General features: G+C 39.3%; 1 protein-coding gene across 1 annotated transcript; it reads right to left on the bottom strand.

The window, feature by feature from the left end:
* Positions 1-53,776: 53,776 nt before the first annotated feature.
* On the bottom strand, positions 53,777-57,596 carry LOC147445726 (putative pectate lyase 2). The gene is made up of 5 exons (XM_086525165.1): positions 56,987-57,596; positions 55,933-56,569; positions 54,825-54,928; positions 54,619-54,748; positions 53,777-54,295 (listed from the first exon to the last, which is right to left on the bottom strand). Exons 1-5 carry the CDS (start codon positions 57,067-57,069, stop codon positions 54,086-54,088), a joined length of 1,164 nt encoding a protein of 387 aa, XP_086381291.1. The 5' UTR covers positions 57,070-57,596; the 3' UTR covers positions 53,777-54,085.
* Between the last annotated feature and the right edge of the window lie 14,493 nt (positions 57,597-72,089).

Below are 72,089 nucleotides of genomic sequence, written 5' to 3'. Positions count from 1 at the left end.
GCCAAGATTCTGAGTTCTCGCCAACACGATTATGTACAAGTAAAAAGGGAACTATGGGGGGTGGTTACAGCATTGAGGTGTGACAAGGAGCACTTGATAGGGGCATCATTGGTTGTGGAAACTGATTGTTTGCCTCTTCTTGGAATGATCACAAACTGTTCGACTCCTGATATTGCAATGCTGCGATGGATAGCCTACATAAAGTCCTTGAATCCTGAGTTCAAGCATATTGCAGGGAAAGACAATCCAATGGCAGATATGCTATCTAGGGCAAGGTATGAAGATGAACAGAACATGATTATTGAGGGAGATGATGTAGGCACAAATTTTTACACTATTGATCATGCAAAGAGTAGTCATGCATGTTTTGTGTCTTCACTTGAGTCCTTTTCAGAGGAACTATATGAGGATGAATGGCTCTTGATAGGTCGCTACTTAAGTACTGTGCAAAAGCAGGATAATTGGACTAAGCAAGAATTTAAGAGGATAAGAAGAAAATCATATGGATACTTCTTGAGGGATGGCTACTTATGGAAGCATCCTAAATGAAGAGATGGAACACCATTGTGTGTAGTATGCGATAAGGTTACTCAGCAACAAATCATCAAGGAGTTCCATGAAAGTTTATGGGCAGGACATCGAGGTGTATGGGCAACATTTGCCAAGGTAAAAGAAAGGTATTGGTGGAAAGGGATGTATAAGGATGTGGCTAAGTTTGTGGAGTCTTGTGTGACATGACAAATTTATTCAAATGTACGGCATTGTGATGGACTACATCCTACTTATCCATTAGCCATCCATTACAAATGGTTTGTGGATTTGGTTACAATGCCTTTGGGACTTTGGCAAATGAGGTATTTGGTGCTTGCAAGAGAAGATTTGTCTAATCAAGTTGAAGGGTGAGCATTGAGGACAAAGTGTACACAAGCTGTATGTAAATTTCTTCTTGAAGATGTGATCTGTCGCTATGGGTGTGTGGGAAAGATAGCTACAGATAGAGGAGAATTGGATGCTGATGAAGCAAGGGAATTCTTCTCTAGAATGGGCATCAAACTAGCTTTAACTTGTGCTTATAACCCAGAGGAAAATGGCAAAAGTGAAAGAGGACATCCTCCAATAATCAAAGCTTTAGCTAAGTCTTGTGAAGGGAAGCTTGTAGAGTGGCCAAGGTTACTGCCATTTGCATTCTGGGCTGACCGTACAACACATAGTTCAATTACTGGCTATATGCCTGTTGAATTGATGTATGGTCAAAAACCTGTGATGCCAATTGAAGATGTAGTTCTTACATGGAATGTATTGCCATGGGAAGATGGAATGAGTAGAGAAGACCTTCTTGCATTGCGCATACGGCAATTGTAAAGAAGGCCTGAAGACATTGAGCTTGCAAAAGCTCGACTAAAGAATGCAAGGTTGAAAAACAAAGACAGATTTGACAAGATGCATAGGCTCAGACCAAAAGACATTGAAGAAGGTGATTGGGTGTTGGTGTACGATAGTAGCCTTGAAAACCATCACTCTACAATAAGGAAGCTCGCAAAGAGATGGTTTGGTCCTTATGTTGTCAAACATGTGCATGGAAATGCAACTTACACCTTGCGTGAACTGGATGGGACAGAACTGAAAATTCCCATTGCAGGAAAAAGAATTAAATTATTCAAAAGAAGAGGGGATTCTCATCCATTTGATGCACAACCAAGTGAAGAGGATGATGAATCCAACTATCTGCAAACTCAGGATGAAAGTGAGAATATGGCGTCTGACCATGAGTTTTAATGCTCTACAAATGTTGTTGTGGCACATACCGGAGGATGTGTAGGTTCAGAGGGGGTGGATGTCGTGCCGTGGCACATACATAGTGTGAAATAAAACATTCACCTCACTCTTGACAATTCTCGATGTATGCAAATAAAAGCAATGATGTACATATTGTGATATATGTTGAAGCGTCTATTGTAGTCATTATCATGTACATACCTATCCGGGGAGTCGTGGCCCTGGATGTGGCCGATTTGCATGCTTTTCCACTTGATAAGATGCTTAATTTAGTTTGACAATGTACACAGTCCAAGTGTTTCATGGTGGCACACTCATTTCACCTCTACAAAGACTGATGCGAGCAAAAACTGCCAAAAATAGCAGCTAACAGGCGTCGTTGCAGAATTGCATGGAAAGTGACCCAAAATGGTATATGGATGAAAAATCATGCTTATCTATGATTTTTATGCTTATGCGAGTGATCCCACAAATTTAGGGATTTTTCTGACTCCGTTTGGGATTTTTCACATCAAAAATGGCATTTTTTTGGGTCAAAAATGAGCTGAAAATGGCCTAGTTTTGGTCCAAAGGGGCAAAATGGCCCAAAAATTGACACATCAGCTCATAATGCCGTGGGGAAGAGAGATAAGGGGGCTTTTTACAGAAAAACCAGAAATTTTTCTCTACTGTGTAATTGCTTCCATGGTTGCTCAATCTATGTGTAGGGCAATCCTGCCTCTTCGAAATCTTGTATCTGAGCTAGTGAGGGAGTGAATTAGGGTTTCCCCTTATCAAAATGGTGTGCGGGATTCACTTTTGAAGCTCTTAAATCTCTGCAAATTCAGAAAATGTTCGCCATGAAGGTGGAAGCTTGTGTATTCCTTTCAGTTGTTTGATGTTACGACTACGTAATTGGGGGCGAGGCTACATGATACCATGAAAGAGGTTTGGGTTTTGATTGAGAATTGTGCTTGTATGAGCATCGAGGTTTCATGGCTGAAACATTAGTGTTTTTCAATGGTCTTTTTAAGTGAAATTGAATGTGATTTGATGATTCTCTCATCATACTCTCGACTACGAAAACAAGCAATTTCCAAGCACGATAGGAAAGAGGGTTTGTGACTTTGCTATCACGAACGCTCTTACATTCTCTGTCACCCTTAGAAAGAGGGTTGGTGATTCTCCACAAACGCTTTCTTGCAAAGGGTTTGTGACTCTCATCACGAACTCTCACAGCCAGAGGTTCTGCACCTTCGCAGCTAGACCGCACACTTTCCGACAACGGGTAGAAGACCGATTTGATAAGCTACAAGGATCGACCTACTTCAGTAGGATTGACCTAAAAAGTGGCTATCATCAAATAAGGATAGTTGATCAAGACATTGTAAAGACCGCATTTCGCACCACATTTGGTCTTTACAAATACATTGTCATGCCTTTTGGCTTGACCAATGCACCAGCCACATTCAACCTCTTGATGGAGAAGCTGTTCAGGCCTCAACGAACCTTCACTGGAGTGTTCTTTGATGATATTATCATCTACTCTAATTCATTAGACGAACACAAGCAACACCTCCAGGTAATATTTCAAGTTTTAAGAGAGAATAAACTTTATGTTAATCAAAAGAAAAGTGAATTTTTCTTGCAAGAGATTCAGTATTTAGGTCACATTATCTCTCAAGATGGCATCCAAATGGATCCATCAAAGTTAGCGGTAATAAAAGGATGGCCTACACTAAAGAATCTTCATGAACTAAGAAGCTTTATAGGTATGTGTGCATACTATAGACATTTCATAGAAAAGTTCTCACAAATTGCGGGACCATTACATGACCTAACAAAGAAAAGCGTTAGGTATACATGGTCTGCTAAGGAGAACAATGCTTTCAAAAAGCTTACAGAAAAGCTTATCTCTCAACCTGTGCTTACACCACCGGATCTCTCAAAACCATTTGAGGTCCAATGTGATGCTTGTGGTGATTGCCTTGGAGCTGTTTTGCTTCAAGAAGGGCACGCCATAGGCTATGAAAGTCGAAGGCTCGACCCTGTTGGGAAAGCTCTAGGAATACATGAAAAGAAACTCCTTGCAGTTCTACATGCCTTAGACTCATGGAAGCACTATTTATTGGGGACTCCTTTCATTCTGCGAACGGATCACCAAAGTCTTAAGTACTTTATGACGCAGACCAAGCTCTCCGACAAACAAATGAGGTGGGAAAATTTCCTTTCCCAATTTCATTTTCATATTGCTCACATTGCTGGCAAGCATAATCAAGTAGTTGATGCACTCTCAAGACTACCGAGAGTGAATGCGGTTTCCATAGCAACTCACAATGATCTATCTTCAATGATAGATGAGTATGCTATTGATCCCAATTTTAGAGATGTGATTTCAGCCCTTGCATTAGGGAAGAAAGAAGAACCATTTACTTTCCAAGATGGTTATCTTCTCTATGGCAATAGACTATGCGTTACTAACTCACTACGTGAGAAAGTAATGTATGAATATCTCATGCTCCACCTTATGCGGGGCATAGAGGGATTCAGTCTACCTTAAAGGGAATTGAAACATATTTCTATTGGCCTACCATGAAAGTGAACGTACAAGAGTATGTTTCTAAATGTGTGGTATGCCAAAAGACAAAATATGATAGAGAGAAGAAACCTGGATTGCTTCAACCCTTGCCAATCCCTAATTCACCATGGGAGAGCATATCCATGGATTTTATCTTTGGATTGCCTAAGTCTATCCATGGGAATATGGGAATATGGGAATATGGGAATATGGGAATATGGACGATATTTGACAGGTTCAGTAATAAACAAGCTCATTTTATACCTGTCAAAAAGACTATCAAAGCCCATCAAATGGTAACCCTCTTCATTTCACAAATTTTCAAGTATCATGGCTTGCCAATGTCCATAGTATCGGATAGAGATCCTAGAATGACTAGTAATTTCTGGAAGGATCTCTTTGAGAATTTAGGGACAAGGCTAAACTTCTCTTCGGCCTATCATCCACAAACGGATGGCCAAAGTGAAATAGCTAACGTAACAATTCTCGATCTACTAAAAGCATATGTAACGGAAGTAGATCAAAGATCCCAATGGGAGAAGTACTTACCCTTAGTGGAGTATGCTTACAATAACATTGTACATACTTCCACGAAAAAAGCACCTTTCGAGGTAATTGAGGGAAGATCAAAAAGTCCATTGCTACTTAAGGTACATGGGAAGATCTTCGATGCAGATGAGTATAGCCGAGACCTACAAGAATCTTTTCAAAAGATTAAGGTTGCTATCTCTATCTCACAGCAACGGCAAAAGGCTGATGCCTGCTGAAAAACATAGAAGAGCCCAAGCCTTTAAAGAAAATGATTGGGTCTTATTAAAATTTCCCAAGGCTCGACTAAGGCACACGATGGGCAAGAATCCTACGGGACACCAAAAGTACTATGCTAAACTAGCAAAAAGGTACTATGGTCCCTTCCAGATTCTTAGGCCAATCAATGAGATGTCCTATCAACTCAAGATGCCCAATCATTGGCTCATACACAATGCTTTCCATGTGAGCCTATTAAAGACTTACAAAGGAGAGCCACCTCAAGAACCAACTACTGAAGACCCACCGGAGATCGAGGACCAAGAGGAGGTGCTATAGCCCGAGTGCATTCTCCCACATGAAGACAAGGTACTAAGAGGCGGTAAGACTATCCGATGATATCTTATTAAGTTAAAAAATTATCCTTTTGAAGATGCTAGATGGATGCAAGGCATACAATTAAAGGATAACCTAAACCTTGTCAATGCTTACAATGCTTCCCAAGAGTAAGCAAATGTACAAAATGTTAAAACTGAACAAAGTTTTTGTCTTATAAGACTCTCTTTTTCTTTATTGTGCACAAAAATGAAGTAGTATGCATGCTTAGATCAAGTTTGCGGAGACGACGTCTCCCAAACAACAAGTAGAGCTTGTCACTCTATTATGGAAGATTGATAGGACTAATGTGCAGACATGCTTGCGGCAGCCTCAGGCTCTCAAGCGTCAAATGGACTAGTCATCCATTGTGGAATGATGTCGTAGGTTAACATAGGGATCCTCTACCCGCTAAGAAAAGGACTAATGAATACTTTATCTTCTCTACCCCATACTCGAGGACGACTATGATTTCAAGAGAGAGGTAATGTCATAATAGTCAATATCTGATTCTCCTAAATGATTTTCTCATGTTAAACTAATCATTTAATATGGGGAAGTGCAAGGGGAGAAAAAGCTAGAATATTGGTTAAGCTAGCAGACCCGCCACAGTAGGGATCCAAAGGAGGGAAAATAGGGATCCAAAGGGGGGCCATCTGCAAAAGAGCCATGTGCAATAATGGGCTTAAAAGACCCTAAGGTTCAGCCCATTAAGACTTCCAAAATGCTAAGGTTCCAAAATTCAAAGGTTGTGTCCAAAGGTCCAAATTTGGGAAATTGGATGCTTTGTGTGTGCCCCAAAAGTCTTTAGCAATCCCTACATAGGAGGGGGCAAGCCTTTCTTGTAGGGGATGAGAGATAAAGTCACACACACACACACAAGCCTCCCTTTAGACAAAGGGAATGAGGGACACATGTCAGCTCCCTAGCCCAGATGCCCACAAGGTGTACCCAATTCCTATTGGATGGCCTTGGAGGTGGACCAATGAGAATTAGGCTAGAGTAAATCTAGTTTAATTAATTTAAAAACACTTAATAAAAGAACCAATGAGAATTAAGCCCTCTAGAAGACTATTGGACAGTCTCCCAAGGGGTCCAATGAGCATTTAGCAACCCAATGGCTTGCCTGATTCCTATTGGCCAGGAGGCAAAGGGGTCCAATGAGAGTTTAGTTGAATTATTAAATTACCTAAATCTATCACAAAATGGGAAAGGGGGACACATGTCAGAAGGCTATCACTTATGTTGCTTAATTGTCATTGGCTAGCCCTAGGGAGGTCCAATGAGAGGGTAGCATGAGCAAATAGCAAGAGGGGTCGACCAAGAGAGAGAGGGGGCTGATTTTTGGAAGGCATTATCACACACACACTCACACAATCTCATGTGTGAAGTAAAGAAGACTCTCTCTCCTTCTCAAGCTTTAATGGAAAGCTTATCACCTACTCCAAGCTTGTGAGAAGGGAGGCCTACACCAACAACTCTTGGCTTTGTGATTCAAATCCAACCAAGATCCAAGCTTCAATTCATGCTCATCTCCTCTACCATGCTAATTACTAAGCTAAGCTATGCTAATATGAGTGAATATGTGAGGAGATGTACATCTTTCTTGTAAGAATACTCCTTCTTCCTCTCAATCTACTTTCATACCCCGCTAGCTCTCACCATCTTCGAGAGTGTGTGAGGTCTTGCGTCTGAGACCGGAGACAATTGATGTTGTGGTTGATAAGTGTTTTGCTTGGTGCATGAAGCTTTCATCTTCATTCCACTAGCTAGTCTTGAAGGAACACAAATAATTGTATTGTACAATGTCTCTCTTGATGGGAGAAACCATAATACAAAGCCTTTTGGAGGGGGGACCGGCTCCATGTAAATCCGGTCCTCAACTGTTGTCAATAGCTTAATTTCTCTCTCTTTTGAAAGTATTGCTCATGCTATCTAACTAGGTGTTATGCTTTTAGTTGCTCTCTCCACCCAAGCACTCTTGTAATTCTCATTAGGAATCTATTCTAATGAAATGCCCACTATGTTCATGCTAATTTCCGCTACACACAAGTATTTAGGCCATTAATTGTTATGTTGGAAAAACATAAGTAAACACGACATGCATCCACTGAAGACGAGTGATTGGAAGAACATGTGGCTACAAAGTGGAGATTTTAACCCACCCGGCATGAAGAGACTGTCTATTTTTCATGAATTCCCGTGCTGGAGTGATTTGCTTATCAATCATCTGTTGGATCCAATGCATGTTTTTAAGAATGTGGGAGAGATCATATGGAAGACCATTATTGGAAAAAGCGAGAGAAAAGCACAAAGAGATTACCTACAGGCTGAGGGTCGAATGCCAAAGATATGGCCTTGACTTAAACCCAATGGAGCGTTTGCTATTGCAAAAGGTCCATGGGTTTTGAGTCGTGCTAGAGGAGCAACAAGTGAAGAAGACCATATCTTCTTTCCAGACTCCTACAGGGTGCATGCGATGTTTGAAAACGGCTTTCACTAGGGATGACAATCTTAGTGGTCTTAAGTCGCATGATTGGCACAATTTTTTACAGTTTATCTTACCAATTGCCATAAAAGATTGTCTAACAAATGACATTAGATGTACAATTTATAAAATTAGTGAGCTAGTGCGTTGGATCTCATCAAAAGAGATAAGAAAAGACAGCATAGATGCAGCTCGCTTAAATGCAATCGAAGTAGTGTGTATGGTGGAGAAGTATTTTTCAACTAACATTCTTACCATCCAAATGCATTTACTTGTGCATGTGGTCGATGAAGTTGCAATTGTTGGAGTAGTCAATAGCAGATGGATGTTCTTCTTGGAGAGATTCATGAAGACTTTAAAAGGGTTCGTTCATCAAAGAGCTCATCCTGAGGGTAGCATGGCTGAAGGATGGCTTGTGCAAGAGTCTCTAGTTTTCATCAGTGATTTTTGGGGTCCAATTGATCCAAAGATCCCCCGATTGTGGACTACTGATGCCAACGCCAAGGTTACAAGGGACGAGCCACAAGGACAAGGCATCATGAGGAAGATGGACCTCAGAATGCGGGAAAAGGTTATGAGATTCTGTCTACTCAACTCAGAGGCAATGCAAAAGTGGTTAGAGAAGTACAAAGAGGATAAGCAATGACATATGGCAGAACATCTGCAGTTCAAGCATAATCGTGCCACTAGAAACCTACCTTATCTTTATCATCTTCGGAAGTTGCCAGACTTTCCTACTAGTCGATGGTTAGATGCAGCAATTTCGGAGGCAAAGCGTATTGGAGTGTCCATTACTGAAGAAGAAGAGGAGATGTCAAGGGGTTGTGACTGGCATGTAAATATTTCTTAAACTTCTTTTTATAAATCTATATGGCCTACATTGCTTTAGTAATATTGAAACTATGTAATTTATGTGCTTGTAGTAGCACAAATACGGAGCTTTGTGGTCCCATGGGAGACACTTTAGAGTGTAGCAGATAGACAAACGAAGGGTGACCTTTGATAGTTGGGTTAGGGCAAGCTTTGTCCAACAAAGTCGGACTAGTGCCAGAGATGAAAACACACAAATTGGTCAGCTTTGGCTACATCCAAGACATGTTGAAGATTAGCTTCAGAAAGTTTGATACTTTTATCTTTGATGTCAAGTGGTTCAATGTTATTAGTAGTGGGCCTAATGCAATTGTACACAAAGATAAAAGTGGATTAATTCAAGTGAACTTCAGGCGGGTGTGGATAGATGCTTGAGATACATTTGTACTTTCGCAGCATTGTGAACAAGTTGTGTTCACAATGGATCCATTATGGAATGAGAAGGATGAAGAAAACTTGTCTAAACCGTGTTGGTTGTTTGTCGTTCAAGTTGCTCCATAGAGCAAACAAGTGTGTGAAGGATTGGATATAGAGGTTAAACAGGTTCATGACCAAGGTGCACGACAGACGGATGAGGATTTTGAAGTAGAGGTCAGCGGATCAACAAATGCCAGAATCAGAACATCAAGATGACCTCTTAAATGTGGAGCTAAATGTGGAGAGCGATAACGAAGTGGAGTTTGATGATGAAGATGCGGATGTACAGATTGACATAGATATTTTTGGAGCATCAGCTCTCATAGAAGATGAGAGAATGGCTAGTGATTTTTGTTAGGATGTAATTTGTATTGAACACTTAAAACATCAATTATTAGATATGATTTGTGTTACAATTTCATTTTTATGTTATTTGTATTGCTTAAGTTGTTGTATAGTGAATTGACGTATTTCTGCTGTTTTATCAATTTAAGTTTTGCAGCCATGGCCAGTGACGATTATACATACTCTCCAGACCCACTCAGGTAGCTTCTTGTTGCAGTTTACACCTGAGCAGATTGCTCAGGCACAGGCTCTTTGGGATGTAGGTCCCTCCAGACCTAGTACAGCTGGTCCTACACCTAGGATAAGTGTTCCTGCAACACCTTTGACTAGTGTGCCCCCGAGTTCAATCGGCACTACACCTCTGTCAAGTGTACCAGTTACACCGACAAGCCGTTCTTCTTCGAGATGGTCTAGGCGTCGTTCGGGTGTCTCTTCTTCTAGCGATGGTTGTTGTGGTAGCGGTGCTACCAATGCTTCCACACCATCAAGAGAGCGTCCACCTCTCTTCAGTAGATAGTTCACCAGCGGGCACACCACTTACACATTGGGGATTACATGAGCATGATCCTAGCAAGGTGTATACGACCAAAGATGGAGTTTTTGTCATGGATATGGCTGGAAAGGCCATGAGACAAAGAATACGACAGTTCTGTACAGTGTAGTTTGGCCACTCTGTGATGGAGCATTGGGATGCTCAAGATCAAGAGAGGAAAAACTACATCGTTGAGGCCATGTCACACAGTCGGTCAGAGGCCCGGTCAGAGGCCAAAGACAAGTATAGAAATAATGTCACACAGTCGGTCAGAGGCCCGGTCAGAGGCCAAACACAAGTATAGAAATAATGAGACAAAGCCAGCATGGTTGGACGCAGAGGAGTGGGCAGCGATTGCACGGTATAGGCGACAGACCATCCTGAGAAATTTTAGCAGTAGAAAGATGCACCCAGAGCACGTTTGGAGTCTGTTGGATCAACACACCTTGGTAGTGGAGGCTACGACACTCTTTGACACGAGTTTGCAAGTATCATAAAAATGCTTTAAATAAATGGGTGTATATGTATTATTTTCATATTTGTTTATGGTTAAGTGTTTGGTTTTGCAGGAACTTGCTATGAAGCGTTTTCCTACACGACGTCGAGAGGAGAAGTATGGGTACAAGCATGGGCTTGTGGCTCTCTTGGTCCAGCTTCAGGAGGAGGGAGAGGCCATTGACTGGGAGGCCTTGCCTTGAGGGACATAGACTTCATAGTTGTTTTTTGGTAGTTTTTATGTTATTCATTATTGTATATACTCTGATATTTACACTTATAGTTAGATGTTGTTACTTCTTGTTATATGTTCATGGTTGATTAGCAGCTGATAGGGTTATGGTCACGTAAATCAAGTTATGGTATGGCTTGTTGGTTATGGTTTGGCTTGTTGGTGCAATGAGGTTTTGGTATGATCATGATTTAGGGTTGACAAAGATTTGATTATGAAATATCTTTTTCGTTGCGCATTTGTAATAAGATTATGATATAAATGATTACAGTTTTGACAGATAAGTTGTTATGTTTATGGTTTTTATTATGTGGTTTTCTAATGTTGAATTGGTACTTGATTACCAATTTTTGAATTTTCTCTTTAGCAAAAAACACAGTGGTGGAGTGCCGTAGATTTTGCACTCCTCTTTTGAGCAGAGAGAGTTGGTTTATGATGCTTTGGTACATGAGAGAGAGTTGGTTTATGATGCTTTGGTACATGTCAGCAACATCCAATCCTCTCTGCACATAATTGGAGTGCAATTGCTTTTGCACTTCTCCTTTGGGCAGAGAGTTCTAGTTTATGCTGCTTTAGTATACATGCAGCAGCATTCAGTACTTCTCTCTATCCAAAAATCGAAAAGGTGGAGTGCGGTTGCTTTTGCATTCCTCCTTTGGGTAGAGAGGGTTGGTTTGTGCTATTGTAGTACATGCAGCAGGAGTAGCTAGCCCTCCTTGCCAAGAAAAAATTTGCAGGTTTTGTCATCGATATTGCCCTCGGTATACAAGTTGTTCTATGCATCGGTAAATGTGTTGGACTAAACGTTGGGAAGAACGTCTAAATAAGCGTCAGTTTATATTTTTTTTCTAGCATGTATTCAGACGCGTATACCAACACCTATTCAGACGCGTATACAAACAGTGCATATACCGACGTCTATACTGGTGTAGCGGTTTCGACACTGATACTGACAAATATACCAAGGCAGTTCACTTTGAAAAAAACTTCATTTCCGTTGGTACATGTGCCGGTATTCGCATGACATGTTGTAGTGAAAGTTGATTTTAAGAAAAATAATTTGTTGACAATGATGTGGTGCCCACTATAGGTCTTTGTGTGTGTGGGTCTCCTACATACACATCATTACCTTGTAGTGAAGCTAAATGTATATCACTTGATGGACATTCAATTTGAGAAAAAATATAAATGACTCTTTGAAATGTCACAAATTGTTGGAAATTGCAAAAATATATTTTTTTGTTCTTTTCACTCCTTTAAAAAAGTCATAAATTTGTTTGTAATTACAAAAAGGATAGCAAAGCTTGTTAAGTGAGATGATGGTAATAAATTTAATACTCATCAATGATTATATTTTCACTATGTGGTTTTGCATGTGCAATTGCTATCATCTTTTGTTAGCTTTATCACAAAACTTTTTCTAGAAGAGGCAAACTACATATGCCATGAATTTAAGGGAAAATTCTTATTGTCTCTAGCCACAGACATGCATATATTTTATCAAAGATGGGGAATATTCCTAAAACAATAAAGCATAGCTTCAAAAACAAGTATATTGTGCTTCTTAAAAGGTCTTGGGTATGTAGTAGATGTATGAACACATATTTGTTCAGCAGAGAGGTAATAACAATAGTGATGATGCTATCCATGGAGAACAAGAACCCAAAAGCTTAGTAATGAGAGCGATGATACTTATGTCCATGGACAAGAGGAACTATGAAACTTAAAATCCCTTACTTCCAAAAGAAGCTACCAATGAAGGGTGTGTTATACAGGTTCATGATGGCATCTAGTTTGACTTCATGCAAAAGGAGAAAAACCCATTTTCTGTTGATAAAAGAGTTCCTAATCTTTTTTGAAGCACTATCACTACCATAGTAGCACATTCCCCATGTTCTTACCTTCTTTCTTCCAAGATGGGCCTCCTATTGAGCTTGTTAGTCATTGGAGAAAACTATTGTTTATGTTGTCTTGATTGCACCCATTCCGTGAGTGATTGAATTCCCTTCACATCCTTGGTTTCATGTGACCATCATTGTCCCTGTACCAACGGACTGAGCAAGTACCTTTGAGAGACTCTCATCTTAAGCATGGCCTCAATATACCAAGATCATAATTTATTTTCACACGATTCCACGGGTAGCCTTGTTTATGCAAAGGAAAACTAAAAGTAGTCTTGGGGTTTGATCTCACGAGTCCTTTTCAACTTGCATTTGGAAACACAAGCTGGTGGGACCCAGTGAGGATAAACCCTCTTCTCTCTTTTTGAAATCCTTCTGGGATCATATGCCCTATGCACCCAGCACTACACCCCCGCCTCTTAGTCTATCCACCCTTTGCCATGTTCAAAGGGGAGCTCATCTTATCCATCCATGCTGCTTTCTTCAACAAGGACTTCCTTGTTAGCTTGCATGATTATGGAAGCTAAGTATACATTATTCCTCCACAAAATGATAGTGTCTTGGTTCAAGTTTAATCACATCAACGCATCCATAGGGCTTACACTCTACTTAGATTGGTGTATGAACCTTCATGCATAAGAACTCATTGATAGATGTGAGGCTCCTTGCTTAGTCAAGCACTCATGCAGTGGAGTATGGGATACACAAACCATAAATTGTGCTTGCCAAAAGCCTATTGTTTGTTGGATGCAATGGAAAGAAGCATGCTAATAGAAATGGTGAGGGTGATACTAGAGAGGGTGAGTTTTCTTTGAGTGCCGAGTCGAGGGCGATGGCACTTGCAGCAGCTGAAGTACGCCTAGCTTTGAATCTCTATTGTTTCTTAGTAGCACCCTTCACTCCTCCCATTTTGGCCCCAACATCTCCCTCAACTCATTATTTCATTGGGCAACCCTATTAGCCGCATCCTTCATGATTTATAAACCTATATTCACCATGTCCTACCTACTTGTGTTTCAAAATGCAAGCCAGGAGGGGCCTGTGAGACCAAACCTATGATACATTTTCTCTGACACCATTTCATTGAGGATCCCCAATTGGCAACATTCTCCCTGCTTAATACACCTATCTTCACTAGGCCCTACCAACTTGAATTTTGAAATGCAAGTTTGGAGGGGCCTATGAGACCAAACCTATGATAACCTTTGTAGCATTATTGACAAGAAAAGGCTTGCCTACATTATTTGATCTCATGGTTGAAGTACTAGTGCAGTGTTGAATGATTACCATAACTATAACGTTGGAAATGAATTCTTAGTTTTTAGTTTCTCCTTGTTTATAGTATTGCTTTTAGGAGGAATCTCAACACTCTCTGAGGCCCCGGGGAGGTCACCTAATAAAAATGTAACCTATCACGTGAGTTCAACAGAAGGGTATTTAATGTTCTTGAAACTTACAGAAATATATATAAAGAAGGGCATTATTTTTTCAAATTTGAAAAAAACTTACAGATTTTAAAAGAAAAGGGTATATTATATTCCTAACAAAATTCACAGATAAGGGGTTTTACAAACATGTCTTGAACGCACGTGATATGGTAGTTTTATACATAGTGAACCCCCCTAGTCTGAGGCTCTTGTTATTGTTCACACGTCTAGGTGTGGTCGATGAGCAAACCATGTTGGCTTCTAGCTCTGTGCAAACCTTTGAAACAAGGGACAAGTATGCTAAAGTTGTCAAGTGCGTTGATGTGTCTTACCTTGCAGGCTTGTAGGGCCATAGGCTTTTGTTCCATTTCGTGTGTGTGCGTGCTCACCTGCAAGCTTCAAAAGCTGTTGTGCCTCATTTTTGGCACTTCTTCCCTCGTTCAAATGAGCATGGGTTGACTTGCAATGTGCATCATCCATCATCTTATGATCAATGATTGTGATTTTGCCAAGTGGATTTATTCTCTACCTTCATTTTATAAAAATCCCTTCGCTTTAATAAGTCACAGTTTTGTGATATTCAATGGCTTTAAGGATACAAGCTTGTTCAAATATGTGCCTTAACATTTTGAGAGTGGCAATTTCAATACCCCTTGGTAAGGAAATTTTTTTGACCCAATTTTCCCATGGAAAGTCCTCACCTTTAACACACCAAGGAACTAAGGGAGATGAGTTTTATGTCATAGGATCAATCCCTCTAGACTCAAAGATATAGCCAAAGGCTCAAATTCAGCACCTACTAATCAAGTGAAATTGGGGGGGGGGGGGGGGGGGGGGGGGGGGGGGGGGGGGGGGAGAGAGAGAGAGAGACACTCTTGGAAAGGATCTTATGAATTAAAGAATTTTACTCCACATGCCTAGATATTCCTACCATCTATTGTTGCTACTATAGTTCATTGCCAAAGAAATTGATGAACAGCATGTGCTCTTCTGACACCCTTGGGATTGTCCATAAGAATGGATGAAATTGTTCATCTTATCAAAGTCTATGTTCAAATTGTTTTGGAGAAAAAAGAGTGTTGATCCATTCATGCTTTATGTCATTCTTTCTATTGGCCCTTCACTCATTGAGGACAAAGGAGATAGAAGAAAATAGGGCTCATGTACCTTGAACATAGCTCAAATACGTCTATACCTAGACTAAGCACTTAATGGTTTATGATAATTTCCTGAGTGTTGATGTGTACAAAATGCAAGAAGCTCTTGTATGTCTGGTTGAAAGTATGAGTTGTTTCAAAAAACCTAGGTATTGATTTGGAGTTAACGGTGTTTCCAAGAACCAAATATATATAATTCAAGATGATTATGCAAATATAATGAGAAACTATGAGATATTCATAAACCCTCTAGAAATCACAAGCATTGACCTAATTATTTCCAACAACAAGCCATAAATTCATCAAAAATTACTAGTATTGTGTGGGATGTCTCTACCACATAGATTTATGGACCTAGTTTGAACTATAAGTATGGAGACTTTCATGTAAACCAAAGATAAACATTCCTCCATGTGGATCTTGCAATGAACTTTATTTTAAAGCTGCTTTGCTAGAAGCCATCTCTCAATGCATTTAGACAAGCACGTTGGGATTGCCATAATAAACATGTAGCTAGATCCCTTATCATATTTTGGTGCTTAGTTTCTCAAATAAAGTGGATTTTCAAGCACTTTATAAATCTCAAGTACATGTCACCAAGAAATATACATATGGTCTCTCTTGCTATCCCAAAACAAACATCTTCAATATGCAAGGCAATTGATAGGATTATTGGGATGAGATATTCAAAAAACTTGTCACATCTACAACTTGAAAGGGGAGTAAATAAGGTGTTAATTCTAAATGATCCTACAAAAACTCTCTCTCTCTCTCTCTCTCTCTCTCTCTCTCTCTCTCTCTCTCTCTCTCTCTCTCTCTCTCTCTCTCTCTCTCTCTCTCTCTCTCCAAACAATAAGTTCTATTGTCCTTTTATCAATAATGGATACTGATAACAAAGAATAGCTTGTTCTGTTTTTTGGCTTTTTTTCATGGCATTTCTTGTTTGTGTTTTTTCTTATTTAATGGTCTTGTACTCTCTTTACCATGAGTTTTGAGTACCGTATTTATAACCATTCAAAAAGAAATAATAAAAATTTCTAAATGATTGGTATCAATGATTAAGGATTGACAAATTCAAATGGCTAGCTCACTTGTATTCTGTAATTTGGGTTAGCTAGCCTTTTTATTAACTAAGTCATATTGATACATCACAGTCATGTAATGCTTATGATTTTTATAAAACCTTGGGATCTTACTTGACTTCTTACCCTCACTTGCATTTAATAGCTCATTTCTCCCTCGTTGATTGATAGTACCCTGCAATCAGGATCATTGTACATGGATTATAGTGGTCAAATCTACAATCAAGAGCCAGAAGTGGAAGATCCAATAGATCAATCAAAAGAATCCAGTCTAATCAAAGAACAAAGTCAAAGACAGTATAAATCTCAAGAGGGGGCCATCTAGAACTTGATGCTCATTGCTCAGTGTTCTAAAAGAAGATGTTCACAACTTGGCAAGTACGCAAGCAGAGACTTCTCAACAAGAGCTTGAGATGACGGAACCAATTGAAATACCACCCGTAATGGTGTATTTCTCAGATTGTGGAAGAAAAGGTGGACATTTCTATCCAAGAAACTCAAACAACAGGGACACAACAACTATCAAGAGAAGCATAGAGTAATTGGAAATGCAAATTCCAATGTAAGTGCATCTAACTCATCAATTTTTATGAAATCATTAAAAACACCAGTAAAAGTATTGTAAGTTCAAAAGTTGCATGAAGATCCACAGACACCTAAAAGGCTAAAATTGGAACCGTTTAACGATAAATTTCTTTGTGAATCTAGTCAAAGTGTCCAGTTACCAAAGGTCAAAAAGGTTTCCAAATGATTATGCATCCACATCCACTAGTGTGAAATCATTCACGAGCCTAAGGGAACCATCAAAGAGAATGTTGTTAGCCTTGTATGGCACACATAACTCATATGCACACTTTGTAGACCAAGAAGAGCAACTATACAAAAAGAGTCAACCAGTGTTTGAAAGGCCCACATACCAGCTCATAGAATTTCTCCCCATGATAAATCAAGAAGGATGGTTCATTTTAGAAGAAAGAATCTAATTTATCCCATCTTCTCTATAGTTGAATGACATTACCCAAGTGAGCCCAAAATTTGTACAAAAGCCAAACTCTCATCCATCAGAAGTCAAGCTTCAACGTTGCGATCGGGCGAGCATATATTATAACCAAAATGCACGTAGATCTAGACAAGAGTCTAAAATCTATGATGCCTTGTGTCTTGAGACCACAGAAGCTCAAGTCATAGGAGAACCACAGGATAGACAATACCAAGGCAAATATGATGCTATCTACAGCTTGACTTGGGGAATCATATGTCATGTTTCACAGACATACATAGAAAACTACACAGAAGGTTTGTAGATGCAAAACATTGACAGTGCTACACACAGTATGCCTTCACATTCTCAAAAAGTGAGATTGAACTAGAGTCAAATAGTCTTGAGCCAAAAGTCGATAGAGAAAGCCTTAATTATCACCCTAGGAAGGGGGGAGCTACAAGCCCAACACTTGTACCAAGAAATGTGACACTAGTTAGAAGCCTTAGAGCTTCTAGTCAGACCCCTTCAAAGTAGAATCCATTGAAAGACCATATGGTTGTTGGAAGTTTCCAATTGACATAGATTTCATAAAAAATTGTTAACAAGTGTCAGTATGAAGATCATCAAGGACAAAGGTTTCAATTGACTTCAACGAGTCAAAGTCAGAAGGTGACAAATCTCATAATGTACAAGCAATTCAGGGGTCCAAGGTCACATATGCATATTGAAATGCAGATGGAAATGAATACCAACAAGTCCATGACCTTGTACAAACCTCTATGTATGTTAAGCTTGAAGTCAAAGATTATCTCAAGATGATGGAAAACCTGAACAGGTGAAGGATAGCTCAAAATTGACAAACTCTAAAGTTCAAATGGCTACACAAAGGTCACCACCAAATCTCCTCTAAAGAGACAGATTCTAACAAAAAGAATAGTGAATCTTTTAAGATCAATGGCTACTCAAATGCAGGCAGACAATGCACAACAATTGCAAGTAAAACGTGTAACAGCACAGCTAATCGTGCTAACATTGACTAAAACAAGTGATCAAATTACAGAAGATTCATAGAAAATTTGACTCAAGGACACAACCACGGTAGAATCAGTCAATATAAGAAAATATCTTGAGAATCAAGTGCAACATTATTAGTGAACATGAAGAAAAGTTGTCAATTGAAGTAAAGCTAGATTTTCAGCTAGATAAGAACCTCATGTCTTTTCACACTTGGAAAAAATGTGGCCAACCACAGCTAGAAGATGCTCTTGAATTCATTAGCATATATGGAAACAGATAAGCAGACTGTTGGGGAACCATTTCCATCGTCATTCAAATAGGTTCAAAGACCATCATAGCCAATTCCATGTGATCACAGCAATAGATATAACAGACGGCATTATATTTGGAATGCAACTGGCCCAAAAGTTTTTAGAGATACGGAGCTCAAACAAGATGCAATCTTCAAAGACAAAGAAGAATGAAGAGCGAGACTGGTCACCCATGGAAGACAGCGCAAAGTGCTCAAGTAGAACTCAAATGGAGACCAATGTCAAAGCATAGTTTATGAAAGTCGATGTTTCATCTTCAAGAAAGAAAACCTCAGAAGAACATATATCGGATCAAGAAATAGCAAATGCATATCAAATATAGAAAACAACAACCATGGAATCTATTGAGCTATTGGAAGAATGTATATCAGATCAAGCAATAGCAAGTGCATATCAAACATAGAAAACAACAACCATGGAAGCTATTGACCTGCAAATTCCATCAAAGCTAGAAGTAAAGAAGAACCAAATTGTAGACAACCAGCAAGGAATAGGAAGTCCAAAAATCTATCATACATTGTTAGTCAGATCAACCAATGTCAATCCTAGTCAAAAACAAAGTCTCAAGTCACTTTCCATAGAGACTAAGCTAGATCAAGATGAGACCATGGCAGAAGCGAGAAAAATATCCTTAAGAGAACCATCAATGAGAATAGCTATAGTCCTCAATAGTGCAAATGGAGCAAGTTTCTGATGCAATGCTCTATTGGATTAAAAAATCAAAGTGCAATATGGTTTCAAAAACCATCCAGAGAATACTCCAAGTAGAAAGGACAGTAAAGCAATGCGAGATAAGGCTACAAGTCAAGACAAAATGGTTACTATTCTTAGCATCCAAAGCATGAAGAGCAGGTATAGTTTTAGGTAAAGCCTTCAAATGACATGCTTGCAGATGTCATCTTTGAATAGTAGTGATTACGCCAACACAAGGCCTACAATGAAGAAATTATGTTATTACTCTCTTTCCCATGTGGTAGTAAGCAATAGTTACAGATACTGCTATGATTCACAATTGCAAATGTCACGAGAATCAACAAAGAATCTTGCAAACAAAGGTAAATCTCACCTTCCATCAACTAGCACAAAAGATGTGACAACATATGCCTCTACATCAAAGAACCTTCATGGACAGCTTCGTCAAGCAAATCAAGCTTTAGAAACTTCCAGTCAATTGTTGAACCAAACAAAACCTCTAGGGAGCTAACTAAAAAAATAAAGGCATATCAGCCCAAGTACTCAAGAAGACAAAATAAATTCAAGCATGTGCTTGTTCTAATCAGTGTAGTAAAAGTCAATGATCCAGTGTGGGTTGAAGACAACAAATCAACACAGAAAGACAAACACATGGGATGGATAGCATCACAGTATATTTTATAAAAACAAGAGTATTATAGAAGTAATAGACAAATATGGGTATCAAAATCGAAGGTCAGAGCATATGAAGTGCAATCCAGACCCTAGAGTAGAAGGCCCACTAGGTATCAACCTACAATCCCGGGGAGGTCACCTAATAAAAATGTAACCTATCATGTGAGTTCAACACAAGGGTATTTAAAGTTCTTGAAACTTACAAAAATATATATACTTAAGGGAATTATTTTTTCAAATTTGACAAAAACTTACAGATTTTAAAAGAAAAGGGTACATTATATTCCTAACAAAAATCACAGATAAGGGGTTTTACAAACATGTCTTGAACGCACGTGATATGGTAGGTTTACACATAGTGAACCCCCCGAGCCTACAATGTCCTAGGATACCTAAGAAGCACAGGTTAAACAGCAAAATAACACCAAATGCTGCTAAAGTCTACCACAAACAAGAGGATACAGAACAGAGATGGACTCCAAATAATCTTCTTCTTGCACAAAGGTTCTACAAAAGCTATATAAATATTTGGCTACCAATAAAAAACAAGCCAATTGCAACTATAGACAAGCTGCATGAAGATCTTAAGAGTTCAACAAGACCTCAAGCTAGGCAAAGTCATCAGAGAAGCTATGAAGGTAATGAAAAGATTTGGATTTCTAAAACTTCCAATGCTTTGAAGAAAAGGATAGATGCCAGTAGTCAGCAAAGGTCTAGAGAAACATCAAAGACTCCTTTCCATAAGTCTAACTGGAAAATTAAATGGACAATGGAGTCTTTAGGCACACTAGTTGAGGCAAGAAGGTCAACCGTCTTAATCATTTTCACCAAATATAAAGAAAAACCTTTAGAGCACGTCTACAGGTTGTGGGAGACAGAGCATCACCTGCATGGAGGAAAGAGAGACAAGTCGCATGCTGGGGAAATCACAGAGTGCAAGGAGCTACGGGGTGTATGAGCCGTCTACATAGCAGGAAAAATAACCTTGGACGAGCTACCACATATAGAGAAAAGTGCATCTAGTGTTCGTAGAGCTCTCCAAATGAGGCTACGCTAGCACATACTCTTTTTGACAGCTTTTGGAGTTAGTTGTCAGTGCGAGGTGCAAAGAGGATACCCTTCTTAGTGAAGGCTTCATGGGCAAGGGCAAGGAGGTGATGAAGATCATGGGGGTAGAACAGAGATGAAGTCTCTCTCTCTCTCTCTCTCTCTCTCTCTCTCTCTCTCTCTCTCTCTCTCTCTCTCTCTCTCTCTCTCTCTCTCTCTCTCTCAAGTCTCTGAAAAAGTGCACGCCGGTGCACTCCTTCAAAGAGGTTATTTTTAGAGTATTGAGGCAAGAAGAAACATCCCCCATTTCATATGAAAAGAGGCAAGTGGTATTTACCTTTGGTGTGGCCGTGCATGGACGGGGACCTAGTGTGAAACATTACAAGGATTATTGGAATAATTGGGTGCTTGACAAAGCCAGTAGCACCAAAGGGGCCGACGGTGTGCTCAAGACGCATCAATGGATGCAAAATGTACCACCCAAGTCACTCACGTAGCTTACTTTGCTTAAAACCAGTAGAAGAGTAAATGTGTATGGGTACCTTTTTTGTTAAATAGTGTATATCAAGGCCTTATCGTGTTGGTAGAGAGAGAGAGAGAGAGAGGGGGGGGGGGGGGGGGGAGGGAGTCTCCAAACTTTAAGCTCTCTGAAGGAGCACGCATCGGCATGTGCTCGTTTTGATACTTTTAGAGAGAGAGACATGCATCTCAGAACTCCTCCAGAGAACATAGTATGAAAGTAGATGAGCAGGTTGGGGTGCCAGTACAATTCCTCTACTTTTGTGCGTCATTGAGTGATCTCCTCCTTGCCATCTCTGACCTTTTATACATTGAACTTCCTGCCTCAGCCACAACTCTTGGCCTTAGTTGCATATCGCAAGGCGAGCTGCTTCACACACTCTATAGAGCTCAAATCCTTGCGCCTCAACCTGCCCCCCGTGCGTGTTGATAGAGCTGCCGTTCGTCATCAATAGCAGCTGCAACTCATGATCACCATCGGCTCAGGACCATTACGCACGGGTTGGAGAGCAGAGAGTGATCCTCCGAACCTCTTCACAAGAGCATGGTGAGAGGAATTGGGATAGAGAAGGAGGCGGGGGGGGGGGGGGGGGGGGGAGGGATGAAGATAGAGCAAGACCAGGCCTGACTAGGTGAAGATAGGGCTTTTTGGGGCTATGTCGAATAAGCTTCAGTAGTAGTAGTATTGGTGATGTCTCCTCCCTCGACTTCAACACTCATACTCTCTAATTTTGGCCCCTGCAAGTTTCCGTCTTTTCCTTAGCCCTTGAATGGTCGACAAATACTAGGCCTAGAGAGCGAGCGAGCGGAGGGGCTTCACAAATTGTTATACATGTACTACCGCTACTCTCCTCTTCTTGTTTCTTGGTTTGTCTCTATTTTTTGAATTCTCGAAAGGAGCCCTAGAGACTTACTCTGAGAGAAAATGGGAGAAACTATAGCAAGGAGCTATGTGAGGCTTAGCCTCTGAGCCACCTCGATGCCTCATGATCCTCTTTTCACCAGGGTGCTTTTCATAATATTTATTATGCCTCGAATCGATCCCCATATTGTCCGTGTAAATAAAGCTCTCATATGTGCGTGCCTCACTGTGTGTGTGTGTGTGTGTGTGTGTGTGTGTGTGTGTGTGTGTGTGTGTGTGTGTGTGTGTGTGTGTGTGTGTGTGTGTGTGTGTGTGTGTGTGTGTGAGAGAGAGAGAGAGAGAGAGAGGGGGGGAGGAGGTTTTTTAACGTCGTAAGATCAATCCCAAGTGTAATGTACCCAACATTTTTCAATAAAAATATTTCATTTACTTTGCAAATATTTGAGGTTTGTAGAAGTCAAAGACCATTCTAATGAAACGATCGGATCAAAAATTAAAGTTTAGAACCATTAATTATGACCCTTATTCACTTCAAAACTATAGGTTTATGGGAAGCTTAAGCCTCAAGGCTGTATCTAAAGATAAGAGTTGACCTTTTAGGAAAAAGAGAGCAATTTTAGAAAAGAATGAGTATTTTTAAGAAAGAAAGAGGAGGGAGTTAAGTTAAGAGTTCTTGGCTTGGAAGCCAAGCTTCTTTAAAATTGGACAATCGAAATCGTGCATCGGAATCCGTGTCCCAAAAAAAAGACCCGCAAACGTACACGAACTTAGCTCTCTTTGCTTTTCTCTATTCTTAGATGGCCTTGAGATCCTATATAAAGACCCCTCTCCCTTCACTTTGAGACACAAACACACACTCCCAAAAGCGGAAGCTCTCTTGCCTTAACATCGGAGTTACCTTCTCTCCCTTAACCTCTCTCCCTTGAGTTCTTACCTTCAAACCATCTCCATCTCCAAGTCTTTCTCTACCATCGTCGTATTGCCCTTGGAATTCTGGAGTTCACTTTTTTCTTCTCTACATCGATACGATGGCCCCGAAGTGAGTGACTCGAAGCTCAAAGGACGCTCATAGTGCTCCATCTCCAAGGAAGGTACAAAAGAAGGTATCATCTACTCCAAATACTACTCAAGCGGAGGTATTGGTTGTGGAAGAATTTGAAGCCGTCCAACCTCAAACACGGAAAGTAATCAAACATGTCACTAATCCAGTAAGACAAATTTATAATTCTACATTGCTATTCATGATGACTTGGGAAGCTAAGCATAGGGATCCCCTTAAACTGTCCAAGAAACGTGATTCTATCACAAGAAACAAGCATATGTTTTCATAGATTAGTGAAAGAACAGTTTGATAAATTATCATTGTTTGTTGAATTGTTATTGCTTAATAAATTTTTATTCTTTGATAAGTGGTTACTGATTGATATGAAGAATTGGTTGATCGTGTTTGAAGAATCATATAGAGAGAATAATTGTTGAAAGAATATCTTTTGTTTCTCGCGGTTAGCGAGATGATTCCGCGGTTAGTGGAAATTAAACTGAGGTTATCGGCTCTCTTTTATTTTTTGCAGTTAGTGGGATGCTTGTTAGCAAGATGCCTCGCAGTTAGCGGGATGCCTCGCGGGTAGCGAGATGCCTCGCTGTTAGAAAGACGCCTCACGGTTAGCGGGATGCCTTGCGAGGGTAGGGGGATGCCTGGCGGTTAGCAAGATGCCTCGCAAGTAGCGAGATGTCTCACAGTTACCGAGATGGGAAGGTTGTGCAATTCGCGACGGTTAGCGAATAAACCCTTTGCAAAGGCTCTATTGGTTAGACAGAGAAAGTCTACGGGTAGCGAAAAACTCATGAGCAATTGGAAAAGTTTTTTTTGTTGAAATATAGGGTTGTCTTCATTAGGCCTTGTTTGAATTGTTTTGGTATTGTTTGAAGGGCTGTTTAAAAGAACTTGTGTCTAGAATTAATTAAAGAACACTGCTTGTATATGTAAAATAGTGTGATAGTAATTAGAATACAAGATAAAAAGTGTGAGTGTGGGGTGGAAAGTGGGGGCTGGCTCAGGTTACCAGTCAAGGATGGGTGGTCTCGATTAGTCGAGAAACTCTCCACTCCCTCTTATTAACAGAAGTGAAATCAGAGACTCATTGTGCCAAGAGTCGAGATGTCCCAAATCTACGTGCCACAAGATTACGAGTTAGTTTAGACTAAGTCTCATATCATATTTATGGTTTATGGATGGCGGTCATGCCTCTTAAACTTGGGGAAAAAGGCGTTTTTTATGGATTCTAAATATGTCTATGGGATTTCATCTTTATGTTCGGAAACAGCTTCATTAGAATCCTAGATTTATTGACCTGGCTTGTGGCATATGACCCTTATAAACACGTAAATGATGGATAGAGGACTTTCTCTCTTCTGTTGCTCATATCTCTACTTTGTGGAAACAAAGTAGGGTGTCGTCAATGGAAAAGGAGAATAAAGGAAGGCCATTTATCAAGTCGCCCCAATCTTCTCGGGGTTGGGGACCTTACACCAAGAGACCTACCGAGTGCCAAAATTTGCATAAATTTTTGCAATGGCATACCTCTTTTATTGATGCAACGTATTAGCTTGGCCTTTATAGGTAACGTAAGTCAAGCATGCATTCACCAATGTGGCCTCATCTGTTGAGAGAAACAAGCTAGCTAGCACACACAAACTGTGTGTGGGGGAGAGAGAGAGAGAGAGAGAGAGAGGGGGGGGGGGGGGGGGGGGGGGGGGGAGAGAGAAGTCTAGTGGCGATCGTGATGATGATGATAATGGAGCTTGTCTTCTCCACCTTGCTAATCAACATGTGTGTAGCTCACTGCAAAAGCTCTCTACTAGCCAGCCCTAAGTGCAATGAGAAATCTAGTAATGGTAGCTACATCAATATCTGATTGTGCCAACCAATGTGGCGTTATACTTGTCGCATCGGTGCGATAAGGTTTCAAAGCACCAGCGTCATTAAGCATGCAAATTTTCTATGGTGCTAGCTTTCAATATCTGATTGTGTCAACCAAAGTGCCTTTATGCATCCTGCATTGGTGGGATACGGTAAATCGAGCACCAAAGAGGGATTCATTCCGCACCTCCTCTCATCATGCATTCTTTGCTCATAGAATGTTCAAAATCATGCCACATTGGTGTAGTAAGGTTTTGGGCACCAAATGAGGGAGATGCTCCTCCTATCTTGATCCTCATTAGGAATCTTTTGTGCTCTCATCCCCTACGTTATTATGCATACTGCGTAAGCGTGGTGTGTGCTTACGCAATGTGTTTCAAGCATGAAACAAGATACCATCTAGAGATCATATTAGTTGTCTTTCTGTAACTGCATCATTACAATCACTCAATTGATAACATTGACGTGTGTCTATCTCATGCAAAAAATTTGCACAACTTAATTATGTATTACATTTTATGTACCAATCTATATTTATCTGAAGGTTATTCAAGAAGATGTGGTGAGAATGCATCAAATTCTTTGCCTATGTCGAGTGGCCATGTTAGTTTGATCACATAACGGGTTAGTTTGGTCACAGAGAAAGATCTTCAAGATGGCAATGGTAGTCAAGATATAGGTTTAGGGTCTCTACATGAGTTAAAATAGGAGGAAACACCAGTTAAAGCCTCATTGCAGATAGATCCCTTTGAAACAAGACTAGAAATGTGACCAGGTGTTGTTGATGGTGATGATAGTGCATTACATATGGATAAAGGGGAGGATATGTTATCCAAAACTAGAGTTTTTTGTTGCCTCGGGTATCATCATGTGCCACTATGAAGGCTCATTCCACATGCGAGAGTTTGGGGCTTGCGATATGATGTAGTCAGTGCTTTAAAGTCTACATTTTCTAGTGAAGGATATATCAAAGGGTAGGGAGCATTCATTGTTTCTTTGAACACATGTCAAAAGGAGAAAGCACAAGTGACAGGTACCCTAAATAGTCTTCTGATATCACTACTCTCTTTGCTCAATACAATAGTAGCTTATTTCTTTTTTTTTTAATTAAAATGCCATTATGGAGGAGTGAGATTTGATATGGAGACAAATCACAACCATGAGTATGAACAAGGGCTTGTTGCACACCCTTAGTTGGAGTTCCTTTCTCAAAAGATGTTCTTTTGGGAGGGAATCGTAGAACTATGGCTTGGCAAGCAGTCATCAAAGAAATGTACACCACTAACAAAAATTGATGCTACAAAAGTGTCAGAGATTTCTCTGTTAACACATTTGCATCAAATAAACACACACACACACACACACACACTAAATCTCACTCGATTTTTCTATTTTCTTGGTAAAGTTCGCTCGGAGTATGATAAGACTCCTCGCTTTTCTAACATCAATATGGTGAGGCTTAGCAGTTGGCCAATAGTGCATACCCAATGTTATGGAATGGTTGCCACACCTTGATTTGCTTGCTTTTCTACTTAGACTTCATCTTTTTTATTCTAGGGACTAGGAGACATTGCTTCATATCCCAGTGCACCTTGCTCGATCTTCTTCTTGACTTTTCTACTCTTTGCTTGTGCAATTTTATGACCGTACCATTGTAATTCTCTGAACTCTTGAATCCACCTTCTCTCACACTTTGGAACCCAAACGGGATGCAAACATGCCATGAACTTGTCCAGCTTGAATTACTCTCCATTGGCCACTTGCACTGCGGCTATAACTTTGCCCAATACTCTTCAAAACCATCAAGGAAAACACCAAATTCTACACTTACATCTTGCTTTAGAGCCTTCAATTTTGCATCCATTGTCTTAGGAGACACCTCGTTGGGAAAATCCTTCAAGAAGTGGACCTCTGCAGACCCCGTCCCTTGGCAAGGCTCTTTACTTCATGTTATTGGTGGATGATTTTAGCCGCTTTACTTGGGTATACTTTCCACATCACAAGCACGAGGCATTTGGTCTCTTCAAGAATTGTCCTACTCTTGTGGAGAAGGAAAGAAATCAAATGTTTAAGACTATTCAATCGAACAATGGTGGGGAGTTCACCTCTAATGCTTTTATTCAGTTCTGTGTGGACCATGGCATCAAGCAAGAGCTTTCAAATACCAATTCACCTTCATAGAATGGAGTTGTGGAGCAAAAAAATAGGACAATGGTAGAAAAGGAATCAAGATTTACCAAAGTTCTTATGGCCGAGGCAGTTGGCGATGGCTGTCCACGCCATAAACCGATCTCCAACCTCTTCAGTTCCTAAGAAGACACCATTTGAAGCCTATTTTGGTAATAAGCCCAACAGGTCCCGCTTTTGGATTTTTGGGAGCGATGCATATGTCCCACAGGAGCAAAGGAGGAAGTTTGACCCCAAGACCTAGAGAATGCTTTTGGTTGGCTAAAACTCTCTTTTCAAGGGATATTGACTCTATTTTCTAGAGAAAAGGGATGTTGTACTCAATTGTGATGTTTTTTTAACAAGATTTTACCTTCAAATGGGACTTATGCTCCCAAGTCTTCCAGGAAGATCCCAATTTGATGATACTTGTTGGAGACCCAGATTTTGATTTGCCTCTTGATAAGCCCTCTTCTGCTATGTCCCTCAGGCTTTGGAGGAGCATACACCTATTCCAAACGATGTAGGTGGTAGTGGTTTTCATTAGAGTGCTGAGTTAGATCCATATATACCAGTAGCTCCTCCCCTGGGGAGCTTGTCTAAGGCTTTTCTCAGAAACCAGGTGTAGACTATGAGGAGACCTTTTCCATTGAGGATCCAAACTTTGCAAACATTGTGTGTAGGTTGCTCAAGGCCCTCTATGGCCTCAAGCAATTCCCTCAAGCATGGTACAAAAGATTAATTCATTCTTCTGTTGACACTCTTTTTGATGCAATCTTCTACTGACCTTTTGCTGACCTTGACTTGTACATATACCATGAGGGAGGATTAGTCACACTTGTTATCCTCTACATTGATGATTTTGTGATTATAGGTATAGAGTCTATATCCTTTCATGTCTACTATAATCCATCCAAACCACTTCATTATGAAAATCAAGAGAATAAGCCATAATCCAGCCCCATCAAATGGTGAGCACTCCACCCCTACTTTGGGTGATGCAGATCCAAGTTACAAAACCACTTTAGCACATAAGATGGCTATAAAAATTTTGAAAGTATTTTGGCAACACAACACAACCATAACAAAAAGAAAAAATATATCTAAGAGCCTTACCAACTTCCACAATAAAAAATAACAACCAAATCCATGTGGGATCTCAGCCCTTGACCATAAACCATAATCCTCAAGTGCTAACCAACTCTCACATTTGGGGTTTTGACTATACATGTTGCAACCAACCCAAGACAACACACCGGGCCCTTAAAGAACAAACTTTTATGCGTAGAAAAAAATCCAGCTAGCTACCAAATATATTTTTGAAATCCCACTTTGATCATCTTTAGCCAGGCACAAGTGATGTACTATGACCACACCTCACCCTCCTTGCATTTAGAGCTAGTTTTGACCTAGAACAGTGGAAAGCAGTATATGCATGCATGAGACATCCACATTATCCTTGAGGTTCCATGCATCATATGGCATCACCACATCAATCCAATCACAATGTGAAATAGTGCCACCACTTTGATCGAGCATATGCCATCATTTCACATGTAGGTAAACAAACTATTTTTTTATTTTTGGATGCATGCACAACATGCAAAAGAAAATGTTTGGCCTCATACCAATGCATTAAGCTCAGATCTATAGCATAGACTAATACCTTATCACATCATTTCACCCATATGAGACGTGTGCTAACAATAGTGACATAAAAAGAAAAACACTTTATGCAAAAGTGTCCATATGGTTCCGATTGACTAACCATATATCCCACACATGATAAGTTTATGAAAATCAAAAATTTGAAATCAACTCACCAAAATAAATCATAAAACATATATGAACCACTTATCAAACTCTTGACTCCATATGATACTCGCCCTAGCTAGCATCCCTACACGTATAGGTAATCCCAAACAAAGAACGATTAATAATTCATGCTCATGTGGTGATATCGGTGATCTAAATACACTTATCAATAAGTTTAATCAAGATTTTGATTGAGGAAGTGGTTCTTCTTATTTGATGAATTTATATAGTAGGGTCCAAAATATTGACCAAGTACATTGGGCATAGCAAGCTATATTTTGACCATAACTCTTTATTGGTGCAAACATTTCATGTGACATCTAGAAGGTAAAATGCTCTAAATTATGTGTTTAACCATTGGTTCAAAGGGTTTGACTTGATTCATAGTGTTTTAGGAGATATGGCTAAAAGAGTGTCCGTACCACTTACATGACATGAAAGCAAAAAGTGCTTTTTTCCGTCTAAGTGATCATAAACACACTGTATGCATATATTAGCATGCTAAAAATCATGGAAAATCATCAAGCATCCTTGTACACACTTAGCAAGACAATATTTTCCTATATTTATAAAAAAGAAACCACCAAGAGCATAGTTTCTCAAAAAACAAAAGTGCAGAGTGAAAGAGATGATGGCTATGAAGGTTAGAGATTCTTACCGTGATCAAGAAGTGATTATTGGTGATCAAGATTATTCTTTATTTCCACAAGAGTGTGTTGATAAGAGCTACATAGAGGGTTTTTCCACGAAGTTGGGGATATTTTATCAAGGATATGCTTTTGAGAATGGGACCTAAAAGGGATCAAATAGTTGGACCAATGGACATACCTGTCTATGACCAATCAATGGGGTAGTACATCCCATGGAACTCACCCTTGTGATGAAAACTAAGTGAGAGGAGAAAAAACCACCTTTAATCAAGAAAAACTAGGTGACACTAGAACCAATAAATGGCTACGTGAGTCACCACTATCAAGTAACTAGTTTGAAGGCTTAGATGGAGGACCATTGGCTTGGAGTGGAGGTGTTGAACATAATTGAAGCGTCAAACCAAGTGATTTCCAAAAATGGATCAAAAAATACAATGGATTTAGGGATCCATATGACCACTTAGCAAGCTCAGGCAAGTGTTAAGGGTAAAAAGGATTTCTGATTTCTATAATTTGAGGGATTTGGAATGACCTAGGCTAAGGCTTTGACTTGGTTTTTGCAAGATCTCTAATTTTTCGGTCTCTTTTAAAAAATAAGAAAAACAGATGTCAATGTATGCTTCTTAATTTTTTTTTGGTTTAGAATGGAGGTTGTGTAATATTCTAAGGCTTTAAAATGAAAAGCAAGGTTGTTTTCATGTTCTGGTAGGTCAAACATACATTTGGTTTGGTTTGGTTTTTTTATATATATAAGTTTTTTCTTGCTTTTTGTGCTTTTTGGTGCCTTTCAGTGAAAACCAGGATTCGGATCCTTAATCTACAAGTCTCAGAGAACTTAGGTTTCAATTCTGTAAAAATCTATTTTTTTGAGTGCTTTTTGTGCTATGTTTAGCTTTTTATGCTTTTCTGTACTTTCCAATGAAAAGAGAGTCAGTTTTCTAGTTTAGATAGGTAACAAAAAGTCGTGGTTTGATTTAAATTTTTTTTCTTTTTGTTTTTCATTTTATGCTTCGAGGTCCCCACCATATCAAATTAAAAGAAAAACCTTACAAAACACTTCAAACACAAAAATGAAGGGTAATGGTGCAGGAGATGAAAAGCTATGAGTTATTGAAAAGTCAAAAGACTTTATGTTCTCTATACAAACAAGTTTCCAACATGCTTCATTTCTTCTCTTTATAGTGATAGCCATTTTTTGGCTGTTCAAAATTGCAATAGTGAGCTACCTCACCCTATCAAATTACTCAAACATTGTGGTTATCCTCTCCCTTTCACTGTACATAGGCGTGTGTGAGTTAGAGGACTTTCCCCATATCTCCTTAATTAAAAACCCTCAATTAGCTAGTCATTGAACTAGTTGAGCCAAAAAAATAAATAAAACAAAAAAAATGTTTATTATGATCTCTTTGTTTGTAAATATTTCATTGTATATAAGGCCTAAATATAGAGATTTTTTATAATTATTTTGGTATTTTATGTTAATATTTATACCTAGGTGTGTGTTTTATTAGGCTATATATGCCTTCTTTTATCCTCTCGCACGATAAGTATATTTTTGTTGCTACTGTGTACATTCTCTAATCTCATAAATATTTTTTTCTTTTATACAAATCACCTCCACATTTTTATCCTCACCCTTGTGAAAATAAAAAACTGGCTCTTCCTCCCTTAGTCACTTTTATTATATAATTCTCATTTAGTTGTATACTTTTTCTCTTTCACCCAAAATAATCCAAAAGAGGGACCATATCATATGATTCCAATATCCTTTTTCATATCCATAATTCTTTCATATTTTTTCTTTATGTACTCATTATTCTAACACCGTGTGCTCATTGAGCTAAAATCCATGAATAGTCTATACACTAGTCCCACCATGTATATATCTCTTATTTCACCAATAATCCTCCTCCATGCATGTGTAAAGATCATTTGGATGCTTTGTATCATGATATGACAAAGGAGGGACTCACTCTTGGATGCATTGTGCAAATTCAATGAAGGAGGGGGCCACTAAAAGACTTTTGCAGTCATAAAAAATAGGCTTTCTAGTGAGATTTTTGGCACCTATCTCCGCTCAAAATTTGAAGAAGTCAACAACAGACAAAATATATCCCACAAATTGAATAATCACCTCAATTTTTTGCATAAGCTTTGGAGCTACCATTGGTGAGATATGAATTTTATGGTGGACCCCAGTCTGTCCACTTTTTCTCACAAGTCACCCCTAGTCTTCTCTCACTTCTACACACACACACACACACACACACACATGCTCCTTCCTCTCAATCCCTTACTCAAAGCTGCAACTTTCATGGCTTACTTTATCTTGTTCACCATTTCCATCTCTCCCTACTCCATAGCTCAAAAATTATCGTCTCTACACACATATAGCTCAATTTCTCTCTCTCGAATCAAACTCATATTACCATAACCTCTTTATGCTTTCACAAAAAGAGAACAAATCAGCAAATAACCAAGCTCAAACTCTGAAAAAGGGAAGTTTGATCATGCAAAATTCAACTTTCTCATGCACAAAAACTACACCGACCGAGTTCTACAACCACTTCATTCACTCGAGGAGATAGGTGGAAAATTCCCTTTCCATCTTGTGGTTTCCATCAAATTGTGTACATTCTCATCCTTATCTTACTTTTTATCATTGTATAAATCATGTAATGCACCTTGAGTGCATATGCCATGTAATTGTAATTCACCCTACTAACCACAAACTACTAACAGTAATGACTAACCCATCTTGTAAATTGCACCCTCTACTATCTACTAGAGTAGGCACCTCTAAGTTACTCACCTCTCTCTTCTTTCAAACTCAATAATTCTCTTTCCTTGAGCCCATATTCATGTGACTCAAAAGAAAAGAGAGACCCACTCTCATTTGAAACTCAAAAAAAAATCATAATCCATGTCATAATCTTTGTAATAAAAAATTGCACACATAACATAGCACTCTCCAATTCTAGTTGTGTGAGGAGATTGTAAGCTTTGATAGCTCTCTATCACTTTACATTCATATGTGCATAGAGATGCTTGAGGCTATTGAGAGGAATTGAGTGATGTCCTACTCTCCATCACATTTGTAGCTTCCACTTGCTCATAAATAAGATTGATAGTTTGGGGTGTGATTGTGTACAGCGGCTATGCCTCTTCTCTCCAAAATCAACTCGACAATTTGGTTCAATGGCTTGTATAAGGTGAACCTGTTCTCAAGATTATTTGTATGCTTTCATCCTTTGTAGTTTTTAAGGGGCTTGTTGAATTGTTTGCCTACAACTGATTGTAAAAGGGTGATATGGTGAGAGGGCTCCCGTAACCCTAAGACAATGGTAAAATGACAATAAGATTAATCCTTGTGTTGTCTCTTTAATTTCTCTAAGCTTGGAAGCAGCTAATCTTTTATGCTAGGATCTAGTTGCTCAAAATTATTTGTACTCTTTACCTCACTCTCTTCCAAATCCCTATGGTTGTGAAGGACTGTGTTTAATGTGTTGTGTGGCCATTTTTCATTCTTCTCTTTGCACATTGGGCTACATATTATTTGCATCCTAGTTCGCATCCATAACTAGGTGGTGCCCCTTTCTTTTGTTGGGTTTCGTTGTGGGTTTGTTGTTGTCTTGTGTGCTTCTAGTTGCCCCAAGCCCAATTGAGCAGCACGGGAGCCTTGAGGAGTATTTAGAGGTCGCTTCTCTTGTTGTCCACTCCGGACCGCCTCAATAGCTCTTTTCTAGCCTTTTCTAACCTTTCTTTTTACAAAACACTTCAAACACAAAAATGAAGGATAATGGTGTAGAAGATGAAAAGCTATGAGTTATTGAAAAGTAAAAAGACTTTATATTCTCCATAGAAATAAGTTTCCAACATGCTTCATTTCTTCTCCTTGTGGCTTCTTTTTAGCCTTTTTTAACCTTTGTTTCTCCTTAAAATTTCAATGGAAGAGAGTGCATGTCTATAGAATTTATTTTTTGCTTTTTATGCTATTTTTAGCTTTTTATGCCATTTTTAGCTTTTTATACTTTTTGGAATTTTTAAAATCAATGTGATTGTTTAAATTTTCTAAATAAAAAAATATTATCTTTAGGCACCTATGGATGAAAAACAAGCATACACTAGAGAAATGAGGTTTAACAAAAAATGTATGAGAATTATTTTTTATAAAAAGTGACATCATAAATACTCTGGGGTGGTATGGTGTGGTTTAGGTCACTGACGACCTCATTAATTGCTAAATATTGTTTACATGATTCAATTTTGTAAGAAAAATTAAACGGTATGACCAAAGTTGACTTTTAAAAGTAAAACCCTTGTTTTAAAGAAAGACTCGAGTCATTTTCCAAAGTAGGATCTATTTCTAGCAAGAGAGAGGATACCATCTATAGCTTAGGGCACAGACTAGCTTGGCATACACAATAGATAAGGAACAATTCTACTCAATTTACAGTGTCAACAATTGTGTAGAATACTATTAGGAAAGAAATGGACTCATTTTCGGGGCTTTTAGCTCTAGTGAGAGAATGATCCTTAGCCAATAGGAAGAAGGCTAATGTTACGTTGAAAAGCCTTTTGTTTCATTTTTGAAAATATCCATGAAAAACATTTTGGTGAAATTATCATTGTCATGAGAAACGTGAGGCGCTTGATAGTCACATCTTGCACAAGCGCCGAGCACCTTTTTATGAGATGAGCTGTTGCTATCTCGCACAAGCATCAATCACTTTTTTATGAGGTACTCGCAATTCAAATTCAAACGGGTTGTACTTGATAACGATTGATAGGTACTATTCAAAACTGTGAAGGGGTCAGAATCAAGCGAATAGAGGCCCCTCAGGGGTCTTGGGGGCCTCTATTCGCTTGGTTCTGACCTCATGAGACCCTAGGCTTAAAATGGTTGTATCTTGAGCTAGAGACGTTGAATTTTAGTGTTTTAAAGTGCTATCCTAAGGTTTTTGGATATTTTGGATGCATCCGTGGTGTTCTTTTTGTATTTTGAAAACATCTCTTATGTGTTTTCTCTCATCAACATCACATCACTCATTAAGATTCACGGACATGGATTTTGGTGCACACTTAAGTTGGGCTCTCGAAAAGTATTTTGTACGAGCATGCATTTAAGTGATCAAGCAAACTTTTATGTATATACTATGAGAAATAGAATTTCAAAAACTACTTTTGTATTTTTTAGGATTACCTCTCCCTATGCTGAGTTGGCGTTTCTTACAGGGCCCAAAATTGAGTCCAAATTTCTCTTAATGTGTAAAACTCTACGTATGTATTATATGCAGTAGTACAAGCTCTGCATCACCATCTCCATAAGAATTTCTCTCATTTCCAAGAAGAATAAGAAGAAGAAATTTCTCTCTCTACTTGCTTACTATATTCTCTTGTTCACATCAAGATGAAGAAGAACTTTCTCTTTCTATTTTCTTACTATATTCTCTTCTCTATTAATGGTGTATGCAGTCTACATTGTATGTTTCACCTCTTTTGGAGTCATCATAACAAATTATTGTCCTCAAAGAGATGCACAGAAAGATTTGGTGTACCTTTCTCTCTACTTTTAAAAATATACACGACCTTCAAGGGTATTAAGTCTTGGTTTTTGTCATGAGCTGTTCACAAAAAATCTCTAGCATTGTTGTCCTGCCAACAATAGATTTCTAGCCTTGGGTTATCAATTAGTATACATTCTAGAGGCTTTATATCAATCTGATTGTAACCTTATAATTCAACCATAGGTGGTCATGGTTCCAAATTTGACCCTGTGCCTATCAATTAGTATCAATTATAATTCATAGTTCCAAATCACTTGAAATTTGACAAAGGAACTCTAGTGATATCATAGGTCAAAACTTCTTTTAAGAAAAGTCCAAAAATTTGAAGTTCCAAGAAGGTAGGAGATAATGAGCATGATTATTATCTTTGAGCCTAAATGAAGATTTTGTCTTTATTTCTTGATCTAACAGTATTGCACACACTATAGACAAGTCAAGGCTAGAAATCTATTGTTGGGAGGACAACAATGCTATGGTGCCTATCAATTAGTAATTTGAAGGTGCCTATCACCATGCCAAGTCATTTGATAGGCACCATGCCTTAATTTCTTGATCTACAATATTGCACACACTATAGACAAGTCAAGGCTAGAAATCTATTGTTGGGAGGACAACAATGCTATGGTGCCTATCAATTAGTAATTTGAAGGTGCGTATCACCCATGCCAAATTATAATTTGATAATTTGACACGGTGCCTATCAATTAGTATCAATTATAATTCATCGTTCCAAATCACTTGAAATTTGACAAAGGCACTCTAGTGATATCATAGGTCAAAACTTCTTTTAAGAAAAGTCCAAAAATTTGAAGTTCCAAGAAGGTAGGAGATAATGAGCATGATTATTATCTTTGAGCCTAAATGAAGATTTTGTCTTAATTTCTTGATCTACAGCATTGCACACACTATAGACAAGTCACTTTTGACAAGTTTCATGAGGTTCGTATCAATTTTCAAGTTTTTAGCCCCATTTTTGTATCTACTATTGGACTTATGAAAAAATCAGGTCCAACTAGCACTTTATAGATCCAAGTGACTCTAAACTTGGATATAGGCTCCATGCACTATGGTCTAGCATGTACTATGCTCAATTGGTTAAAACTTTGCACTTTTAGGGCTGTAAAGATTTCCAAGTTTTGATGATTTCCATAGTTAGTACAAAGTATTTTAAGGGCTTCTGAAGATTTTTCAACCTGGATCATTTTTAAGGTAATTACCTTCACTTTTAAGGTAATTACCTTCACTTACCTATTAATGAAATATGGAAATAGCTCTGACATGAAATTTGTACACAAATGAACTCAAGACTTCTTGGGCCTTCACAAAAGTTATCTTACTTCACCTTTACAAGATAACCCTTACTCCAAGTCCAATTTCAATCTCCAAAAACAAAAGCGATTATTATGTACTGGCTTGAAATTGCATGTTTTTTGAATTTGATGTCATTAAAGTCTTTTACAAAGGATTACAAGAAATCTTGGCCAAAAACCTCAAATTTGCATGCATACATTAGACATGATATAATAATCTACTTTTTAGACAAACTTTGAAAATTTCTTTTATGCTAATTTTGACTTACCAACTTTGGCATGAAACATTCTTTGGTGGATTTTTAAGCTTACCTTAGGAGTTGAAGCCTAAAAACTCTGATATTTCAAAGAAAAGCTCATTGATGATCGTTTAGAGAGTGAGATAGGTAGGAAATTCATCGTATGATTACTTAACCTAATCCTAATCAAAATTCAACATGGGTAGGTCTGTACGCAGGTCTTTTTAATGGGTATCTTTCAAGATGCCCCACTTTTGGGTTGAGAATCAAAAGGCTAATGGCTGCCAAGATGGGAAAGGAAACGACGCGTGGCAGATGGGATTGGACGTATTTACATTTTTCTTTGTCGCACTCAATACTGTCTCTGCTATAGAGCTTGTGCACGCACCACCAAGAGATGCTCTCTCTCTCTCTCCCCCCTCTGGGAGTAGCGCAGGCACCAGTAGAGGTGCTCCGTTGCTGTGGCATTTGCGCATGTGGTCGATGACGGTGTCAACAACAAATCACAGATAAATGTGATGCCCAAGTCAAGCATGGATAGAGTGTGGAGGGCGGAGATCAGGCTGGAGAGGGGCGGAGGGGATTTGCCTCACAGGGAGTTTCACGAGGGGTAGATGGCAGTGCTCCTCTCTCTCTCTCACTCAGGTCCTGTGGGAGGTATGTTTTGTGAGGCAAGGCGTATGGGTAGAGGTTGGAAGTGCCAAATCATGCAGGCAAGATGGTGGAGACGACAGGAAACAGGGAATCGGGCAGTACACGAGACAGTGATGGACCTGTGTTAGGAGGTTTATGAGGGACTCTCTATGTCTCTCATTCATGAAGAGACCATCTGTATGTCTCTCTCCTTCCTTCCCCTTGCAAGCGAAGTCTCAATCTGCATGGCGCATTCGTTGCAAGTCTCGTCCAGCTACTTCTCATGATGTCATGGTGCGGCGTGTTAGCCAAGAGTGCCCATGGCCAGACCCCCCGTGGAGAACTTGTGTCGCGCTCTATCCCTCTCTCTGTCTCGCTTAGTTTGTGCTCAATGGCAGCCTTTCGCTGGTCCTTATCGAGTATTAGTGAGAGCGTGGAATCTGGTGACATTCCAGTTATGGAAGTAAAGTGTTATCATATCAGCCTTGTGATTTATGTTCAAGAAATGGTATGGTCACTGTTGCTCTTTGCGTGTCTCTCTGTCTCTGTCTCTCTCTCACTCAAGCACTGTTCAGATCTTGGAGCATGTTCAGCCCAGATCATCACCTGCTGTCTTAACCAATTATTCGAACAGACGCTTGCCACACGCGTCACCATGTCAGCCTGGACTTCAACACCGACCTGGATTCGCTAGAGCAGCATAGCCTCAATTCTAGGTACATCCTCGCTGCCTTTTTCCCTGCGACTGCAAAGAAGTGAGAAGACCATGTTGAACTCATCGACAGGCAAACCTTCGGCGACAAACACAGCGGCGTATGTCAACCTCAAGGCCAACGAGGCAGGCCAGGGCACGAACGTTTTGCTTTGCGGAGACCGATGAGGAATCTAGGGACATTCCACTTAATGAAGTTCGATCGAGTAGTAGTGGAAAGTGTTCACAAACACTTATTTTTTTCTTTTTTTATTTATTTGAGCATCAACTTTCATACTCTGACACAACCTAACTCATCAATACTAAAAACTAACCTAATTTATGGCTAAAAGGTCCTTGACAAGCACAACTACTCCCCAAGACACCTCTACACAACACAAATGACACTCTTCAACTATGCAATTTTTGAAAGATGGTGTTGAGGAAGTGATGGACATTGATATCCAAGCGTTGAGTTTTTCCTAGTTTATGTCATTTTGTTCCCCCCATTGATACCAAATGTATGGGTGCCAAGCCTCACTCTATCTTATTGTAGACATAGGGAGAACCACAGACATAAATGTCAACCCGTGAAATGCAGCTGACATGACTAGTGCATGGATGCTACAAGAGGTTTTCAATCTCTTAGAAAACATACTCAATTTCAATCTAATCAATGTAACACTCAATCATATGTCCAACAACAAAATCTAGTCATCACATTGGGAAGCATATCATGATAGTTAATTAAGTTGTTGAACTCCAATTTGTACTAAACCTATAGGACAAGTAGGGAAATCCTAAACTCAGATGCGTAGGATATCATAACCACATTTTGGACACAAAAGAATGTTACCGTATACATGTGGTAGTGATGTATGTGAACACACTTAGGACCGTCATGATATTTTTTACCTCACTAGGAGGTTGTCACCCCCATGCGTTGTCTTTGGGGGTTCACCATCAGTACCCCCTATATAACACACATTCACGGGATATTAAAAAAAACCCTCTTTTAACATATTTGAATGAATAAAATGACCCCTTCTTCTAGGATTTTTTTCAAAATTGAATATAAAACCCCTTATTTTAATGTATCTCTCTTAAATTGTCTAAATTTTTTGCATTTTAGAAGCCCGTTTTTTGAACTCAGGTTATACATTAACATGATTACATACTACACCCCCCGAGTGCATTGTATATACGCCCATCACTCTAGGGCTATCTTATCTTTACATTGCACACTAAGTAATACTACTCTATGTTGTGTGCCTTGAGCTTCTTCCATCTTCTCGAAGATATGTGTTTCCCTGCAACCCTATTTCCAACAAAAGATGGATTATTATTAGTAGCAAGGCAAATTTGACCAAGTCTATTTCACTCCGAAATGCAGCTAGAATCTTAGCATTGATGTCCCAATAATCCTCGTATAGCTAAAATATAGTTTCTATGCTTAAATCTTGAGTTATGAGCTAACAAGCATGAGGCTTATTAACATAAATTCTTAGAACTACCACAAGAGACTTACATCATTACATAGAACTTTCACCTTTGATTGTGAAGAAAATAGCACTTCCAATGAACAATACATGGGGGAGATATGAGCATCAAAAGAGAGAGGGAGAGTACACAAATCTCAGAGATAGCAACGTGCATTTCATTATCCAAAAACTTAGAGGGGTTTTACAAAAATTGGCTTTATTTACACCTTAGCCAATATATAAAAATGATACATTGACTCGAAGTTGGGGTAGAATGGAACTACATTATTGTATCTAGGTCATCATGTGACTTACAATCTAGGAGATCATAGCCTTCACTATTGACTGTATATCTTTGTAACAGTAACACAAGGTACTAGATTTGAACTTGATGGGTTTAACATTCAGAACTAAGATATTATCCCTCTTCCAACAATAAATATGAACTACTCTCTTCATATGCAATAATAGGCATTAAGACTTACTCATCCATAGGTTGCATAAGGTAAACAGAAATTTCCTTCCTCCCTAAAAACAAGTTGAGATCTCTCCAATTCCATTGTAGGTTTTTGAACCATATTTGGCAAACACCTATACATAGGTTTCACTTGATACATAATGCACATTACCCTTATGCTTAAATGTGTAGTAGCACTAGTGGCTCTCATGATTTATCCGTTTTCTTTCTATGACACATCATTTTTGTGGTTTTGGTTACCCTATTGGATGCTCAATTTGTGGTCCTTGTCCCACTGCTCTCAATACCAACTATCTTTGCAAACTTGCTACCATTTATTTCAAACGTTTCATTATCTTCTCATAATTTGCTACAAAAGGGTTGAGGTGAAATTGTTGGTCCTATTCTATAACTCTTCATATCATTGTAGACATCTTTCTTTCCATGGACCTCACAATTATCCCCTAATTCAATGATATCTAAAATGCAAGATTCCAATGTTGTATGCTTCATGCTATACATCTAGTAATATGTATCTTTTTTGTTCAAAATCCCTTCCAAAAATAAGTAAATGAGCCATTCTTTGTTAGGCTATTTACATTCAACACATCTAGCATCATATTGTCTCATCCAGCTAGCACAATTTCTAACTATTTCACCTTGTTTTTACTTTAAATTTTAGATTTGACCTATAGTGCTATGCTTAATTCTAGTATTATAAAGGCACTCATAAATCTCCTCACAAGTGTGTGAAGATTTGTTACACTCCTTGTTCCTAGAGTTTGAAACCAAGGCAAAGCTTTGCCTTCAAAGTGTCATCCAAAACCCCTTATTGCTTATACAAATCATATACTTTGTTGAAACTAGCTAAATGATTGTATCTTGATCATATGGATCTCCATTTCCATTCTAGTTTTTGATCCAGTTCTAGAAATTCATGGGTCTAGCTTTCCTCGAGTCTCCTCCTGCTCATCTATGAACTGGAAGTATTGGTCCCATTGGTTCCAAATCTTGGAACAAAATGATATTTGATTGTGGCTCTCTTGGCTCTTTTTTGGCCTAATTGCCACCAATTTTGCTTGGCTTAGAGGTGATAAGCCCCCCCCCCCCCAATCCAATCCTTGGATGAAATTCCTATTGGTTCCAAATCTTGGAACAAAATGATATTTGAGTGGGTGGCTCTATTGGGTCTTTGTTGGCCTGATTGCCACCAATTTTTCTTGGCCTAGAGGTGTTAAGACCCCCTTGAATCCCCTTGAGGATAAAATCCCCTCCTCTCTCATCCACGCTTGTGTTATGTTGTGTAGATTTCCTTTCATTGTTCAGACTCCCAAGTCTTTCCATAGTCCAAGCAAGTTTTTTCAAGAAAACCAAACTCTAAACAACTCCTAATGATGATAAGTTAAGGCAACTAAATAGAAAAAAAAAATTTGGATGGGTAGAGGTTAGTCTTTTTTGTCTCATTACTCATTTCCCACATACCTCTCCCAATGAAACCGTCTAAAAGGTGTAGGCTACTATGCACATGGTGTTTTTGTATGTGATGAATCCCATATAGTGAGTGATGTTCGATTCGTATCCCTTTGAAAGATCATATATGGATATGGGGCAACCTATTCTCCAATTTCACATTGAACTTCTTGCAACTTGACTATATGAAACCCTCAAATTAACCTCAAAATAGAAATTTTCCAAGCTAGAGTTTCAAATAAATAATCTACAGTAGAACCCATTTTTAATTTTTATTGATCTTATCCAAATAGAGATAGAGTTTCTTATTTTATTTCCAGGAAATTTCCATACCCTAACTGTCTAAACCCTAAGTGGTGTGTTTTGCTTTTTTTTAAAAACATCACTCCAAATAAAAGTGACTTCAAATTCACACTTTGTTAAATGGCCATCTCATTCGACAAATGGTGTAGCAAGAAAAAAGATAAACGGCATACCAAGTAGCTCTTTAACACTAGATTTGTAACAGGACACTTTTACGTCCTATTAAGTGACCATTTTGCTTGAATTATTTGAAGAGTTTGAAAATCAATTTCTAAGTGCTATATATCCAAAAATTTGCCTTGTTAGCCGCAAAGGCTTTACACTTTTTTGGAATATCAATCTCACCATTAACCTTACTATTGCATAACATTTATGAACATAAGCTCTGTGAAAAACGGGTCCTGTTTTTGGACTTTTTTCAAAGTTTTGCAACTATACCACCCTAAAATTAATGTTAGTGAGGTTTATATTACTAGAGGATAAGCAGTATTAGTTCTCAACATGTTTAGATGCTTCTAGGGACAATTAAGTGTTAAAATTGAAAGTTATGACCAAATTCAAAGAATTGCCTAATGCTGTTTTTTTGACCAAAATTAGCACTTTTATGATTTTTTTGGTGGATTTCTTGATATCCAAATGCAATTTTATTGTGCAAGTGGCATGTGTAACATAAAGATAATCTTCCTAGAGTTTTGGGGCACCTAATATGCTATATAGCATAGTATATGATGATGGTTGAGTTTTTCTATTGCAGGAGAATACAAGACATTCTAATGTAGCAAGTAGGGCTTACCCGATTCTAAAAAACAAATTCACGTAGAATCTAAAAGGATTCTCTCTCTCTCTCTCTCTCTCTCTCTCTCTCTCTCTCTCTCTCTCTCTACTTCAGTTATCTTGCGTGAGGCATCCCAACACAAGGCATGTGTCTCTCTCTTTCACGAGAACACGGGTTGTGTGTGTGTGCCGTGTGTTGACAACAATAGCGAGTAAGGCTTTGTAGGGGGCTGCAAAATTCGATGCTAAGGGTAATCGGGGATGCAAAGGGACGAAGGCACTGAAACGAGAAAAAAATAAAGAGGAAGGGGGACAAAGCACGGGACGACGGCAAGGAAAAAACCCAAGGCAAAGGCGACGACGAAGATGAAGTAATAGTCAAACACGGGGATGGGGGTGAGAACAAAGCAGGAGTCCAACTTCTTTTTTATTTTAGTAGCCAAATCCCTTCTAAGTTCAGTGACATCCATGAGTCGCATGGTTACAGGAGCTCTTAATGGGTTAAATCTTCTGGAGGTTTGGTATCAAATCCTTCCAAACCTTTTAAAGGTCCAGGAAGGGTCTTTAGAGCAGACGACGGGATTCCAAGGAATCTGGTGTACTAATGAATAAACTACATGCAAGTCAGTAGTGGGGGAGCAATACAATGTAGCAAGTATAGCTTTCTCAATATTGCTAGTTTACCAGACCAATTTTGTGTATTTTGTAGGTAGTAACAATATCTAATCATGAACTACAAATTTGGCTAGATATTGAATAGTTTCTATGGGAATATACAAGTCATAATACTAAACCCAATTTTTTCATGTTTGTTGTATTTAGCATTTCATCATTGTCTACGAGGCTCCACTTAGTAGAAGATTCATTATTCTTTTGACATGCTCCATGGATCCTTTTGCATTCAAAGGCTCAATGGAAACTAAGAAAATATGTATATAGTATATGCATTGAGTGTGACTATAGAAACTTTGATGATAGGTCTGTAGAGTGGAAAAAATGCAACTTTTTTGTACCTACTTTTTTTGCCCCAACCACAAAAATAGTGAGGCAAAAGCAACCGTATGTTTTGATCATCAACCTATTGAAGTTAAACGGGGAATTTTATCTCTCATGCCCTACAAAATTTCTAGTCTCAACCGTAACTAAGAAATGATTGTAGCTAAGAAATGATTGTTTTAGGCAAAATACACTAGTCCATCAAGTTTGAAAGTTTCTTGTGACATAGAGATGAGAAATTTTACGGGTTTTTCATTTTTGACATGTGTAGTAGTCCTTGAGCTATAAGCTCATGAAGGATTTTCCAAAATGAGTGGATCTACTATGGTTTTGGAATATATTTTTTTCATAACAGTGAAAGAACTATTTTATGTCATGTTAGGTTACCAAACTAGTGTTAGAGAATGTGAGTCAAGGTGTTTGATAAAGGCAATAACAAATGGCCCATCCTTCTCTCCAAAAACTTGTTATAGAATTCCACGTTGGTGTGGACTACTAATGCAGGTTTTTCAAGGAAAGGTGGGTCCATATTTGTAGGTATACAATCTACTTGGCACTACACATGAATGTGAGAGAGGGGGGGGGAGGGGGGGGGGCAAGAGGAAAGATAGAGCCAAATTATATGGATTGTTTTAACTATGCAATGTGCTTGACATGATGAATGCAAGATATATATATATATATATATAGAGAGAGAGAGAGAGAGAGAGAGAGAGGGGAGACTTTGATGAACAAGCAAGAGAGAGAGAGAAAACAGAAAACTTTGAGCTACTCTTTTTTACCACTATTTGTTTGTATACCTAGTATGCTATCTAAGCTACCTCCTCCTCCTACTCTCTTTGTATCTCATTTGGTCCACTTTGGGTGTGCCCCCTTCAACTACTTGTTGTAGCTTTCTAGGGATAGGATAGCTTCTAAAAGAGGTCAAAGGTGATGATGTCATTGTAACTATTCACCCTTTGGTTGGGTGTGCATGGTGCATTTAGAAATCAAAGACTAAGAAGAATTAAAGCGCAAGACGTTTTTTTTTATTATTATCTTATATTCTAGAAATAAGCAACATTCTATCTCTCTCTCTCTCTCTCTCTCTCTCTCTCTCTCTCTCTCTCTCTCACACACACACACACACACACACACACACACACACATTCAAGCCTCCTCAACTAGATTTTTAAGGTCATTTAAGAATCTACAACTTCAATTTTCTCTTCTTCTTCCTCTTCTCACAAGGAAACCCTCGAATCAAAAGAAACCTGCACTAGCAAGAAATTGTTTTAATTCTTCTCTCTTGCTTGTTGCATTTGGATCTTCTCTTCTAATATACTAATTTCCAAAATGTTTTCTAAGAAAGTGTATCTAGGATCATGAAATACTTGTATGTTTCATTTTACCTTAGATTGTATAAAGTTGGAAGCAATTTGCATTACATTTTTTCCTACAAATAGAAGTAGCTAGTGTAACTCTTCATTATAGTGGTTCACACTCTGTTGGCCACCGACTACACCACTTTTTATTGTTATCTCAAAAGTATACACATTATCTTTCTATTAGTTTACAAGGTCTTCCACCCATGAGATGGGATCCCCATCCCAAAACACATCGAGACAAGGTTCTTAATGACTTAGCATGCCAGCCAGGATTGCAAGGGTTGTACAAAAGAACAGTGTAAACCACCTTACTCGTGGGTGTTTTCTCTCATTGGTCCATGTGACAACAGGTGGGCTTGACATATGTAGTGTTAGCCCAGTCTAAATGTTGAGCAAGTCATCTATTTGATTAGAAAAAAATTCTCATTTTTTGGCTCGTTCAAAATATCATGCTCTGTCTTTGGGAATCCTCATACTTACAATGGAAGCATGGAATGGTTGAGGTTCTACTTTCTTCTTATTAGGAATCCAATGCTTGATAGAATGACCATTGTAAGTTTTCTTCTCAATTTTGAGCTTCCTTCATGATGTTGAACTTACTATTGTGCTTATGTTGGGTGTTGTATCAAGGTGACAAACATGCTTCATGTCGTTTGAAGGCATAGAAGATTTTATTGTTTTAGAGTGTGTCTATTTTGACATGTACACTCCTTAAGAGTTCTATTGAGTCCTCCATTTGCCCAATGACAACCACCCAAACTCTCATCATTGATCTTCATTCTCCTAGAAATTTTTTAATCTTGAAAGAAAAATCCATCTAGACCCACAAGAGATGGTTTTTCAAGGACCTCCTTTGCTTTCTCTATTGGCACTATTGTCTTTCCCCATGTATTTGCATTACTGTGGTCCTTCATTGTAGGGAACCTTATTCCCTTTGGACTATGTAATAACTACCTTGTTTTCAAGTCAATGGCTGTGGTTCTAACTCTATTTCATTTTCATCTATCCTAACCACATACTCTTCCTCGAGGTCTATGTAGATATGAGCGTGTGCTCATTTGCAAATAAGAAAATATGCCACTTAGGTATCTAACAGTGAATTTTAAATTTCTTTGAATGAGGAGTCATGTTTAAACTAGTGCTATTAAGTGTCAACTACCTCCTAAAAGATGGTGAATAGTTTTCCCCTTGGTTGACACTCCTCTTCTATTGAAACCTGTCTCTGAAAATGTTTAATTGGTTTTAGATTTCTCGCACCTTGTCTGACCTAAGATTCAGAAGGATTTCAAATCACAAATTGAATTGGGTACTGACATGGCTCAATTCATATGCATGTTTATAACTATCCATAGCTATTTTTAGCTCCAATATGCTCCAAAGCACTTCCTCTTGAAAGATGGTAAATAGTTTCCCCTTTGGTTGACGCTCCTCTTCTATTCAAGCTCATCTCTCAAAATCTTTGAATCTGTACGTGTTGTATGAGGGAAATAGCATCAATCTTGCACAATAACCATACATTATTTCTTCAGTGGGCTGAAATAACAAGTCATACATGATAACAAAGGCCCTTGCTTCATTCAAGAAAGGGCATCCACAATGCATCTGACTACTTTGTTCTATAAAATGTCTCCAAACATGTCAACATCATCTTTGATATCTTTACTATCATCACACAATTGAGGTTTGTAATGCCTCTAAAGGTTTTAATGGTGCCTGCTAGGTTTTCACCATTAGTGGTAGGTCCATCCTCTAGCTTTGGTAGACGAGGGTAGCTAAGCCATGTCGACGTCTTATCCTTTACTCGTTGATGTGACTTCTATCTTCTAATTGTTGGCATTAGGTGATATTTTGGGTCTTTCCTAATCTCTTGAGGTGCATTGAAAAGCATAATGTAATATCCAGGATGCTTCTTTATCTAGTAGGCTCTCCAATTTGGCTCTATCACTTTGATGGGATCTTCCCAAAATACCACCTTCCAAAAGAAGATGCAATCTAGTCATTTTTTCCTTTTAAAAGAAGGTATAACCATCATACTTCAATGCCAATGAGAATACTAATTGTCTTATTAAATGGGGGAAAAGAGTTGTCTGTCTAATCAAACCCACCCATGCGTAGGATGCAACCTTAACCATCCATCCACAATATTTGTTAAGCACACAAACTCTTCAACTAATTTTCAAGTAAAAGGGTTGTTTAGACAGTATTTCAAACAATGAAAAATTGGTACCAGTACATTGTTTTCCAAACCTAGCTTTGGAGGCATAAAAACATACTTTATTTCAATTCTAGTACCTAAAAGCAACTACTCATAGTCTTAGATGCCCAAACATCCAGTAACAATGTTGCAAGCTGGACCTTGTGATCGCAACTGCTTAGGAGCTTCAGCCAGAGCCAAGTCTTATAAACCGCTCTCTGTGTCCACTATGCTAGTTGTCTATAACCTTGGTCATGGGGGATTGAACTAGTATGGAGTTTAGGTAAAAATCGTTTGTGTGAAGCTTTTTTGGGAAGGCATTCTTTCCTTCTACAACCAATTTTTTGAAATCCATTCTTCTTAATTTAAAGAGAGAGACTACAAAAACTTATGTCCATGGTTGAAAAAAAAGGTTTTTTGTTTGCTCTTCTCTATTCTAAAATATAAGTGCAAGGGTTAACTTAAGAGCTTAAGTTTGTTGTGTGTATATGAGTATGTATTGCAAGTCCATACGCACCACTTGCACTACATGCTCCTTGTCATTGTTAGAAAAAAAAAAACGCGGTCCAATGTATTTTGATCGGCTGAAATCCTAAAATCCCGGTTAGATTTTGAGCTTGCCTTGAAGAAAACCGGGAAGTTTTCACAAGTTATAGTGTAATCATTGGCAAAAGCTTTGAATTTTGACCTAAAACCGAGAGAATTTCAAGCTTGTCTTTATTTTCTTCGGTTAGGAAAATGTATTTTTCTAGCTCTGCGAGTCCTTGTCCTTTAGAGATTTGTTGTCCGTCTCAATCTCGTAATCAATGGCCCCACTAGTATGTGTTCTCCTAGGTGTCATACTAACTTGCTAGCTTAACAAAGATTAGACTTGCTGCTGATTAATTTCGCCATAAAAAGGTAGAATTATCGATTTTTTATGAATAAATGATCAAATAAGAAAATTTTGGTTTATAAATCTCAATGAATTTCCAACACTAATAGAATTAGCTAAGAACATTTACTTATTTTTAAAAGTCTAAGCTTTTTTTTTTTTAAGAGTTTACTTATTAGGAATCAAAAAATAATTAGTAAAGAATTCTCAAAAGGCAACATAAAATTTATAGAGCTAAAATATAATTCAACAAAGTTAATTATGTTTATTCATTAATAACACTTCGTTTACTAATTAGTTTTACCTTAATTGTGAGTGGAGTGACAAAAATGAGCTCTAAATAAATTTTAAAAGAATAACTATAATCTATGTAAATCATTTTTTGTACATGGGATTTGATTTAGCAGCATAAAAATGTCTATACAAGAAATTGATCCAAAGCCATAGTAACTAATTACCTCTCTCTAGAGTTGTGTACTTTCTCACTTTTCAATAAAAAGTAGTTAGCCCAAAATTTTGACCAATCACATACAAGTAACCTACAAAAATGAAATTTGTTATGCAATATCTTTAAGCATTTCTAGAATTTTCCCTCATTTTCTCTCTCTAAAGCTTAACCAAGGCTATAATCATTGAGAAATCAAAGGCATTGCATCATTAATTAATTACTCTAGCAAAATGTAATATTGAACAATTAAAATAATTATTTATTATTTATATGCTCAATTTATATAAGTAATTTTATGCAAAAAGTCCATTTTAATGCATGTAGTTAGTGTTATTAATTAGTTATAGCATCAATTGCAATAACTTTTTGGTTTTTGAAGAATAATCTAGTTTAGATTAAGTATATTGGCAACAACTAATTATGAGAATGCAATTAAGCATATTGTATAATTAGCTCAATGTCTCTAACTAGCTCACTATCTCCTTTAGTTATTGGTCTCAAAAGAGCTCGCGGATGCCCAATCTTTTCTTACAGCTCTTGGTTAAGTGTGTGACTATTTTCATGTAGAACGGATAAGCTTTAGTTTCCTTGGAGTATGCTTAGCTTTTACCGACCACATGCTTAGCAAAAGCACTTCTGAATTTTCAAAGACAACTACAAATACTAGAGCAAATGGATGTAGACAAAGCTAGGGAAAAAGCTCAACAACAATAAAGATGAACCCACCAAGAATATGAAGCATTTTACAGAAGCTTGCACCATCCATCCTCAGGGGGTTCACTCAAAAATATATAGAATAGTACGTGAGTTCAACAAAAAGGGGGTTAATTTCTCTTATGAACTCACAAAAAATATACATACATAAAGGTGTTTTAACTTTAAAAAGTAAAAAATTTGACACATAAAAGGTTTTTTTATTGAAAAAATTGGTACATAACGGGTCTCTATATACCTCAAAAATTGTAGAATAGAGAGTTTTATAAATACCTCTTCAGCGTATGTGCTATACAAGATATCTATATAATGGAAAAAATTAAAAAAAAAACACACACACACACACCCCGGCGGCACCCTCAAGCATCCATCACATTCTCTTTCTATTGCAACCAATCTATTACTATATGACCAAGGCTACTACTTCTACCAAATTTCCAAAGTAGTATCTAGCCAAAGCTCAAGCTAGGGCTCTAGCAAACCCCCCACCACAACATCCTCAATGGCACCAAATACCCACGAGAGGCCCATTCACATTGTCAGAGCACACACCACCACAATGATAGTCAAAAGACCTCAAGAAGAAATAAGAGCAAGGCAATGAAACCACCGTATCTTCCCAAGTAAGTGTACAAGTTCTACCCACCTCTTAATATGGAGAACCAAACCAAGGAGTAGTAGGTCCATCCAATTTTGCAAAGGGGTTGTTAATAGGAATCTTAAGGGATGCTACTTAGGCTTTGAGGGGAAAAGGGAGGGGGATGGCACGTGGAGAGAGAGAAAGGGACATCCCAGCTATGGGGAGAGATTTTTTTTGGAATGTGTGTGAGCCGTCGCGATTGGATGCTATGCGATGCAGTTGTGTTGCACAGCCGAGCGACACACAGTGAGGGAGATTTTTAGAGGAGGAGATTCAGGGGCGACATTAGGTGAGCTTTCAGCTGATTGTAGACAACACTAAATGGGAGCAGGAGTCTGATGAGTTTGGTGTGGGAGGGTTGCATATGCAGGCGTGATGAGTCAGAGAGTCGAGAGCTCTCTCTCTCTCTCTCCCTCTCTCCCTCTCTCTCTCTCTCTCTTTGCTTCATCATCAACAAGGAATGAGTTGTTGGAGCGATGCTTCGGACGTGTGGGTAAACAAGCGACGGATACAGAGCTGGAGAGCGTGTACAGAGACGGAGGGGAACATGTAGCGATTTTCTTGGTTTGAGGGACAGGGCCAAGGCGAAGTCAAAGGGACAGAGGGAGGCGGCAGGCCATACGAGCACACCTGACCACTGAGGGCCAAGGCGGAGGTTCAGAGGGAGACAGCGCGTGCGTGGTCGTAGAGGACAGAAAGCGTGGGAGGGAGAGCATGGCATCATTGGCATGCCCTAGCCTCTGTGTGGGGGCGATGGCACAGAGGCAGAAGCGGATGCGAAGATAATGAACTACAGAGTGCACAATCAAGATGGAGACTCTAGGAAAGAGAGAGGAAGAGACGAGTGAACTGTGAGAGCACGATCGTCATGCACGAGAACCGGTGCCAGGAGTTCATCGTGACATGTTGGGGTTTCTTTTGCTTGCAAATTTTTAGATTCCTGGGAATCTAAGCAATAGATTAATTGAGATTTGGAGTTTCGACCCAGTCTAGGAGAGGATTGTGTATCCATATGTTCAAAGGGAAGACATGTATACCAAAACCATGGAACAGCCATGAAATCACAAAGACATGGAGGATAGACTCGAAAAGGATAGGTCCAAGTGGAGTCACACAATTTTTATTTTATTTTTTATTTTTTTTTAAAATTCACAATTGTGAGTGGATTATATTGAGCATCCCAAAAAATTACAAGGTTTTGTCATGCTCATGTTAAGCCATGACAACATCCAGATATCATAATTACAACGGCTATCAGGGCAGCCACCCCGCCTCCACATCCTTGATACACAAGGTCCATCATTCTGAGATCTTTTTATTTATCGATGGCCAAGATGGAATGCTTAGGATGTGGGAGTCACACAATCTTGCTTTACTTAAATGCCATTTTTGTAATAAAAAGTAATCTAGGGTAATTTAGGGTGCCCTAGATTACTTTTGGGTGCCGCCCTTGTGCATATATGTTTTAAGTAAATTAGGGCCCCTACATTTCACAACACGCGCATGGTGTAGTGGTTAGGGTATGCGCCTCTCATGGGTGAGGTCACGGATTCAAAACTCACGCCCGCAAAAGTAGGTACCCTAAATTACTTTCAAAACTCGGGTACCTTAGATTACTTTTTACAAAAGTAATATACGGTACAGGCATTCCAAATCTACGGTCCACAATCCCCGGCCGTAGATCCCCCCTCCCATGCCTGTGCCACTTAGTCCCGAGGCTAAAATTTGAAGACTATTCTAGATTTGATTGGTCTAGGTATGTCCCCACAATCTTTTTTTTCATTTGTTTTAAAGAGAATCAAAGGAGATGCTCTTTGAGTTGAAAGAAAGGGCCAAAGGGCAAGAGAGGGAGATTTTCATGGACACGCGTAAAGGCAAGAGGCGAGAGCAAAGAGAGAGACAGCAAAAGACAAGGAGGGATGGAGAGTACCAATGTTTGAGAAATGCGTTAAGGGCAAATGGCAAAAGGAGAAATTCCGTCCCAAAATAGACAAGCATAATGTAAAACTCAAAATAATACCCCTGATTTTCTTTTTAAAAAATTGCGGGCACTAGAAAGTACGACAGTGCGATGGGGACAGTAATGTCTTGTCGTTTTGAATTTCAAAACTGTCGGTTGAGGGAAAAGGGAAAAACAAGAAATTCCTTCTCAAAATAGAGCTGAAAACCCAAAAAAATTACTTGGTTTCCTAAAATTTATCTTGGCAAATTCAAGGAAAGGAATTTTGAATGTTTGAAGGCCGTATGGGGCTCGCGTAGATAGCGGAGGGCGCGTGGAAAAGAGAGAGACGTGCCATGTATCGAGAGTCTGGCGGAGAGACGGGACGGATCTTTTGGCTCGAGGAGTACGCGGACACACAGAGAATGACGGGTGCAGGGAAGAAACAGCTCGAGGTCACATTGGGCATCATGCGCAATACAGTATAGGTCGCAGGGTCGGAGCCCCAGCGCGAAGAAGAAGACATGTGGGGAGCAGGCTTGTCTGCAATCGACATAGTGGGCGCATTGGCAGAGATCACTCGCAGCGTTTCTTGTTGGAGGCGACTCCTAGTTGCTGCAGAAGGGGAAGACGGAGATGGCCCAAGGGCGACGCAAGGAGCAAAGGTGGCAGGAGCCTGAGCCAGAGAGAAGGGGGGCAGGATCGCTTACGAGCGTGGGCATCGGATGCAACTCAGAGATCATTGCATTTGATTGTTAAGGTGTAGAAGAATCTTCCAAAGAAATTAATTAATGAATGGCACAATAGACCCAGTATCAAGTGTGTGCGTGTGTGTGTGTGTGCGTGCACATGCACGTGTGTGTGGATCACAAATTCTCATGCTTGTGTGGTTGCCTCCGTGCACTACTCTTGTTATAGAGCTTTTTGGATTGATGATTTTTGGGGTTTTTTTATGCGTAGCTCCTGCTATGCTCCAATGGCTACACAACTACCAATAATATAATCCATTGGTATCTTTCATGCAGCTCTGAAAAGGAAAGGAGATGTTATAGAGACCCCTCAAACTCCATAAGATCCTATTTGATCCTAATTAGAAGGCCATATTCTCAAAAGCAAGAAAACAATTTCAACCAGTCATTGAAGTTATAAATCCTAGAGAGGGTTCAATCTTTTGTTAAAGAAGTGGGTCAAAGGTCCTTATGAAACCTACAAAATAGTAGAGACCTACAAAATGTGGTGCATCATCTTGCAAATCATTCTGTCATGTACCCTTCACTTAGTGTAATATCTCTAAAACAAGCTTAGGTTATAGATAAATTCGGAAAATCTTTGGGACACTTCTAACTATGTTAGAATGACATGAATTTCTTTCGATCAAAGCCTTTATGGTTGTAAAGTCTGATGTAGTATCCGCCTCTCAAGGCTTGGCCTGGGCTTGAGATTGATCTGTAATTTTTTGTTCTCTTTCTATTACAATCACTCACAATTGTGAGTTTTGCCAAAAAACAAGAATGACATGAATTTCAAAACTGTAGGTGGCATGGTACTTTGTTAGCATGACATAACCAAAGAACTGCTACCAAAGTTTAATCACTTGAAAATTTTCATAGAAAAACCAATAAGCCATTGCCAAATATTAGAAAGATTTTTAATTTTAGAAATAGCTTTGATATAGAGATGTCCAACTCAAGAGTACGATCAACATCTTCGCAATGTCATCCGTAGACCTACTCGGTTGTTTTACAATGTTCAACACTACACCGCCACTACATGTCCTAGGAATCGAGGGGGTGTGGTTGCAAACTAGGCACCACATCATCTAGGCCATGCCGCTTTCAACATGGTTTAGAGAGGGTGTTCAACATAAGTGAACTTTACATCAGTGGGAATTGATGCCACTCATTAACATGATTTCAATGGATGCCACTCATTAACATGCTCTTCCCATTGAGCAAGTGAGGACACCAGATGAGGTAGTCATGAATGGTGCAAAGGTGCTCTTGACTCCAAGGCCGTATCGGTTGTTGTTGTCAATGCCCGAGCCAGATTGGAGGAAATAAGCACCATCAAGAAATGAGTCATCGACAGATGTCCATCTCCAACCTTGCCATGCACATGACTTGCAATCACGCTTAGTGACCTACAAATGAGGCACACAAACAAGAGGATGATCAGCATAGGCTAGTAGCAAAAGTTTTGTTGTGATGAAGCCGTCAAAACTAGTTAAATTGTCATTTTGAAGATAGCCAAAAATGACTTCTAGTTTATATAGCATAGAATGTATAGATAGGGATTGCCTTTAACAAAACTAGCAAATTTACAGAAGTTTTAGTGTAATTATCGGCAAAAGCTTCAAATTTTGACCTAAAAACCGGGAGAATTTCAAGTTTCCCCTTATTTTGATCGGTTAAGAAAAATGTATTTTTCTAGCCTTGCCATGACCAACCAATAAAATGGACATACCTGCTTGGACGAAGCGGCTGTGAAACGGTTTCCCTCACTAATAATGGTAGGGCCAGCACTACCACCAATTGCATACTCCTTCCACCCCTCATACTCATTGTTCACAACATGGAAGTATCCAAAGCGACACCTACGAAGTGACTCTTTTTAGTTTTTGAGCTTCTGTCATCCCTCCATCCCTCTAGATTATGTATCTAAGTACATACCTAGGCATGCGTTGTCCAAGCCCTGGCCCAAAATGGTTGAAGGCCACCGTCACACGCATAGCTTTGTCAGCACTAAAGCCATCATTGTGGCCCAACAACATTACCTACATGAACGAAGAATTTGTCACTGTTAGGAGTGTGCCTAGCCAAATACTTTCAAAATTTGCATGTATCTTTGTATGCACCACCAAGAAATTTTGAATACATGGTGAGTTAGAATGGTTAGTCCAAAGACCCAGTTTTAACATGTTTTGATTTTCCTATTTCTTTTTTGAAAAATGAGACAAGAAACCTTCTTGCTACTTAATATCAATAAACCTATCTCTTAATGGCTTCCAAAAAATAAATTTAAAAATGAGACAAGAAACCTTCTTGCTACTTAATATCAATAAACCTATCTCTTAATGACACTCTAGGGACTCTATCAAACCTTTCCTAGTCTTTTCTTCTCCCTAGAGTTTCAAATGCAAGACATCATCGTTGATGCCACTCAATGACAAAAGCTCAATCTCCTTGGCCGTCTTATGAGTGTCCCTTGTTCATCTACAAGCACTAATCTGATAAAAAAGAAGAAGAAGAAAAAAAAGTATGTCTATCCCTTTGATATGCTTGGTTTATGTCTATATGGGTTGCAAGCTTCCTATAAAAGTTGGAATGTGTAGTCCCTAAGTACCTATGGCAAGGCAAATTTGCATGGCAATGTTGTACCTTTTTTGTTTTTCTTAGTACAAATATCTCACATAATGTAAAATTGCTTTTTTTTCAAAAAATTAGAAAAGATAAATAAAAGCAGCATGCTCACTCTACAACCTCTTTATATAGAGAATACTCTTTACTTTCCAATGTCATGAGGGTTTTCATTTCCTACATTTTTTCTTTTCAATTTTGTGTTTCAAGTCTTTAGGAGGGTTTTTTTAATTTTTCTGAAATTGTGGAGACCTACTCCATACCATTAGTATTTGAGACTATCTCAATTGTAATAAAACCTTAATATGGTACATTTTAACACCAAGGAGTGAGTTTGATACTATCTAGGCGTGCCATGCAAAGGGTGTGTGATTGAGTAGGTGGAGTGTGTGTTCGATTAGGTGTGCAAAGAGGGTCTCACCTTGTTGTGGTTTGAGAAGTAGTTGTTGGAGATGGTGACTGCAGTGGAGGCATGGATGACATCGACAAGGCCATCAGCGCATGATGCAAAGGTGTTATGGTCAATCCAAATATTTTTGGAGCCGAAGACACTGATACCATCCCCATCGGAGCCACCACGGTAGCCAATGTGGTCAGTGGAGCTACGGACACGGCCACTATGACCGGGCCGGCAGTCATGGATGTGAAGGCCATGGACAATGACATTGTCTACATATTGGATGGTGAGGCAAGGGCCATAGGCAATGTGGACATTGGCGCCACGGCCGTCAAGGGTTTTGTCGCTTGTGAGGATGAGCTCGTTTTCAAGTGTGATGGTCATGTCCCGGGCGAAGGTGATCCAGAGGGGCCGCATTTGGATGACTCCATAGCGGAGGGTGCCCGGGGCCGGGTTCTGGCAATCGTCGCCATCGTCTGTCACTACGTAGTACTCGCCCCCTTTGCCTCCCGTCGTCTGGCTCCCAAATCCTATCGCGCACTCCGCCAGCTTCATCCTATTGTCCGCCCAATTTGAATCCCCCCTCCAACACGCGTCTATTGTGTTCAATGCGCTCCTCCCATAGCCTGCCCCTGCAGCGGCTCCGCCATTGCTAGCTGAGCTGCAGCACGCACCATCGCCCACATGTCAGCAAATCCCTCAACTCAAATACCCATCAATGAATCATCAAACCAACAGAAGCCCACTAATTAATTCTATGCAATTGCTGAAACCCATCATTTAATTTTCGCAGTCATTCAATCAATTATTCAGCAATGAAAATCGATTACTTAATTGTTGTAGCCCTAATAACTCTTATTCCATATAATGGGCGACTCGGCATTCAATTCTTGAAATTATTGACACCCAGTTAATCAATGCAGCTTGGAAACACATGAGTGAGTTTCCGCAATGAATGATTACCCATCGATTGATTCATGCAGCTATGAAAATCCATTATGTAAATCAGTGCAGCCATTAGCTGATGATTGAATGCAGGCATGGTAACCAATCTTTTAGCAAGTAAATTAAAATGTACCTATTCCAGGGAAATTCTTGCCCTACAGCAACGCTAGCGAGCATAAGAAGCTGTGCTGCCAGTACTATGAGAGAGTACTCCATCTCTGGGGCAGCTGAGTACTCTAAACCACTATCTTTTATCTACTGCAAAGTAAGCTTTGAGACTCCATTGTGAAAGGGGCGCTCTTAAATAGACGCTGTTTTGAAATGCAGGCGAGGGAGGGAGAGGTGGGAAAGAGCGGCGCTGATGGGGGGAAGTAGCCCACCACCCTGATGTCGAGTTGGGGGGGGAGGGGGACGTGCTCAGGGAAGCCTTGCATCTGCGTATTGTCAACCCACTTCTCGGCCAATAATGTTTAAAATATGAGTTTTTCACAAACGAGAAAGAGGAATGAACGTGCACCGTAATTGGGGACAATGGGGAGGACCTTGCTTTGTGGGCAAGCACCTTAGAGCGGTGTGCTACAATCTAATCTGCGCCTTCAAACTTGGGTGCATAGATGGCTCATCGAGGACCTTTGCTCCCATTCCCAAATCTTGAAATGTCCCCCATTGCAATAAGTTCCCAATGCCCTTATTGTAGCAAATGCGTGTGTGTGTGTGTGTGTGTGTGTGTGTGTGTGTGTGTGTTTTTGGGGCTTTTTTTTGTGCGTGTGTTCGGGGGGGGGGGGGGGGGGGGGGGGGGGGGGGGGGGGGGGACCTACTCAAGTTTTGTTATGTTTAATTGCCCGTTTGCCTTCAAGGCTTCAAAGTAGCCGAAGAACTTGTTCAATCACTCAGATGTTCAATCTCTGCTTTATTTGAATCTTCTTGTAATAATGCCATCTTCTCCTTATATCGCACAAATAACTGCCCTATTATAATAGATCGTTTGAACTTTGCACAACTTCTCCATGCACATGTTTTGCTTTGATAAAGTTGCACTGCGTCATGGATGTGCTATTTTTTGAAAGGTGTGATACATTCATTTACTTTTCTCTTATGTATCTATTGTCTTCTATTGCATACATGAAAGAGAAAGACATTATGTAGGGAGGGTTGCCAAGTGGGTGCATTTCTCTCCTTGAATGACCGCTTTTTGGATTCTCACCCTCAGAGTCTCTCAACTTCAATGATTATGCCCAGTATGCTTCATTGGATTTGAGTTTATAACTTGGCGGCCAAGCCGTTATCATGGGGCCATTCTCTCTCTCTCTCTCTCTCGCTCGCTCACACACACACACACTTCTTCACTCGTACCTAACTCCCTATCATTTGACACTAGGCCGAGCTTTGCCATGCTTGCAAGCCAGAATCCACCTCTACAAAGCAAAACATTGTAAGCAGTTGGACTTGTTATGGGCCTTGCAGAGTGAAACTCCACTAGCTAGCAATATGAGTGGGATCATGGGCATAGATAAGCAACTTGATTAGATGGTTGGATGGCATTTTCCATAGGGACCATAATAGGGTTGATCTTTCTCTCTCTATCCCTTCTCTTTCTCACTCTCTCTTGCACATGCATATATTCATCAACTTGCTAGATCAAGCCACCCACCGGGGATGTTTCCACTCTTTGCACCTCCAACAAGACTTTCTTATGATTCCCCTTCCCCATATAGAAACTCACTGTATATTGAAAATCACACCACTTATACAGTAAAGATAAGCACGCAAAAAAACAAGCAAAGCAATAGAATCATGCTAAGTGAGGGTAGCCCTCACATTTAAATAGTTGAGTGTAGACCACTCCAAACGAGCTCAGATCGGATGCAATTTCCACCAATCTGATGCCGCCCCTTGTTATCTCTTACCAATGCACAGATTTTCTTATTTGGTTGTAGATAGCCGAACCTCACCAACAGTTACGAGGCCCCATGCAACTCGCTATGCTAATGCCAGCACTAAACTCACGCCTTCTTTCTTGGTTCTCTAGAGCAGAACGTCACTGCTGCATGTAAAACTAGGAAGTTTCCTATAAGTGAGGTAGTCCTAAATGGCTTTTAAACTCAAATCCAAGGATTATAATGGGAGTCTACACTCACTTCACATTGGCCGCCCAATGCTTCAATCTAAAACTTTGTGTGTGTGTGTGTGTGTGTGTGTGTGTGTGTGTGTGGGGGGTGAGCAATAAACTGGGTAAGCAAATAGCATTAGCTCTTGGATTTGTGGAAGTGCAAGATGTGTGTTAGTCAAGTATGTGCAAAATGAGATTTGCAATGTGCTATCTATTTATATTATTTCTTGCGTAAAGAAACCTAGGAACCTGTGCAAAGATAAGCTTCCTCTAAAATTCAATACTTGTGTGTGTGTGTGTGTGTGTGTGTGTGTTTTTGTTTAGATTATAAATTTCATCAATTTGAACCACATTTGCACAATTGTATTAAATAAGCTATTAAATAACAGTACATTACAACCAGACCCACCAAGAGGGTTTACAAGAACCATTTTGTTACTAAATCCTCTGTAAAGTCTTTGACACTACATTATCACCGTATGGACTCTAAAACTTTACAAAAATTGTACTATATTAACAGAACTTAGACAAGTTTATGGAAATGGATCTCTTGCTTCAATGAAGTTTCTATCGTAACTTCAAGGAAAAAATTGTTACCTTCCATCCAAAAATGCAAGTCCATCATTACTAACATTAATTCGGAAGATAGGTGTCAATGACCCCTTCCCCTCGTTATCAGTGTCAAAAATTACAACCAGAACTAACAACCTAGCACAGATCAAGTACTATGCTTAGAGATTGAATAATATATTTACTATAATGTATGTATTGCAAAAAAAATTGAGCAATATTTCCTTTGTAATTTGGATCAAATTTCAAAAGTTCGATCCAATGCCATCTCATCCAAGACCCCCACATGAGGATTAAGACCCTTTTAGAAAGATTGGAGTGATTTCAAAGTATATTACTTACACTTATTTTAAAAATTTAGCATATATTCACCAAAAAAGGATAGCATTAGAAAGTAGTTTATGGTTTTGAACTCAGCAACGTTGTTGAAATTGTTGACCAACACATGTCAAATCCAATTGGTCAACGGACGCATCTTATTTATTCTATAATTTTTTCCTAAAAGTCGGCTCATAATTCATATATTTTACAAGAAATCTTGATCTTGTTTGTGAATCTCGAGAAAGCCCTGCAATGATGAAAGAGACAAGAGAGCCTCGTGCACCCATTGTTGTAATAATTACCTCTTTTTAACCCAAATATCTAATTTAGAGCCCTAGATATATAAGGCAAAGGATGTAATTATTATGGAGGAATCAATTACTGTGAATTAAGGAGGATACGGGCAATATCTGCCTATGATTGCACGCTCACATCTCCTTGTATGGGTATGGCATTGCAATGAAACTTCATGTGTTGCTTTTACATGCTCCTAGCTTCAGGTACGTCTTTTGTGATGAGTTTGAGTGTATGTGTGCGACGAATCGAGTGGTTTTGGCTCGAGATTGCTCCGCGTACTAATCTTGACTTTCAGACATAATTAGACGTTTAAACTTGTTTCTAAGCTTGGACAGAGGTAGGTAAGACTAGAGAGGATCCATAGGACCCCTGATTCGTCACTTTTGGTGTAAGTGGGCAATGGCAATGATCGTGGTTGTTCATCCCAACTAAATTTTTAGAATTAAGTTTTGGTCACATTTTGGATTCTCCTTGGTCTCATTAGCTAGGATATCAAGTTTCATCAAGTTTGGAGTCCGTTTGAGTTCTCTACGGCCTTAGGAAGTCTCGGTTAGCTCGCACGTAGAGTTCTAGCTATTTGCTAGATCTGCCTTGTATAGAGAGTGTGACACCTCTCTCCTCAGTGCATTGCAGCTTAGGGCATTGCATTTGACATTTCCATGCACTAGTTGGGTCAACTATGTCCTTGGATTGACATATTTATGTTAGTTTGAGTTCTCGCTACTATTTGGTGGACACAGCGGACTGACACGTAAAAGGCAGATGTACACCGAACCTTTTAGTACTCGCTCATTTTTCGAAAGAAGCGATGTAATTCAACTAATAAGGATTCGTAATTATAATATATTTTGTCATGCCCTCTTAGCCTCTCTCGTCTACACCCCTTGTAAGTGACGGAATGGCCGCGGAAAAGTCCCTGTAGCTCTTAAGTCAAAACCCTTAGTTTTTGAAAACACGTTATCATAAGCTAAGAAAGGATTTGGACGTTCACTGTGAGAGCCTCTTGCTGCTACAATTTGTAATCCACTTTTCTCCTTGTCTGGTAATCAGAATTCATTTTCGAATAGCACATTATGTTCCTTGTCTCTTGCTCTACAATGTAAGTGTAATCATTCTCGATCTTCTTTGTGAGCTAAATGCATTGATTTGAGGTCTTAAATGAATTTTTTTTATGTTTTGACCTTGGATAGGTGTTTCTATGCTTAAGGGGGACCTTTCGTATAGTTTTGTTTTAGTTTTCTACACATTTTTTGTAATAGATCGTGATTTATGTACCTTTCCATATGACTGCAGAACTTGGTAGGATTGTATCCCCTAGGCGTTGTAATACCTCTCCTTAAGTTTTTTTCATTCCAAATTCGTTTGGATGCCAAAAAGGCGTGATAACCTAGAGCAATGAGATCGGACAAAGATTGATTTTCGGACTAGAGTGGTTGATTTTCTTTTGTCACAGTATGAATAGCCCTCTGAGTTCACTTTGGTGAGATTGACACTCTCATTAAGTCTCTGTGCCCCATCCCAAGTCGCTTCCTTGCATATTGACATTATGTTAGTACCAAAAAGCTATGTTGTAGACGTTCGTCCGGCGACCCGCTAACATTGGCGCCGCTATCGAGGAAGTCGATCCTTAGGTGGTGAGTGACTCAGTGTAAAAAAAATCCCCTCCAAAGCTTTTGACACCCATTCCGCTTACACATAGACAGTAAAGCATCTAAGCGTGGGTTTAGCGCTTAGTAGAGACTGAAGTCCGAGACTACTCCTTATGAGCAAAGCAAGTTGTGAGTGAAGTATAAGAGAGTATTTTGTTCTTTGATTTTACCATGCTTGGAAAGGACTGTTTCACCACACGCTTCGCTATCTTTTTTGTACTATTAAATTCATTTATGTTTGTGCATCTATTTCAGTTTATAGGATTAGGTTAAGTAACAATTTCCACCATCAAATTGAGCCAAAAGGATCAAGAAAAAACTGTCGAAAGCTCTTATTTTGGTGCCGAAGACCATAACTCTGAAAATTTGAAAAATTGATGGTCAAAGCCTCAAAGCTTAACCAAACCCAACGAAACTTGCAAAAAGGAGATATACAAACTTGTTAGAGACAGACTAAGCAGGATTTTTCCAGTTTGCCTGCCCAACATGGATCGCGATCCATGTACCTTTCTAGAAAAATGAGAAGAAATTGTTTCCTTTGCTTAGAACAGACTCTCAGGCATCAGAACCTTGAGTTTGGCTAGAAATAGAGTGCTAAAAGCTCATTTAAATCAAGAAATTGACTTGAGCAAAGCAAAACCTTGAAAATTGAAAAAAAATGGAAAAACTGAACTTTTATTTGTTCAAATTCAAAAAGGGGTGAGAATTGGGATCAAGTAGAAGTAGGGAACTAGCACGACAAAAAATCATGACCAGATGCTGCCCAACATGGATCGCGATCCATGTAACTAGAAGACATTTGCAAGGGAAATTTGACCAGTGCACTCCTGATTACTAAAGGAACAACTTTTCCAAAAGGAGCCACAGCAAAAAAGTGAAAGAACCTTATCACAATACCAAAACAGGAGTTGCTTGCAAAAACCCGCAAAGCAGACACAAACTCTTGCTTTTTACTTGGAAAAAGTTGGTCAAATCCAAAAAGATTTGGGGAAGAGTATCACCGTACCCTATATCACAAACTCAGAAAAGATCATTCCAAAATCTTCCCAAACATGGATCACGATCCATGTACCTTTTTGGAATTTTGAGATGATATTTGACAGGTAGAAAACTGATAACATTTGAAGTACTTTCTCCCAAAGAACTCTTATCAAAAAAGGTCAAAAGCTGGGCCAAAAGGGCAAAAAACAGATAAAGGGTGAGACCACTGCAACATACCCTAAAATTGATTTTGGGTTGACCTAAAAATCTCCAAAACACTCAAAAACCATATAGCCAGTATCAATACACCAAGGACTAGCTGTTTGTCAAGTTTCAGTACATTCTGGCACTGAGGTACATGGATTGTGATCCATGTTCCTCTAGCACAATTTGATACAAAGCTTGCACCATAGCTAGAGGACATCACAGGGAGTCTAGTGGCCCTTTCAAAACTGAATTTGGATATAAAAAACCAGACCAAAAGTCCAAACTTGTCAAGAACTCTGGCAAAGTGTTAGAATTGACCTGATTTTCAATCCAGAGGTCCATTTCCAGAAATTTTGATGCCATAGTACTTACTAATCATGTTGATCCTAATGGTACCAAGAAAAGTCAAATTGGCTTCCCAACATGGATCACGATCCATGTTCCTTTGAGTCAAAATAAAAGCAGAATTGTACCACACAGAGAGGTAGCCCACAAGAACCTGGTGGTTTTTTCAAGATTGAAATTGGACTTTAATTGTTGATTTTGTGAGTAAAATTATGTGCTATTGCAAAACCTCCTTGATTGAAAGCTAAAACTAACAGGAATGGTTGTAAACTCACAGCTATCAAGCATTTTTTGACAGACTATGGGGTACTGAAGAATACTACCCAACAAGTAAGATCAAAACAGGAAATTCATGCTAGCTAATGAGCTAACCCGGTTTGGACTTTGCAATACCAATTCTTCATGAATTTGTGATCAAGAAGGTTGTACTAGAATAGGAATCCCAGCATTTTAGAGCAAGCGAGAAATCACTCAACTGAAGGTAGCGTGAATCAAAGACCACTGCATCCTTTAGAGCCCATTGTAGAGGAAAGCCTTTCTGACACCTCGTCAGAAAGATCATACAACCTAATGACTAAGGACTCCAACAAGCTGAACCCTCAAGAAACAGCTTCCATGGGGGCGGGTTCTTCTCAACCTACATCTGACATAAAATTGTTGTACTTGAAGTTTCAATTTGAAAATCTGCTTAAGGCCAAAATCTATAAGGATGGAATGGACCACTATTGTGTTAAGTTGGAAAATAAGCCAAGCGAGTTCAGAGACCTTGTAGATGTGGATTATGAGGGAGATAGATATTTTGACAGAGAGGGAATGATGTACTTAGTGGTTCACAACCCCTTTATTGTGGACAAATGGGAGATGACTGGCACCACGGACAAGATAGATGAAGAGCTAGCAGATGAACCACTCAAAATGGACAAGCAAAACGCGGTGCTCAGACGCACCAATGAGACAGAGTGGCTTAATACAGACAACACTTATGTGGGGCTATATAAAACAATAATGGAGAACAAACACTGTATTATAGATGTGATGAACCCCGTATCAAGGAACTGACAGACCGCAAAAAACTATACGTTTTCACTTACACAGAGGGGAGAAGTATTCAGGTGGTCATAATGGACAAGTATGGCCAAAAATAATCTCCTATGGATCGTAAGGAGTTAGAACGATATACATATTCTGGGGGACCACTCCACCAATACTATGTAAATCCAGAAGAAGTAAAAACCACGACTACTCACACGAGACCAAAAATTGGGCATGTAAGTCCAGTGAGAACCAAATTGGAAGATTCTTTTGGACATGAACGAATTCTGAACACAAGGCTCTGAGAATTCGCAGAGGAAGTCTCAAAAAGAGGAATAAATCATAATAATGTCTCCCAGATCTATGCATTTAGACAAAAGGAGAAGGAAAAGGTGAAGGAAGCCTCGCTTCATTTCAAGCAATTTATAGAAAGATGCCCTACTAGAGAACTACCTCAGGATGAGAGACTGTCAGTCCTTTTCATAGAAAAATTGTGAAATGACACTCTCAAAAAAGACTTGCACTTAAAGTCATGTGTTACTTTTGAGCAAGTCACAAAAGAGGCGTTGTATATGGTAGATAATTGCAAGGCGTATGGAGAGGTACCACCTCTTCAACTACTAGTGAATCCACAATGAAACTGGGTGGGCAAAACCCAACTATGCCGGATGTTGATCAAATGATCAGGAAGTGATCAAAAGGATGAACCAAGGAAACCAAACACACAACAACCGCCCACCCAAAAATGCGACACTTGTGGAGGAGATCATCCAACTCAATGGTGCAACCTTCAACAGAGGTCAAGAGTAAATGTAGTGTGTGTACTACAGTGGTGCGCAACTGGAAAAAAATGGACAAACCATGAAACCCACGAATGTTTCTATAATAGAAACTATGTTAGAGAGAGACAATAAGGGCTACATGGAGGGCAGGAGTTTCCACCCCCTCCAAGATACCAAGTAGGGACAAATAACGCAATCCAAGGGCAGGAAAAACCTCAACCTGTGTTGGGGCATCAACCTCCTTTACCCCAGGAAAACAGGGCCATGGTAAGGATTTCTCAACCTATAGAAGCACCTTCTGATCAGAGTATGGTCCAGGTTGTTTCATATCGAGAAGATTTAGACAATACCTACGAGAGGGGGTTTGACCGGAACGCATATGCTTTGGAAGGACAAATTCCATGGATGGCTCCTAAAGAGATGCCAGAGCCCCCATACATAGCTTAACCAACGAAAAACCATTAATTGGTCGATGAAAATATGCTTATGTTCATGGCAAACCAAAACTACAAACCTAGGGGATATCCTCCTAGAACAGGACAAGTGATAGGGGCTCCACAAGCTTCTCCACCACCTATAGGACCATGCTATCAATGCGGTGGTGATCATTGGCCAAGAATTTGTCCACACAAAGGAGAATGAATCAAACTTTTTGGGTTCTGTGAAGGGTGTACAAATGACCATCTCATTCCACATTGTCCAAAAAACCTTGATAACGAAGGGAAAGCAACCATGAACAAAATTGGAATTGTGTCAAGCTCAAGTGGATTAGACACAGAATCAACCATTCCGATAAACGCGATAATGAGAGCCCAAGCACATGAGGCTGCAAGGAACACCCCAGCCAGTCAAACAGCGATAGAAAATTTGTCTTTCAGAACCCCTAGGAAATCGTGGAAGGCAATACGAGACAAGATAAAAGCCAAAAGAGAGAAAGAAAAAACGCCTTTGGAAACCAAATTAATGCAAACACAGAAACAGTTGAGGATGGAAAGAGACCTTAAGAAAAAAGGCGATGTAGCAAAGCCATCAGTAATACCGTCGGGAGGATTTGTCTTGGTGGACAAGGTCTTTGAACCCTTGGACGCGATCTTAAAAGCTTACGATGCTAGGTTATAGCCTAACCAAACCCAGGAGGATAGGTGGCTAACGTACCCTCACCGAGAGTATGAAAAAGAGAGATTAAGGATGTGCAAGCCGCTCAAGCGATTATGGAACCACCAGTTCCAACTGCTCCAAAAACTGAGATGTTAATCCGCAAAAAAACTCAAGAGCTAAAGGAGTGTGGGATCACGGATGGAAACCAAAAAGATTCTGTAAAGGAAACGCCCTTAGATACAAGGATAGCAACCAATACGACAGATGGAATGTATTCGCAAGCACGTCTGCCAATTCCTGAGGTGGAAGAACAACAGACAAAGGATTTGTGGGAACATATCAAAAACAGAAAAGATGGAAGTGCAACGCTTCAGTCAGCACCCATCACGGAGATCCACCTCGAACATGAGCTCTACCCAAATGATATCCGATCACTGTATGGTGATGTAGGTATGGAGATATCGGAAGACGGGAAACCTCAATCATTGAAGACTTTACCTTCATTTATTGGCAACCATGAAACTAGATCAGAGGTAAATAAAGTACCATCATGGTGGAAGGCTAATCCTAAGATGATGGATACCAAAACTCTTCATGAGCTGATGTCATCTCCTATCCATTGTACGCTAGCTCTATCACAGTTACTGCAGATAAGACCTCATCTTTAAACAGAGGTGGACAAAAATTTGGAGAAAATAGGGCTGGTAGTTCTGCCACCAAATGCTTCTCCAAAAACACTGAATGCTTAAATCTCGAAACAAGCTAAACATGAGCCAGTGCCAGTAAACAAGGTAGGAGATTATTGTGACGGTAAAGAAGGAAATACTACCCTGATCGTGGAGTACAAAGACGTGAAGTCGATAGCAATATTGGATAGTGGAGCCAGAATAGCCATAGCAACCAAAGCAATGTGGGAAAAATGGGGAAAACCTGCTCTTCGAAAAACTAGAATGAAACTCCAATTAGCATATGGGTATCTGGAGAGACCTATTGGCATTTTGGAGCAAATCGTAGTGACCTCTTGCGGAATTGCATATGAAGACACGTTCGCCATTATGAATTTCGATGAGAGCAGCAATTTCGATATCATATTGGGCAGACCATTTAGGCGTCAGCTAAAAATGGTACAAGATTGGGGTTACAACTACATTCACCTCTGAAACAAGGATGTCACTACGAAGATCGATGTCATGGACAATGATGTGGAACGCACTCCAATAGAGGAACTAAACTCCACAACTGACCAAGAAGGAGAAATAATGGCTTGGCTACAAAACAAAGCTCACCACTGGACCGGTGAAGCTTCTGAGGGCGATAGTTTAAAAAAAGAGGATTACATTCGTGATAGGGCCAACACAAGACGAGGCATATGTACCAGAGCCTTTTCTAGAAGAGATGTTCGAACCTTTTGGATGGCAACAAATACTAGCCACTCTTGATGTATGCGTGAATGAGGTGACCCTGACCAAATTTCGTGATGAGAAAGGGTATGATATCATTCCATTCCAGATGATGAGTGTCAGCCTAAACCCAAAATCAGAATTGGAAGTCCCTGACAGGGAAGAAGTTGTCGACTGTCGACGCATAGTGGATGAGAACTCAGTACGGGACCTTGACCAAACGGATGAAGAAGCATTCCAAGACTCCACCAATAAGCTGTTAGAAGACAACAAAGACGACGAGCTTTCTAGTAGCTCAGATCAAAACATCAAATGTAAAGATCGACAATTGATCTGCTATGATTTTCCAAACCAAAATCCTCGAAGACAGCGTAGGTATCGGAATAAACGCATGAACAAACAAAACAAGACGGAAGAATACACAATACCTCTGTTAACAGACAAAATGCAATACTTAAGGTTCGTTGAAGCAATAGATTGCCTTAAGGATGGGATATCAAAGAGGTACTTGAAACCTGACTCAACCAAAACAAAAATGAAAAAGAAACACACAAAACCACAAACGGATAGTATTACAAAAAAAGCAAGGAAATTGTCAAAAACCGAGCGCAAAATCAAGTACAATGAGTTGAAACCAGCTTTGAAGGAAGTTTGGACAACAGAATTGGAAACCGATGAGGAATCAAATGATGATAAGTTTGATGCACCTTCCCACTATAGGAAGCACATTATTAACGATAAAAAAATTGTGGTGCAGAAACCCAAATGAGACCCTAATGAGCCTGGAACTTTATATTGATAGCCGTTTTTCGGCTCTCCATAATTGCCATAGTAAGTTACTCCACCCTACCAAATTCACCCAAACGCTATGGCTATCCCTACCATTTCACTGTACATAGGCATGTGTGAGTTAGGGGGCTTTTCCCATATCTTCTTAAAAACCCTTAGCTAGCTAGTCACTGGGCTAGTTGAGCCAAAAAAATTAAAAAAATAAAAAAATAAAAGTATATTATGGCCTCTTTGTGTGTAAATATTTCATTGTATATATGGCCTAAATATAGGGATTTTTTATAATTATTTTGGTATTTTATTTAAATATTTCTACTTAGGTGTGTGTTTTATTAAACCTATGTACACCTTCTTTCATCCTCTTACACCATAATTATATTTTTTGCCAATATGTACATACTCTAACCTCATATTTTTCCAATATCTTTCCATATCCATAACTCCTCCATATTTTTGTTATTATTTTTACTCATTATTCTAACACCATGTGCTCATTGAGCTAAAGTCCATGAATAGTCCATACACTAGTCCCACCATGTATATATTTCTTTATTCACCAATAATCCTCCTCCATGCATGGGTCAAGGGCAACTTGGATGCTTTGTATTATAATATGACAAAGGAGGGGGCCACTAAAAGACTTTTGCAAGCATAAAAACAGGCTTTTTGGTGAGAATTTTGGCACCTATCTCCACTCCGAATTTGGAGTGGTGAACAAAAGCGAAAATGTAGCCCACGCTCTGAATAATCACCTAAAATTTTTTCATGATTTTTGGAGCTACCAGCGGTGAGCTATGATTTTTTGAGTGGACCCCAGTCTGCCCACTTTTCTCACAAGTAGCCCTTAGTTTTCTCTCACCCTTCCACACACCTACTCACTCTTACACATCCCTCCCTCTCCTTCCCTCACTCAAACCTGCAATTTCCATAGCTTCTCCCACCCTCTTCACCATTATCGTTCTCTCTCATCCCTATAGTTCTTTTATGAACCTCTACATACATACACCCTCTCCATGTCTCTCTTTATTGCTTCTATGTTACAATTTCATTTACCTCTCCTAAAAATATCTAAAATTCAACATCTTAACCATGATAACTTCTGCAAATTGAGGATTTTTCATCAACAAATCCTCTTTTCATCGTGGTGGTCAACCGTGGCGGCAGTGTAAAGAAGCGAAGAAGAAGAAGAAGACCAGCGGTCATTTTTTCCACAATCTACACAAGGGTGAGTTCAAGCTTCTTCAAAGCTTCACCATCTCAATGATTCTCTTTTAATTCACCCCTCTTCCTTCATCAAATCGACTCATCCTACCCATTGTAAATGTATCACTAACAATTCTAGTGATTATTACCACTAACAACTAACTTCTCTTGTAAAAATGCACCCACACTATCAACATATGGAGTAGGCAACCGCACAAGTAAACCAAATTCATTCACTCCCATGGAAGTTTCTCTCCTTTGACCACATTAATAATTCTCTTACTTGAGCCCACATCCATGTGACTCAAGAGAAAAGAGAGACCCCATTATCATTTGAAATTCATAAAAATTCATAATCCTTGATCTTTCCTAATAAAATTGATTAGGCTTAATCCTAATCAAGGCTTCTAAAACCTATAAATAGAACCCATTCCTCCTTGTAAAAGACATCACTATACCATTGCACACTAGATTGAGCGTACCACACGCCAGTTCTATCTTGGTTGTAAAGAGAGAGTAAGCTTTCTATTCACCATCACCTTGGTGCATACAAAAGCTTGAGCTAGTTTGAGTGAGTGCGAGTAGAAGATATTCTTCCTACCATTGTTGTATCTATCCCAACATCAATGAATTGGTAGTTTTGGGTGCAATTCATGTCCAAAGGCTCACGCTTCTCCTCCAATTTGGCTTGGCAAACTCATTCAGCTTCATAAGGTGACTTGTTTCATTGAAGGTTGTTGTTTTGTTGCTTGTGATTCATTGGCTATTGTTTGGCTATCATTGTAAGAGGGTGGATGGTGAGAGGGCTCCCATAACCCTAAGACAATGTGCTAGTGATGCTATAACCAAATCTTGTCACTTGATTCCGCAAGCTCTAAGTTCCTTTTTGTGCAAAATATAAAGTTGAAGCTAAGTTGTACACCATCTCTCTCTCTCTCTCTCTCTCTCTCTCTCTCTCTCTCTCTCTCTCTCTCTCTCTCTCTCTCTCTCGTGTTTTAGTGTGTGAGAGTGTTCCATTGGTGTTAGGGTTAGTGTAAATTCCTTGCTTGTTTGTGGGTTGCTCTAACGATTCTCCTCTTTTGCGTCCTAGTTCGCTCTTAAACTAGGTGGTGCCCCTTGTGTAGTTGGGATTTGGTTGTGGGTTTGTTGTTTTGGTTTGTGTTGTGTTGTGCCCCAGCCCCATTGAGCAGCACGGGAGCCTTGAAGGGTGTCTAGAGGTTGCTCTTCTTGTTGCCCGCCCCGGACCGCCTCAATTTTGGTGCCCCCACTGAGGACAGGCTTGTGTATGTTTTGTGAAGGCTCAACCTTTAGCATAATCAAGTAGCTTGCATGAATCACGAGAATTTTTATGATCCCTTCATTCCCATTGCAAGGCAAAAGGTACACATAATTGTTAGTAATAAGTTGCAATTTCAGCGAGTAATTCGTAGAATTTTAGGTCCTCTTAGGTTGGTAGAGATAAACGCATCAGTAAATCCTTTTATTTTGCCTCTCATTAGGTACGACCTTAGTTTGGACGTCTATATTTTTGTTTTGTTTTAAGAATTAGGTCATGCATAGACCATGGATAATGGCCGAGGAATACAGGTTTTTCCCTTTCATTTCACTCCACACATTAGAGTAAACATTGCAATTAGTAGAAAAATCCATTTTCAACAACGTATGGTATTCATGTTTGGTGCCCAAAGAGTAGGAGAAATTTTCGTGTCACCAAACCCTGTCATTCTACCTCTTATTGATTATCGTAGGTCATTTGATGTGAATATTTTTATTTTGTTGTAGAATAGATTGCAATTTAGAAAATATTATTGTGTAAATCTTTTAAAGAAAGAAAAAACAAAAACGCGTCACTTTGAAATCAATTCAATGGAGAGCCAACGCCAAATGTCTGGATATCCTCTTTTCTTTGGAGAGCCTGGAGAGGATGCAGAATTATTTCTAGCGAATTTCAAGATGTCTTGCCGTATCAAGAGGATAGTAACTGATCAAGAACGTGTAGAAATGTTTGAGGTGGTCCTTAGGAAAGATGCTAGCACTTGGTTTGACTCTTTGCCTGAGGAAGTTAAAGGGAATTACACGGAAGTTTTGAATCGTTTCAAGAAATACTTCTTTGATCCCCAAAACACTCAGAAATTATGGCAAGACATTGTTTCTCATAAGCAAAAAGACTTAGATGACTACTACTTGTACAAGCAAGAGTTCCTACGTCTTTGGGCTCTATGGATACGAAATGTTGCTAACCCTGGTGATGGTGCAAAATTTCTAAAGAAGGAGAGGTTCATAGCCGGACTCTTTCCTGACCTTACGGTAAAAGTTGAGGCAGGTGCACCTGCTACCTTTGATGCAGTTGAAACTAGGGCTGCTGAGAAATATAGGAAACTCAAGTGCTTAAGGGGGGAGGTTCCAATAGAAGGTCTTAGACCCAAAGGTAAGTCACAAGCATCAACATCTA

This window comes from Adiantum capillus-veneris, chromosome 12, assembly GCF_014529385.1.
Source record: "Adiantum capillus-veneris isolate H3 chromosome 12, ASM1452938v2, whole genome shotgun sequence".
NCBI classification, from domain to species: Eukaryota; Viridiplantae; Streptophyta; class Polypodiopsida; order Polypodiales; family Pteridaceae; genus Adiantum; species Adiantum capillus-veneris.
The sequence above is the reverse complement of the archived record's forward strand: the minus strand, read 5'-3'. Positions and strand labels throughout refer to the sequence as shown.

What these genes read in the sequence shown, in the direction of transcription:
- LOC147445726 (XM_086525165.1), bottom strand. Translation starts at nt 57,069, where the DNA reads ATGGAGTACTCTCTCATAGTACTGGCAGCACAGCTTCTTATGCTCGCT. An exon ending in CAAGAATTTCCCTGGAATAG is followed by an intron (nt 56,570 to 56,986) that starts GTACATTTTAAT and finishes TGCGTGCTGCAG; the next exon opens with CTCAGCTAGCAATGGCGGAG. An exon ending in ACTTCTCAAACCACAACAAG is followed by an intron (nt 54,929 to 55,932) that starts GTGAGACCCTCT and finishes TCGTTCATGTAG; the next exon opens with GTAATGTTGTTGGGCCACAA.